The sequence below is a fragment of the Spinacia oleracea genome, chromosome 5, assembly GCF_020520425.1.
Source record: "Spinacia oleracea cultivar Varoflay chromosome 5, BTI_SOV_V1, whole genome shotgun sequence".
Classification (NCBI taxonomy): Eukaryota; Viridiplantae; Streptophyta; class Magnoliopsida; order Caryophyllales; family Amaranthaceae; genus Spinacia; species Spinacia oleracea.
In genome coordinates, this window is record NC_079491.1 from 27,963,633 (window position 1) to 28,035,721 (window position 72,089).

A 72,089-nucleotide genomic window follows, 5' to 3' on the forward strand; every position below is an offset into this window, starting at 1 on the left:
CGAACATTTGTACTTCTTATCTCGTTCTTAACCTATCCTTTAAAACACAACTCCATAAAGTTATTTTGGGGAAATTTTGGTATGTGGATGGGGCACAAAGGAATATGGTAAGGTTACTCCGGAGGAATCGAACCAAGAATTATGATCCATCTGTCGGGAACAAAGGTCTTCAAAGGCTAAAAGGAGATCTAGCTAAGACAAGTGGTAAGATTCTGAAAACAACAACATAGTTCTAATATTATGTTGTACGTAATATGAAATTATATGATTATCGCTTTCGTCATCCTTTTATAAACTGTTCACATAATTAATCTGCTCAATCACGCTTAATAAGATTTTTTGGACAATTTGGATTATTCTGTTAGGTATCTTAAATCAATTTAAAGCACATATTTGACATATTATTTAGTATAAATTATTTGTGCATTTAAATCAATTCATTAGTAATATAGATGGTGCATATCCCTACATTGAATTGTTACACAAAGACCATTATTTATGATAGTAAAGACCATCAATGTTGATACTGGGCACTCCCCGTATTAGGATCTTTAGCCCTGATGAATCAAGAAATGATACCGCAAGTGCATGGTATCCGTTGTTAGCAGATACTTAACAAATACGGATTGATCCAACAGGGAGACGAGTTCTGTTAGTTTTTGTCCAAATCCCCTTTCAAACATTTATACTCAAATCCGCCCCAGGTCAGTGGATGTGGGTATCTAATAATTGAACCGAGACAATAAAAAGTAAGTTGTGTCCAATAGGATCTAGATTGGGTACAGGAGAACTGGACCCATGCACATGACACACCTGCACACTAGAGCTAACAATGGATTGGGTTGGGTCGGAATTGAATCAGGTCAACCCATTTATAAATCCGTTTAATTAAATGGGTCAACAAAACCCAACCCGACCTGTTTACTTAAAAGAGTTGAGATTCTCAACCCAATCCAACTCGTCTATAAACGGGTTGACCTGAAGTTGACCCGTTTAAGTTTATTTTCTCCTTTAAGTGTAAATTGGCTTGACTTTATAATTACGGTCGTGATTATTTTGAGGCAAATATCATTGCAAAAAAGAATACACCAATATATATTTGACATGAATCAAAACCTCAAATAACTATTCAACGTTGAAGGAAAAAATGAGAAATAAAATCTTTCAAACAACATTTTACATATCTGTATTACATACTTGCTTAAACTTGAACCGTTGGTGAAATAATTTAGCAACAATAATTTTAATTAATGAATGAAGGAAAGTCAGGTGAGTAAACTTAATTGGTCATCCAAATCTAAGAAGAGCTGACACTTAGAGGCTAAGAAGGGGCTAAGAAATGACCATAATGATCATAGATCTGATACTTTATTTGTTGAGGTAGAGAATACATACATAGAGAACTAATCTAGGTTGATAAAATTTGAGATGAGTTAGAGAAGATAGATATTGAGAAAGAAATATAAGTATTGGCGGTTGCTAGGCGTTAGTTTAAGATTTTCATGTTTATAATTTGTATAAAACTAAAAAGGCCTAAAATTAAATTTTTATATGGATTGAGCAATTTGACTTTACCCAAGTAATTTTATGGGTTACGCAGATTGCTTTTGGGTTGAAATTTTCAACATGACCCACCCCATTTATTTAAAAGGATTGGGTTGGATTGGGTTGACCTATTCAATTAAACAGGTTGAAAATCTTGACCCAATGTGGGTTGGGTTTTCCAACTTCTACCGCACACCCGAGGAAAATTTCAATTATCGTTATGTATAAGTAAAAACATAATTTGACAATTCTGTAAATACATTAAACTTTTAATGGTATCAAAAATGAAAACAATAAAAAGAAATTAAAAAAAGAACATTGGTATTAAAAGAAGAACAATAATATAAAAAAGAACAATGGTATACCGTGCTCGGCAGTAGCGTTTGAGGTACCGGGTAGCGTTTTGACCAAGTCAAGACGCTACTTGTAAAATTTATAAATATTTGGCAAGGTAGCAGTTTAGATAGCGGTTAGCGGTTGGATAACTTTTGTCAAACGTTAAAATTATTAGCTTTTAAGGTAGCAGGTAGCTTTTAACAAATTTATAATAAAGTTAACCACTACTTTAAAAGCTAACCGTTACCCGCTACTCTTCACCGCTACCGCTACTCTGACCATTACCCGCTACTCAATCGCTAACCACAACCGTTAATTTTGCCAAAAAGGGCCCATATGTTTATATACACTAGTTGTTGGATTGTGCGCTAGCGCGCACGATTCCCCAAGGTATAAGAATTTATTTTCTAAAAATATTACGTAAAAAACGAGCATTTATAATTTTATTGTAAATTCTAGAAAAACAATGCTAAAGTTCTATTTGCACGTAATTGATAATACGAAATTGATTACATGCAAAGTCTTGCTATAATGGATACGTGACACATAAGATTGTGATGAAAGGGGAGGGGTAAGACCATAATCTCACAAATTACTAAGGAAAAGACAAAAAATAAACAATGAAGGAAATGAGGGTATATTCGTAAATCCACTTTTACATGAATAGTAAGCAATGTTCAAGCCTTTATATGTGTTAGGATTTAACGGGTTAGCCGTCTCTCCGTTTCTCGCACACCCCATCTCGTACCAAACGACTTGTGACTTTGTGAGGGCATGTATATTAGAGTCTTTTTAGGCGCTATTTCAGAATACAGGATGTGAGAATGTTCTTCGGTATAAATTACACAAGTACTAATTGATTTGGTGTTCTTCTGCAATCTGCATCAAGTTACGGAGTATAAAGTTCAGTTCACTGCCTTAATTTCACTTGCGTTTCGAAGCAAATCTACCCAAATTCTCTCGCAAAACCTAGTCGAACGCATCTCAGGTTTGTAAATTTTCTGTTATTACGAATCATCGCAATTTCAAGATCGACATGTTACGTTTCTTAATAAAATTCCAAACTGTCTGACTAAAAGTTGCATCCAATTTGCTGATTCTTGCGGTGTTAACTGATACGGAAATGAAATTGCTTTATACGGAGCACTATCTTACGGAGTATTATATTTTGTTATGTACTGATTGTGGAAGTGCTTAAAACAATAATTTTTGGGTTTAAAGTAATTATACAGTCCATACTATATTTTGTTGATTAGTGTTCTTTAATGGAATTTGTCAAAGGGTGGGGGGATCGGAGGGGTTGTTACTCGAACTGGGATACTCGTGTTACACTCGGGTATGTTGAGTATGTGTCAAAGCGTAAGACTTGGCTATTCAATTCAAAATGTTCATATTTTTGGTCTACTATGGACTACCCTTTCCAATCCTTAAGGCCCTTAAAACTCGTATTAAATGAAGAGTATGAATGACATTGATGTTTATAGTACAAAAATCTTTTTGTTTGTGTTTGTAAAATGCTGTCTGAGGTTTACCCTATGTTTTTTGCCTGTGTACATGTAGAGAGAAGGGAGTGAAGAAAAGTTTGGTTTCCATGGGGGATATTGTTCCATCAATGGTGGATGGTCTTAAAGAATCAGAGAGGATACTTCTCTTGTGTGCATTAAAGAAGCATGGTTTTAAAGAAGTTGAAGTCGAACAATTGGCAAAGGATTCTTATATGTTTACACCAAGAGCAAAGTACCCTCTTCACAAACGGATGGCTTCAATTTTTCGAATGGCTCAAGCTTCTGCTGGAAATATTAATCTGTTTGTACCAATTAGTGACTCTGGTTCTCTATATGGGGGTGTGCTACCAGTGTCAGATCTCTCATTTGGAATTGACTTGATTAAACTTAATCCTATCACACGAATGATGTTTCAGCAGGATGATTATTTGGTGGCTATGAAGATTTTGAAGTGTTGTGAAGGATGTGGGAGTTTGCCTACGTTTCTTCTTCCTATTATACCTCTGATTTTAGTAAATGGCACTGATTGCACTGTTTCAGGGTATAGATCTTATGTTCCCAAGTATAGACCAAAAGACATTATTGCTAACTTAAGATGCTTGCTAAAAAAGGAAGACATGAAGCCTATGATTCCTTGGTTCAAAGGATTCAAGGGAACTGTTGAAGTATTTCAAGATGACAATGCAAAATTCATGGTTTCAGGAGTTATTGATAATATCGACCATGTATCAAAGACAGTTGAAGTCACTGAGCTTCCTATAGGAATACTGGCTCAAGATTATATCAAACTCTTAGAGGATGGTTCTATACCCAACAAGGTTAATTTTATTATATAGTTGTCTTCTAATCAGTTCGATGCAAACATGTTATTAGTTTCAGTTGCCTGTAATTTGGGTTTAGGATGATATGTTTAATTTTGCAGGGTTTTGTGGATTCAAGTGATTATCACAACCAATCTCTTTGTTTGAGGGTTTCTTTACGGGACGAGGACTGCAAAATGGATGCAAAACACTTGCTAGAAAGGTTAAAGCTAAATAGTGTCATCAGCTTAAATGACATGTACCTGGTTAATGCTTCCCAGACCATTTGGAAATACAACTCTCCTTTAGAAGGTAATGTTTGAGTGCAGTCAGTTCATCAGTTGCTATTACAGAATCCCGCGTGCTTATACTTTGTGCCTTGTACAGTGTTACATCAATTCTATGATTTCAGGCTTCAGTTCTTTGTGAACAGAAAGGTACTTTGGTTTGAAGAGTACAAAGATTTTTTCTACCACAAAAATTATGATGTTATACTGATGCACTTGCTTATTTCACCCTGGTGTCACTAGGAATTTCTAATAAAGAGATTGACGAAATTTGTTCCACTGGAAAGCAATGCTTGAATGTGATCAAGTTAATGAAGGGAAGATTGCCACCTGATTTGGATTCTTTGTTTGACGAGTTCATTGACCAGGACATTGAAAAAATTAGGAAGGCAATAGTTTCAAAAGAGTTTACCGATGAAGCTGAAGTTATTTTAGCCACTTTGTTGAACAAGATTTTGCTCTTTAAGGAAGTATTACCTGGAAACACTGATGGAGAGGTACCAATCACGAAGGTCAATGCTCAATCAAAAACTAGAGTTCCATTACTTACGTTTGAAACGGTAGAATACCGGATTAAGAGGCTGATGGATATGCTTGAAGTACTCAAAGAGCTCCATACCAAGAGCTCGGATCTGCTTCAGAAGTTTGATGACTTAAAACAGGAAAGTGCATCTTCATTGTGGTTAAAGGATCTTCATCAGCTTGAGGAATATCTTACAGTTAAGTTATAACTGCTCTTTTTTGGTCTTGTATTCTTAACCTTTTTGATGATCACACATTAAGATTTAAGCCCTTGTGGTTTGTATTGTGTAGAAGTGAGGCTAATCTTCTTTGGCAGCCAAGAAAGGAACAGAAGCTGACACTCGTTCGACTATTGTTATAATGCTCTCTCTCTCTGCTTCACTATTGGCGTTAAAATCGTTTGCATTGCTTTCTTTTCTTTGGCATGTCATGTTTTATTTCTTCAGGTAAGAAGAGGAAAAGACCTTTTAGTCGGACCATGATCTTTTTGTAAACTACTGGTATGTATTGCAATGCTGCAGTTCAAATCCTAAATCTACCCTTTTAACTGGGAGATGGCTCACTTTTGCGTATCCATTTGTTATTAAATTCATAGACCAGAGCTTTAATTAAAATCATGTGTCTTATATTTATCTGTACCAGTTCCAGTGGTGGATATTCCTTAAGCCCTTGCTTTCTACTATGAAACTGTTGCAAGTTAACTACTTCCACAGCTGTAGTGTTTCCTTCCGCAGTCCCTTTTAAGTACTTCCACATCTTTGAACTTAATAAAAACCGTTAGTTGCTTTCAATAGCATGTTTTTGGCAGACACTTTCAGGACTGTTTCCACCATCATTGAACTTAATTCTGAAAAATGCATCTTGCTGAAACATGCATGTTGCAGTGGTTTATTTTGTATGCTTTTCATTTTGTTTTGTTTGATAATGTGCTTACCCAGTTTCCCTCGCTCTTGAGGAGTAGATAATCTATAATCTGGATCAATATAATTCTACACTCATCGAGGTTTCTTTATACAGTTACCAGTCCTATATATATGAAACCTGATTTAGTGTTCTGGAAATTCAGTAATCAGTGTCCATTAAGCTGGTGTATATCTTTAATTCCTTAGTTCACTTAACAGATTTAATGGCTTACATTTTCAGATTGAGATATGTGTGGCCGTTGTTCCTGTTGTCGTCTACTCGTGTGTGAAATTCTCGCACTTCCCTTTAATTTTTGCTTTTACCATTCTCCATTCCGATGAAGCATAGAAACATTCATCTTTCTGTGGCATAATATTCTCCTAATACACTTAACGTTTCACGTACAGTAGTAGAGTTTAGAAGTTTCATTTCTCTTCTGCTTCTCATCTTTCAATCTAGTAAAAGGCTTTAGGAATTTTTCAGAAGTGAAATGGAAATTTTCGTATCCCATATTTTTAAGAAATCCTCTTTTGAAAATAACCTAAAAAGACAATACTCGTAGCCTTGGTAGATTTGTTTCCTAAGAAAATCTACGTTGTATTTTAATGGTTTTTCTGATGGCTGTTAGAAGTTTTAGAAGTAGATTATTATAGCATGGAGTGATAAGAAACCAACATAAATGGGGTTCAAGCAGTGGCAGAATCAGGCGCCGCGTGGCAAAGCAATGAGGGGCCCTGTGCGATTTTACAAAATCGGTGCCCTTGTTAAATAATTTAAAATATATATTGACTATATATAAGTAAAAAAATATTTACTTGAATAATTAAATGTTCAGAGTGTATAGTAAAATATAATAAAATAAACTCCATATTCCATAATCTAACGTAAAAGTGTAGCTTTACCTATTTTAATATGGAAAAAAAATAAAAATAAAAATTTAAAATGCTTTTTTTAAAGTTATAAGTATTATTATTTACCAAGAACAATTATTTTAGAATTTAAATTTAAAGAATAAGTAGTCTACCAAAAAAAAAGTCAACTGATAACTTGGAAAAGATTAAAAAAAAAAAAAAAAAAGGAAGTTAAAGCAGTACAGTGGTATGGAGTGAATGAAAAAAATACGGAGTAAAAGTTAAAACAGTAGTATTGTACATGTACAGCTGTAAACTTTCATTTGTAAAAATGAAATCCTTTGGAGAGTTTCGAACCTGAATCTCCCGTGCAGTTTTCACTGCTCCTAACCAGCGAAGCAAATATATTCATTATAGAAACTTCAAATCTAATTATTATATAACAATTATTTGATTTCAGGGCCCCATTTTTTGGGGGCCCTGTGCGGTCGCCCCGGTGGCACCGCCCCTCCGCCGTCCCTGGGCAGAACCCGAAATTATACATAGGGGCCCAAAACTTAACACAAAAGAAGGGATGTAAGATTTGAACCTAGTACCTCAAACAACTTGAGTTATACGAAGTATTAGACATGTGATTTATAATGCATATTTCATTTTTAAACCTATCATATGGGGGCCATGAAACATGCTTGTTCATAACTTCTTTGGATATTTATAGTTTTATACTCTCTCCGTTTTTTGGTTGGTTATGGTTATTGTACAATACATTTTTTGTTTGTGTGATGTATCTATACTAATATATCAAAAGCGTTTATGAGAGTATATGTGTCACATATCATGGCATCTCATTACTCATGAATTAAAAGTTACACTTTCGTACCATCTTAGCTAGCTATAATATATTCCTTGTTTTTTTTGTTGCGTCATTTAAAGTTTCACGCTTGTCAATGTAAAATTTTAGCCATTAATTAATATCGTCTCTAATTATACATTAGATAACATTATAAAAAATTGATATTTTGAAAATATATATCGAGACAAATATAACAAGGTTCCACATTGCTATATAATTCTTATGTTTAAATCACAAAAAAAAAACCTATAAAGGGAGTTGTGAATATTGTAAAATTGCAAATGGTGCAATAATAAAAAAATATGGAAGAATTATATATTTTCAAAATAAAAAATATATTTTTTTAAATGAATAATAATAAATTAAAGAAAAATGAACCCCCAAAACAAAAAGAATTAATTATAACTTATAAATGTACAAATTTCCCCTTCCCATCTTAAGGTTAAAAAACTAAAAACTTACGGGTAATAGAGTGTAATTATTCATATGGAAGAAGGAAACATGACAGAGGTATAATAATCAAAATCATGAAGAAGAGGATTTGGCTTTGTTTAGATTTTCGGATATGGGACATCAAATTGGAAGGTTGTTGATCGGCTGTTGATTTTGCATCACCACGACAATCCGACAACAATACAACCTATATAGGTCATATTTACAAAAGGTAAACTCAAAGTAAAGCCTGAAGTAACGCCAGGACCACGCACTTATGAAAGGGTAAAACTTTGATGAAATAAGGATAAAGTAAAAGTGTACAAAAAAGGGTTTGAAAAAAAAAATGTGACTAGCAAAAAGAAGGGGTGACTACTTCATACAGGAATACAAGATCAGGATGCGGAACTCCCTTCCAGGAAGATGGAGAGTTGGCACAAGGTGATTTGTTTATAAATATATTCTAGGGGTACGCTGATAATTTCTCAGGGGTATAATAAATTACCTATGTTTTTTAATGTTCTTTATGCGTAATATTCACACTGTAATTAAGGAACTTTGGTGAACATGTGATCACTAGAGGAAAAAGCTCAAGTACGGGCTCATTTAAGGGGTTTAGTGCGGGCTTTTACATGTGCAGTACATGGCGTGCCCGCACTTGATGTTTCTTAAGTGCTGCCAAAATATTGGCCGCACTTGATGTTTCAAGTGCTGCCAATTTAGAAAATGAGCCAACACTTGACTAATTTGGTACTGCCCATTTTAGAATATGAGTCCGCACTTGACAAACTTGGTGCTGCCAATTTTGAAAATGAGCTCGCACTTGATATATTTTGTGCTGCCAAATTTGAAAATGAGCCTGCACTTGACATAGAAATGGGCAGCACAAACATAAAAATGAGCCGCACTTGGCCTATAAATGAGCCGCACTTGATCAAGATTTGTTATATAACTGATTTCTCTGCTACATATATTATACAATTGGACCACGCCATAGATTAACCTCCATATATCACATTAAAAGTATCCAATTATATAGATAATTAAATTAAATAGTATATAATTGTAAATCTAAAAGTCGATTACATTACAATCATATGAAGAACTAGCTTTCACAACCGTAGGGATACATGAAGTTTTTCATATAATTCATGTATCCCTACGGTTGTGAAAGGTTGCTCCCTCGTAGACCTGATCAAAAGTCGGGTCGGACCGGGTTCGGGTCGGACCGGGTTCGGGCCGGACCGAGAGAATAAAAAACTGCCCATTGTGTCGGGCCAGGCCGGGCCGAGCCAAGGTTTGAGACAATTTTGTGTGCCCAAAACCCGCTATTTCGGGCCAAAATTAGCGGGCTTTTCGGGTAATTTTCGGGCCAGCTCAAATTTATATATAAAAATGTTGTTTTGCGTTGCCCAAAGCCCGCAATTTTTTAAAAAATTTCGGGTCGGGCCGGCCCCGAAAACCGGACTGGAATAGGCTGCCCAAAACCCGCTAATTTTCGGGCCGGGCCAGCGGGCCGGGCCCATGATGATCAGCTCTACAGTCCCTCGGATTGTTGAATACCTTAATGGCCTGTTTGGATCCTATCATTTCATTTGAAATGATGGAATTGGCCCAAATACCTTGTTTGGGTATTACAAGGATTTGCATTTGGATTTGGCCCAAATACAACCCTAAAAAAATTAAGTCCAATCTTTGGTATTTGAAATCCACTATCATATGCCGTCATTTGAAATCCAAGTTGTTATCTCTCTAGGTTTCTCCCCTTCCTCTCTCCTCTGCTCCCCTCCATTGATTAGCTTCTTCCAACCTCAGATTTTGATTTTCTCTCTCCTCTCAACCTCCATCAATCCTCACTACTTTTGATTGTCTACCCGACTACCCCTTCCTTCGCAACCTTCTTCGCCGCCTCACAGCTTCTTTATCGTCACCTTCGCCGTTGCCGTTGCCGTCGACCGTTTATTGTTTCGGCTCCACATTTCTATCCATGTTCAAGACGATTCAAAGATTCAAAGATTTAGGGTTTGATGAGATTCAAAGATTTAGAGTTTGATTTTCCCCAAAATTCAATTCTTTGAACAAGATGATTTTTATTTTCTAGTCGTTGTTGATTAATAAAATGATTCATGGATTTAGCATATATTAATTTTGGTTAACTGACACTTTTTTCGAATTATCTTCTTTAGGTTGAATTATCCTATTTAATTGTTTTTCAATTAACACATTTTTTCAATTTTTATTCATACATGTGTGTACTGATTAATGATATCAGTGATTAAATTATTGAAAGTGAAAAAAAATAAAATAAGCTGACATATATTGTGCTGGAAATACATAACTTTGATTCCAACAATTTATTAAAATTTGAAATTCCGCAATTGAAATTCTCATGTTTCCCAAACACAATTAGGAATTGAATTCCAAAATTTCAATTTCATAATTTGAATTCCATAATTTGAAATGAATTCCACGTTCCAAACGCAACCTAACAGAAATGACCATAAAAATATATATATTTATATATACTTTAGTTATATTATAAATAGTGTATCTCAATATAAAGTAAGACTTAATTTGCTCCTAACAATGAAATGTTGAACCGTATAATAATAATAATGACTTATTTCAGTCCTAACTTTCAACTAATGAACCTAAATGAGTATTTTGAACCCTTTACGTGTTTAACAAACTTAATTGTATGTTTCAAATACTCATTCTAACCTACTTTGGCAAAATTATGCACATTTAAAGCTCATTTGATCATTATAAGCCATATTTTGACTAAAATGGCCACTTCGATTCCAAATTTTAACCAATGAACCAATATAAATATTTTAAACCCTTTATGTGTTTAATATACTTAATTTTATGTTTCAAAGACTCATTATCACCTACTTTGGTCAAATTATGCACATATAAGGCTTGTTTGATAGTTATAGGTCACATTCCAAATAAAATGGCTTATTTTGCTCCAACTTTCAACTAATGAACTTAAATTAGTATTTTATACCCTTTACATGTTCATTAGACTTAGTTTAATGTTTCAAGGACTCATTCTCACCTACTTTGGTCAAGTTATACACATTTAAGGCTCGTTTGATCATTGTAGGTCACATTTTGACTAAAACGGCTTATTTCGGTCTCAACTTTCAAATAATGAGCCTAGATGAGTATGTTAAACGCTTTACATTTTTAATACACTTAACTTTATGTTTCAAAGACTCATTATCACCCATGTAGGTCACGTTATAAATATTTAAGGATCGTTAGTTCATATTTTAACTAAAATTGCCTATTTTGCTCATAACTTTCAATTAATGAAGTTAAATAAGTATTTAAAAGCTTTACATGTTTAATAAACTTAGTTTTATGTTTAAAAGACTCATTATCACTTACTTTGTTCAAGTTATGCACATAAGGCTTGTTTGATCGTTGTAGGTCACATTCCGACTAAAATTGCTTATTTCGTTACCAACTTTCAACTAATAAACTTAAATAAGTATTTAAAACCCTTTACAAGTTCATTAGACTTAGTTTAATGTTTCAAAGACTCATTCTCACCTACTTTGGTCAAGTTATACACATTTAAGGCTCGTTTGATCATCACAGGTCACACAGGTCAAGTTACCTAAATGAGTATTTAAAATCCTTTACATGTTTAATACATTTAGATTTTAAGTTTCAAATATTCATTATCACCCACTTTTGTCAATTTATGCACATTTAAGGCTCGTTAGTTCAATATAGTTCATATTTTGACTAAAATGGCATATTTCGCTCCTAACTTTCAATTAATGAACTTAAATAAATATTTAAAACACTTTACATGTTTAATAACTTAGTTTTATGTTTCAAATATTAATTATCACTTACTTTGGTCAAGTTATGCACATTTAAGGCTCGTTTGATCATTATAGGTAACATTTTGACTAAAATGGCTTATTTCGATCCGAACTTTAAAATAATGAACCTAAATGAGTATTTTAAACCTTTTACATTTTTAATACATTTATATTTATGTTTCAAAGACTTATTATCACCCACACTGGTCAAGTTATGCACATTTAAGGCTCGTTAGTTTAATATAGTTCATATTTTGACTAAATGGCTTATTTCTCTACTAACTTTTAATTAATGAACTTAATTAAGTATTTAAAAATCTTTACATGTTTAATAAATTTACTTTTATGTTTAAAAGACTCATTATCACTTACTTTGTTCAAGTTATGCACATATAAGGCTTGTTTGATCGTTATAGGTCATATTCCGACTAAAATTGCTTATTTCGCTCCCAACTTTCAACTAATTAATGAACTTAAATAAGTATTTAAAACCCTTTACATGTTAATTAGACTTATTTTAATGTTTCAAAGACTCATTATCACCTACTTTTGTCAAGTTATACACATTTAAGGCTCGTTTGATCATCATAAGTCATATTTTGACTAAAATGGCTTATTTCGCTCGTAACTTTCAACAAATGAACCTAAATGAGTATTTTAAATCCTTTACATGTTTAATACACTTAGATTTATGTTTTTAAGACTCATTTTACCTACTTTGGTCAATTTATCCACATTTAAGGCTCGTTTGTTCCATATAGTTCATATTTTGACTAAAGTGATATATTTCGCTCCTAACTTTCAATTAATAAACTTAAATAAATATTTAAAACACTTTACATGTTTAATACACTTAGTTTATATTTCAAATATTAATTATCACCTACTTTGGTCAACTTATGCACATTTAAGGCTCGTTTCATTATTATAGGTAACATTTTGACTAAAATGGCTTATTTCGATACGAACTTTCAAATAATGAACCTAAATGAGTTTAAACCTTTTACATTTTAATACAGTTATATTTTTGTTTCAAAGACTCATTATCACCCACTTTGGTCAAGTTGTGCACATTTAAGGCTCGCTAGTTCAATAGAGTTCATATTTTGACTAAAATGGCTTATTTCGCTCCTAACTTTCTAATGAACTTAAATAAGTATTTAAAACTCTTTACATGTTTAATAAATTTATTTTTATGTTTAAAAGACTCATTGTCACTTACTTTGTTCAAGTTATGCACATATAAGGCTTGTTTAATAGTTATAGGTCACATTCCGACTAAAATTGCTTATTTCGCTCCCAGCTTTCAACTAATGAACTTAAATAAGTATTTAAAACCCTTTTCATGTTCATTAGACTTATTTTAATGTTTCAAAGACTCACTATCACCTACTTTTGTCAAGTTATACACATTTAAGGCTCATTTGATCATCATAAGTCACATTTTGACTAAAATGGCTTATTTCGCTCCTAACTTTCAACTAATGAACCTAAATGAGTATTTTAAATCCTTTACATGTTTAATACACTTAGATTTATGTTTATAAGACTCATTTTCACCTACTTTGGTCAATTTATCCACATTTAAGGCTCGTTTAATTTGTTCAATATATATACTTCATATTTTGACTAAAGTGATATATTTCGCTCCTAACTTTCAATTAATGAACTTAAATAAATATTTAAAACACTTTACATGTTTAATACACTTAGTTTTATATTTAATATATTAATTATCACCTACTTTGGTCAACTTATGCACATTTAAGGCTCGTTTGATCATTATAGGTAACATTTTGACTAAAATGGATTATTTCGATCCGAACTTTCAAATAATGAACCTAAATGAGTTTAAACCTTTTACATTTTAATACAATTATATTTTTGTTTCAAAGACTCATTATCACCCACTTTGGTCAAGTTATGCACATTTAAGGCTCACTAGTTCAATATAGTTCATATTTTGACTAAAATGGCTTATTTCGCTCCTAACTTTCAATTAATGAACTTAAATAAGTATTTAAAACTCTTTACATGTTTAATAAATTTAGTTTTATGTTTAAAAGAATCATTGTCACTTACTATGTTCAAGTTATGCACATGTAAGGCTTGTTTGATAGTTATAGGTCACATTCCGACTAAAATTGCTTATTTCGCTCCCAGCTATCAACTAATGAACTTAAATAAGTATTTAAAATCTTTATATGTTCATTAGACTTATTTTAATGTTTCAAAGACTCACTATCACCTACTTTTGTCAAGTTATACACATTTAAGGCTCGTTTGATAATCATAAGTCACATTTTGACTAAAATGACTTATTTCGCTCATAACTTTCAACTAATGAACCTAAATGAGTATTTTAAATCCTTTACATTTTTAATACACTTAGATTTATGTTTCTAAGACTCATTTTCACCTACTTTGGTCAATTTATCCACATTTAAGGCTCGTTAGTTCAATATAGTTCATATTTTGACTAAAATGGCATATTTCGCTCCTAATTTTCAATAAATGAACTTAAATAAATATTTAAAACACTTTACATGTTTAATACACTTAGTTTTATATTTAATATATTAATTATCACCTACTTTGGTCAACTTATGCACATTTAAGGCTCGTTTGATCATTATAGGTAACATTTTGACTAAAATGACTTATTTCGATCCGAACATTCAAATGATGAACCTAAATGAGTTTAAACCTTTTAAATTTTTAATACAGTTATATTTATGTTTCAAAGACTCATTATCACCCACTTTGGTCAAGTTATGCACATTTAAGGCTCGCTAGTTCAATATAGTTCATATTTTGACTAAAATGGCTTATTTTGCTCCTTACATTCAATTAATGAACTTAAATAAGTATTTAAAACTCTTTACATGTTTAATAAATTTAGTTTTATGTTTAAAAGACTCATTGTCACTTACTCAAGTATTTAAAACTCTTTTCATGTTTAATAAATTTAGTTTTACCTAGCTTCAATGAAGGTGAATCAGGCAGTCAAGCACAACAACAAAACTCAAGTGCATCTACCATGCAATACACATTTAACGCTCCACCTCAAACCAGTCATAAAGGAAGTTATCAACCTCCTCCACCCAGTCAGACCTCAAGTCAGCAACCAGCTCAGACATCAAGTCAGCATCCAGGTCCATCCAGCCAAACATCAACTCATCAGCCTCAAACATCACTCCCTCCAAAACTCAGAACCAAATTGCAGACAACAAAGAAACCAATGTGGCATATTTAAGTATTGTATTGGTTGTAATTCCTTTGAACAAGTAGTTAAGGTTTCTAATTAGCAACAAGGTTACATTTTGTCAATGACAATTCTAATTAGGTGCAAGGTTTACATTGGAACACTATGTAAAGATTCATTTGCTCCTTAATTATATTTGACGTTCGTGCTCGGCTCACTCGTGGCTCGTTTCAGTTAAGTGCAGGTTTAACAAGTTGTTGTTCTTGTTGTTCAGTTGTTGAATTGTTGTTAAGGTAAATAAGATGATGTCCAGGTGTGGTTCATTTGAAAAAAAATTGTCCTCCATTTCAACTAAGTAAGTGGACCAAAGTTGACTCCCGTTGACTTCGAAGACTGTTTGAGTTTTTAGGCTACTTTACCTAATTTATAGGTTTATCATCTGTGGTGAATGGCAGGTCAAACGAGCACAAATACTAACCAAGTTTTAATTGGTACACAATTTAAACCGAGCTAATAATCGAACACAACTTAATGCAAAAAGATATTGTCATAAGCTAACATTACCATTATTAAATGATTAGAGTACAACTAATGTCAACAATAATACATTACATTCCATCCAATTTCCCGTTCCATTGTCGCGTTTACACTAGAGGAACTTCATTACAAACTTCAACACGTAACAAACAACTAATCCTACAACAAACCAGAATATAGAATGGGCAATTTTTTGGCCCTTATCCTCTGTCCCCTTCATTCCAGCCACTCCACCATTGCATATCCTTTCAAACCTCTCATTGGCAGCAACAAGAAGGGCTTTGTCATCCACCAACTTCTGCAATTCAGTCATCATGATCCTCAACTCTGTTTTTCAACAATCTCTTCTCCACCACCAATTCATTCGTCACGACTCTTTGCCACTCCACAACATCAGGATTAACCCAATAAAACCAGCCACATCATTTCCTACCAGTGTGAACATCAGAGAACTTACAAGTCAAGAATTTTCTCCCCGGGTTATTAGTTGTCCACGATGTCAACATCTTGAATGGAATGCCACAATAATATTTTTTTTGAAGCACAAGGAGACCCACTCGACATCCTGCAACAGTTAAAACAACTAATTATTAGTATAACTAATTATTAGTATTCTATTTCTCAATTGAAACCCCTCAAATTGCAAATAACGATCACAATTGAAATTTCAAACCACGAACACCCACATTTTTAGTCAATTCAAGAACCCAATTTTGCATTGTAGTTGTTTTCACATGTCAATTCAAAGGTTTCAAACGCTTAATTTAGCAAAATGATTCGTATTTAATAAAATTCAACAAGAACAAAAACCCTAAATTAAAAAAATAAACCCAGAAATTGAAGAACAAGAACGAAATTAATGCACTCACCTTTTGGTTACTCGATTCCTCAACCAAATTGCAAATCTTGCTTTGACAAAAAAAATAACCCAGATTTCTTGATATTTTTCAAAAATATGGTTGAATGTGGTTGATAAAGGTTTACAGGAAGTTTAAATAAGGGGGAAAGGGAGTTAAAGCAGTTGAATATAGCCGTTGGAGGTGGGGTCCACAAACGGAGGAAATTGACGGAAACTGTTACAAAGTAGTGTTACTCAAACTAAATAAACTTATAAGGTAGCAAAATATAAAAAAAAAATTATAAGGTAGTAATTCACAAAACGTCCAAACTTTAAGGTAGTGTTACACAAAATTTCCAATTAAATAATCTATCTATATACCCTATGTCCCACCATCCTATTAAACCAATAATTTCAAAACTACTCCTATCCCCTAAAATGACATGGCCCCACTTATTTTACTTATAAAATATCTACCCAATTCCACTTATTTTATTATTTTATTTCATTTAATTCTTCAACTTAATAGCCGTGTCCGATCGAGTGTATCCTTAAATAAATACGGGGAGTATCAGTTATGTATTTGGAGTTCCTCTACTGCGTACTGCGTCGGAATAATTAGAACATTTCGCGCGCTCTGAGTTCTTGAACTATGCTTGATTTTCCAGTTTACCAGAATTCAACCTGTATTTCATTACTCAACGCTCAACACTGTAAGTGTTCTCCCTGATTTTCTTTCCTTTCATTTCTCTTATTAAGTTTTTTTCACTGTGCAATTTTATGGAACCCTAATTTTATACTTGTATCAGATTCCGAAAATGAGGCTGTATTCTGTTTAATTATTTGCAATTTTACTGTTTGATTTCTTAATTGAACACCTAATTTATTAGGTTTTCGGGAAATGAGGTTTTTTGGCGGTTTACTTTATTGTAATGTTGCTTAACTCAATTATATTATTCTTGTTAATGTTATGCTTAAATTGTGCTATATAGATTGTAGAATTCAATTTGTTTGTTTGAATTTTCTTTCTGAAGTAATTTCTTATGAGTTTGTTCGATTTTTTTTGTACCAGAGTTTAACCTAAAATTTGTCAATTTGGGGGAAACTGGTTTTACTCTGTTCAATTCTTTGCAATGTTTATTCTTTTACATACTTGGTACAATGTTAGCTGAAGTGATTTTCTTGTGAGCTGAATAATTTGAATCCTCAAACATTTGAACTTTAGTATTCTTTTGATAGGAGTGTAATCAGCTCAACATGAAGAGGCAAATTAGAAGACGTTATTTATGGAATCCTTACGGACTGCGATTGAATATAATAAATTGGATCAACATGAGGAGACGCCATAAAGCGCGGTCTTCACGAAGACATAAGAAAGATGGAATAGATAGAATTAGCACTTTTCCGGATCATGTTTTAGGCAACATTCTCTCTTTACTTTCTCTCAAAGATGCAATTAGAACCAGCATTTTGTCATCGAGATGGAGGTATCTGTGGACCTTATCAATGAGTCTTGATCTTACTTTGTTTGAAAATGAAGGACTAGAAAAATTCGAGAGTTTTGTGAATTATGTCCTTGACAATTGCAAATCAATGAACTTGGATAAATTTCATTTGCATTGTCCCGAAGCAGTAGGCTTCTCGCTAATTAATGGCTGGGTTTCTAGTGCCATAAGTCGCAACCCAAAGCAACTTGACCTGTATATAGATTTTGAAGAATTGGAGGATTGTTATGATGATAATCCTGAAGCTGTCCCTCTTCCTCCTTATCCTAACTGTATCCTTAATTACAACAATCTGGTTGTTCTTAAGTTGAAGTCATGCTTTGAGGTTGAAATTCCAAGCTCCGTGTCTTGTTTTCCTTGTCTCAAAACTTTGACTTTCACAGGTTGGTATCCTTATCATAGTTCTGTAGTGAACAGGCTCATTTCTAGTTGTCCTGTGTTGGAAATACTACGCGTAGTAGGATCTTGTGAACCAGATGAACCATTGTTGTTTGATATTTCTAATATCACTGTGAAGAAACTGTACTTAGATTTCAACACAGGTGAACGCGGGCTGCATCAACATTTTGTCATCATCAATACTCCAAATCTTGAATACCTCAATATCAAAGACCAAACACTTGCCTGTTATGTTGTGAATAATGTGGATTCGGTGATCAGTGCTTATATTGATTGTCAAGGACCTTTCGGCAGGGATGCAGACACTAAACAAGTCGTTCGACTCTTTCTGCTTCTGGAAAGTGTTGCCAAGGCCAAGCAATTAACATTATCTGCCGATTCTTTACTTGTAAGTTTTGCATATAAAAAAAAAGTACGCCGTATGAATGATACTTGACTTTTGTATCTAATAATTGTTTCTGCCCTTGTTTCTAGATTCTCAAACCAACATTCTGCTGTACATGGCCTATATTTATCAATTTGACAAATTTGCAATTAAATGCAAGTGAATGCTTTGATTGGACATTGCTGGCATATTTTCTCAAAAGCTCGCCTAATTTAGAACGTCTTGGTCTTGGCAAGGTAAGCATATAGGAAGTTTCTGTAGCTTAATTAATCTTGATGGTGGTCAAAAATGATTTGTGATCAGGTGATTGAGTTGGTGAATTTTCTTGTTAATAGGATCTCTTTAGCAGAGAGTATCAATTTGAGGATCAATTTAAGTGGAATCCACCTGATGATATTCCCGAATGTTTGAAGCTGAAGCTAAAGTACGTTGAAATGACAATGTTCAAAGGACGCAATGATGAGCTTCAACTAGTAGAGTACCTGTTAAACAATGCTCAAGTATTAGAGGTAATGTTTATCATCACTTACCCCTACCCTCTGAAGGATGAGATGGTGGAGAAAGTAGACATGTTTGAAAGAGCTTCTCAGGCGTGCAATGTCTATGTTGTTGAGGAAATGAGGAGAAAGTTGTCCAAAAAAGATCTCGAAGAGTTGTTTGATATTTGAGATGATAATGATGTCAGTGTCCTTGTATTAAATATGATTAGAACTATTTTTACCAAACATGCATCCCTCCCTAAAAGTTAAAACAGAGTTTAAGAGGTTGAATGTTGGATATGACGTAGAATTATGTAGTTATTTCTAATTTGTTGAATATAGTGTATTGACCTGTTTTCGTAGCAAAAAAATGATTGTCTATATGATTCTCATCTTTGTGTCATCATATGCGTTATTTATGGTTTGGTAATTTATACAGTTATCTGCATTATACTATGTGTTCCATTTCCAAATATATAATGAGAGGGTCTGATACTTTGAAAGTTTAAGTTTTAAGAAAAGTTGTTTAAGCATTCATTTATTTTGACACATGAAGAGACGAAGCTTGTCATGGACAGTTGAGTAGTATGAAGGGAGTTTAGCATATGAGCTGGTCGGGTGAGTATAGAGGTCGACAAGTCCCCCCCTCATGCTCGCCACTATGCTCATTTTTGGCTCGGATGCTTCTTAAAGTTAGGAGCATTTTTGGATCTCTTTCTATGTTAAAGGGGACACTAAACCGTATTTAAAGTTAGGGCAGCCTGAATAATGGAGGCGGGTGTTTGTATGATAACTCCGGTGATGAAGTATACGATTTCCCACGGTTGGTTGAAGTAATCTTGTTTAAGGACTGCTTTTAACTGTTCTATATTATACTTGTTGCGGTATTCATTCATCTGTTTACATGTATCGGAATAAGATGAATAGTCAGCCGATATGTGTTTTTTCACAAGACATGGGAATTCTTCATATCGATGTGCCTCTCTGCTAATGAGTTTTTCTAATGGTTAATACTTAAGACTGATGGCTTGTAGGTTCAAATCCAAACAACTATTACACTTAGGGAGTGTTTGGTTTTGTGTAAAATATTTTCATGAAGAAAGGAAATGATTTTTTCAATCATTTTACGTTTTTTGGTTTGGCAAGAGAGAAAAATAATTTTACATAACTCTCACAAAGGTGGAAAAACCTTTTTTTATTTGGAAGGAAGGACACCACTTTTCCACTTTCCTCATTATCTCCCTCTTTCTTTTTCTCATCAATCTTCAACCATCTTCTATTATTTTACCTTTCCTATGAAATTTCTGGTAAGAAACCAAACAAAGAAAAACTAGCTTGGAATTGAAAAATATTTTACAAGGAAAATTATTTTTCACTGAAAACGTTTTACGCCTAACCAAACAGAGCCTTAACGTGGAACAACTAGAGAAAATTAGTAATTATGGAAATACCTTGGGCACTATAGAAGTATAGATATGAATCAAGCAAAATATTTTAAAACTTTGTACTGCGTTGAAGTATTTATTACAACATTTCGAAATAGTTACATGATCTTCAACTTAGAAAAACTTTTTCAAACATGACAAATTTTATAGTGTTCCTTAATTTTTTGGTTAAACATCTTTTATAGGTTTGAGAAGGCCCAGGACCCGGGGGATCTAACCATAGCCCAGCGTCTTGTTAGGAGAAAAATAATAGGGAAAAGTAAAGTGAAAACAAAGAATATTGCAGATTTTATTTGAATACTTTATAATTACATCTTCATTTTAGAACGCCATTTTTTATAATTAATTAAATTATGTATCGCTTACACTTAGATCTAGTAATAAAATAGAAGAGATAAATTTTAAAGAGAAATTCTCAATGATAGCCTTATATTATTGGCTTTTCTCAATGGTGACAAGAAAAAAAACATAATATCATCAGAAACTTTTCCATGAGACCGCCTCACGGGCGCGTGTAAGAAAGACCGGGTGAGACAACCACGCGCGCGTGGCCTCACGCGCGGTATAAATTGAATTATTTTGTACGGGATTCTCACTTTCCCCTTCTCTCTTCTTAACCTCTTTCTCTCTCCTCCAAAAATCTCTGGATCTCTGCCCCCTCTCTCCTCCAAAACTCAGGAACCTCACCTTCTCGTCGTCGTCCCTCCAAAACCCTAGCCACCTTCATTCTATCTTCTCCTTCCTCGATCTCTCCTCCTCGCTGCCGTTGCAAGATGTGCGACCATGGATTCCGACTATCTCAGCCTCGTAGTCTCCGCCGACAATGGATGCGCGGCCATGGATTCCGCTTGAGGTTTTTAGGTTTTCGGTTTTATTCCTTTGATTTTGTTGAATTTGCGATTTAGGTTTTGATTAATTTGGTTGATATTATTGATGTTTGATTTCATGACAAGAGGTGGCGGCCCGTGACGGTGGTGGAGATGCGGCTGGTGCTGCTAGGAAGACGGTGGGTTTCGGTGATATGACAGGGAGATGGTGGAGGTGCGGTAGGATTAAGGATTAGGATTCGCTTCCACCGTGCTATTCAATAACAGCGAGCATATGACGGTGAATTAGGCGGCGGCGAGGAAGTTGATCGGAGGGAGGAATGGAGTTACAAGCCTCAATGTTGATGTATTCCAGTGGATTGCAAAAAAAATTAAGAATAGTTTTGTTTTGTATAGATTTTTGTTTTAGTTATAAATTTTTTATATTTAGTAATGAAATAAAGTGCTTTAGTTACCTTTTTGCATTTTATTTTTGGTTATAAGCAAAAAGTTATCAATGTTTTTTATGTCAGTTTTCTAAATCTGTGAGATTTGATTTAATAGATGAAATTATACACTTATATTAACTAAAACTCAAAAAAATTTAACTAAAATGCAAAATAACGAAACTAAAACCGCTGAATTCTTAACTAAAGCTCAAAAAAAATTAACTAATACTCCTTCCGTTCCTAAATTCTTTTAAACTAAAAACATGTAACTAGAACTCAATTTTTTTTGAAATCCTAACTAAAACTTCAAAAGCGATAACTTAAACTCAAAAATTCCTAACTAAAACTCAGAAAATCTTAATTGGTTCAATTGCTTAACTAATTGAATTTCAGGCTTAACTAATTGGTATCATTGCTTAACTAATAGGTTACATTACTTGACTAATTGAATTTTAGGTTTAACTAATTAGTTATAGTGCTTAACTAATTGGTTTCATTGCTTCACTAATTAGTTCCATTGCTTAATTAATTGGTTCAATTGCTTAACTAATTGGTTCAGTTGTTTAATTAATTGGTTTCATTGATTAACTAATTGAATTTAAAACTTAACTAATTGGTTCAATTGCTTAACTAATTGAATTTCACGCTTAACCAATGCTTTCTTTATATTTTTAAAGTAATTAGTTCAATTTGAACCAATTATTTTAATTGTTTAACTAATTGGTTTCATTTCTTAAGTAATTGAATTTTAGGCTTAACAAATGCTTTCTTTATATTTGTAAACTAATTGGTTACACTGCTTAAATATTTAGTTTCATTACTTAACTAATTGGTTGCATTGCTTAACTAATTAGTTTCATTGCTTAACTAATTGGTTTCAGTGATTAACTAATTGGTCACGGTGCTTAATTAATTTGTTCCAATGATTAACTAACTGATCATAGTGTTTAACTAATTTATTTCATTGCTTAACTAATTAGTTCCAGTACTTAACTAACTGGTTTCATTGCTTAACTAATTGAATTTCAAATTAACTAAAGAGAAATTATTTTAATTACAACAAAAATTTTCATAACTAAAACGAAAGTATTCTTAACTATAAGAATTGTAATCTTAACTAAAACAAAACTATTCTTAACTAAACTCGTCATAAAATCACAACTATTTTTTAAAAAATCATATAAACCTCAAAAATTTATTGTTAACTAAAACAAATTTAATCTTAACTAAAACAACTTTATTCATAACTAAAAAAAGAAATAGTTTCAACTAATACAAATTTAACTTTAAGTGCAATAAATTTCTTAACTAAAACGTAATTATTCTTAACTAAAACATAATTATTCTTAACTAAAGAAAAAATTTATAACTACATATTACAAAAGTATTGTTAACTAAAACCAATTTAATCATTTCTAAAATACATAAAATAAATCAAGAACAATGTTGTTAGCTTGGCGGCCTTAATCTCATGCCGTTGAAGTCTGTGACAATAACTCGTGACCTTGATCACCATGTCTTCGCATACATGAAAGGTGCACCTTGAGTACGTGTTGGTTGTGTTTATGAAAACCAATCTTCTACCAGATTTTTCAATTGCTTAAATGAAATGTTGCATTACTTAACTAATTGAAATTCAAACTTAACTAATTTATTCAATTGCTTAACTAATTGAATTTCAGGCTTAACTAATTGGTTTCATTGATTTAACTAAATCGCTCCATTGCTTAACTAATTAGTTCCATTACTTAACTAATTGGATTTCAAACTTTACTAATTGAATTTCAGGCTTAACTAATTGGATTTCAGGCTTAATTTTTTTTTTCGATTCTATTTTTTTTTCGAAATTAAAATTTTCAATTAACTAAACTAGTGTAAAACATAACTAAAAGTAATAAAAATCATAAATAATTGAATAACAAAATAGTTAAGGTATAAAGACAAATAGTTAAACTTTTGAGTAAAATAGTTATTAATTTTAAACAAACTTATCATCAACTAAAACTCATGAAATCTTAACTAATTAGTTGCAATGCTTAACTAATTGATTTCATTGCTTAACTAATTGGTTTCAGTGCTTAACTAATTAGTTCCGTTGCATAACTAATTGATTTCGTTATTTAACTAATTGAATTTCAAACTTAACTAATTGGCTCTAGTGTCTCACTAATTGATTTCAGTGCTTCACTAATTGGTTTCATTGCTTCACTAAGTGGTTGTATGGGTTAACTAATTTATTACATTGCTTAACTAATTGGTTCCAAAACTTAACTTATTAGTTTTATTTTATAACTAATTGATTCAATTGCTTATCTAATTGGTTTCAATGCTTAAAATTTTGTATCTTAACTAAAATTCAGAAATTCGTTATCTGAAACTCAAAAAATCTTAACTAAAACCAAGAAAATCGTAACTTAAACTCGTGAAATCATAACTAAAACTCGAAATGTCGTAACTAAAGCACTGAATTGAAAACTCAAAATACGTAACTAAAGCTCAAAAAAACTTAACTAAAACCAAGAAAATCATAACTAAAACTTAAAAAATATTAACTAAAACTTATACAATTAAAACCCATAAAATTGTAACTAAATATAACAAAAATGTAACTAAAATGAAATTATTCTTGACTAAATGAAAAATTTTATTTACATCTACAATATAGATTTAAACTAAATTACAATTCTTTGCATTTTGCCTGCTGCCTGTCTCACTCCTCTCCATGCCGCCCAGCAACACGGCAGCAGAAGCACCAACAAAGCAGCCACGGGAAAGACAAGCCTAGCGCCACAAGCAGCAACAACAACAACAACCACCAAACAATCACCAGTTCAACCGCTGCTCCACCACCATCTCCACCGTCAACCGCTTGCAATCCTCCAACATTGCAGCCACCGTCACCAACGCAACAAAACCAAAAACAAAAACAAAAATCAAAATCAAAAGAATTAATTTAAAAAAAAGAAAACAAAGAAACAGTAAACATTACCTAAACTTACAATTTCAGATAAATCAAATTAAAAGGACAAACTCAAACGATTAACCTTAATTTGACATAAAAAATCATGCGTTCGGCCATACTTAGGGTTTGAGATAGAAATCAATACCTCAGATAAATTACAAACTAAATTATAAAAACTAATTAAAAAAAACTGATTCATTACCTCACTACAAAGACCGCCGCCGTCGATTCATGAACACCTACGAAAACCTCCGCCGATTCCACATTTCGACCACCGCCTTCACCGCGACTAATATCGACCGTAATTTGTGCTAGTTCTTCTGAATGATCGCGGCTCTTCAACTCCGACATAAATCATTCTCTATGACCGCCGCCGCCACCACTTTTTCGGTTTCTAAATCATCAACAACTTAGGTTTTCGGAAATAAAAATTAGAAAGTGAAGATATTCAGAGGAGATGAGTACCAGAGGAGAGCAACGACGACAGTGAGAAGTTGCCGGCATCAAATGCTCAACGACGGCGGCGAGAAGTTGCTGGTGGTAGATGATAAACGACGGCGGCGAAGAGAGAGAATGGAAAACCCTAATCTAATGAAGGAGGAAGAGAGAGAAATTTTTTGGAAGAAATGAAAGTGAAAATGAAAATAAATCATAAAATTGTTATATATATTTTCTTTTATTAATGCTGACGTCAGCAATTTACATGGCAGCTTGTGTGGCAGTCTAGTTGACAACAAGGCGGTCTTTCCCGTAAGACCGTCTTTTACAAAAGTTTTTTCTACATCATGATTCATGACCTTAATAATAATTTTTGTTGGTAAATTTGATAAATAAGTTAACCATGGTTACCTTTTTCCACTTCCAAAATAAAGAGTGAAAAATTAGAACAACAGATTAAGAGGAGAATACGATGGTAATGCTGATGCATGTTATCATCTTCTCAATGAAAGCAACCACCTAAAATAATCCATAGCGACTTAACAATGGAAACCATAAGGAACATAGGCCATAGCCATACCAACAGTATGCACTTCCCAAATCACAAACCAAGTATATGTCGCCATGTTGGCACTCTCTCCACCGCCTCCGTCAACGGAATTCCATGCGAGAAACCTAACCAACTTTAACTATTCACGAACAACACTAGATTTCTGCTATTCATCGTCGATGCCGCATCAACCGCCGGAAAAATTATCCTAACCGTTGACCATAACCCTCTAATCTCCGACTAATAGTCTAATACGATGTCGTCCTTTATCTATTCCTTTACCACTCTAATGTGTCTAATACGATGTCCTTTGAGTTTTGTTTCGATGAACAATTGAGCTGATTTTTCATTTTTCATTTTTCCTTTTTGAAGTTTGATTTTTATTATGTTTACTAAGAAGTCAGTGTTATTTGATTTTGAACAAAGTTGTTGGGCTTTACTATATACTCCATTATTTTTCATGAATGTTACGATTATGAGGGGTACCTAGATTCTGATGATGATGATTGATGATGATGATGATGATGATGATGATGATTGGGGTTCTTGATCTGAGCTGCTAGAGAATGAAGAAAGGTGGAAAGAAAGGAGTAATGAACTGGGTAAACCACCGAACCGTGTTTTTTATTTTTGAACAAAAATAACCATGGTTTATTATTATTTAGCTGATTTATCAACAAATGTAATCATTTAAGTCATAATTTAGAAAAACTAAGAATAAAAGGCTACCAATGATAATAAGTAATTTTTATTGTTACCATTGAGAAAATACAATAGTATAAGGCTACCATTGAAAATTTCCCAATTTTAAATAACTTGGTACCTGATTAAAGTAAAGTCGTGGGCCACGGCCGATCTTGGAGAAATTGTGACTGTGTTTATATTTGTTGGAGTGATTATAGAACTATTGGAATGGTTGTTGTCGTTGTTAGTTGCTTTCATGTTGTGCAAGTGTGTGATAAGTTGACATTTGATTATTTTTGGAGGGAATTACAAAAACAAATAGGAATTGAAAACAAAATAAAATAGACTTAACTAACAAGAAAAGACACACGAATATGTTTTAACTTGTAATACTAGTTGCCAATAAGTGCTAACATGTCAAAGACCGTTTTGAGAAGATATCCTTTAAAGGTGGGATGATACCGGGTGTCACTGCTTTAAGAAGACCACTTAATTAAATAAATATTTTCATAAAAGAATAATAATTTACCACTGCGTATTTTACTTCCATGGTTATGTAAAATATTTCTTCAAATCAAAAGGAGATCAATCAAAAAGTATTTAAAATATGCAAAATTGAATAAATTACCTATCCAAAATGCTACAAGTCTACAAGTATAGTTTGGTAAATGACCACATTACAATACCGCCTTAGAATAATAAGCCAAACAAGCTTGTCATTCCCCACCGGAGAGTACACAACCTTCCCTCTGCAATCAACTACCGAGTTAAAACATGCTTCCATTGACGATTCACGTTGCTCATGGGATTCTCGTGGAGTGAGAACAAAATACGAAAGGCTTGAAGTTGCAGGCACCTGTTAGCAAACATCTATTAAAACATTGCTAACTAATGGACAAAATCAAGCTTAATCTCAAAAGTACATCATATCTCTCCGTCCCGGAATTCATCTTTTTTTTTTTGGGGCATGGAGATTGAGCAGAATGAAAAAGTAGATAGAAAGATAAACATGTGTGGGGCGTAACTTCAGGAAAAACATTCAGGGAAAAACTCATTACAGAAAAATATGTAAATTGGTGGGATATCCCAAATGGAAGATGTTTAACTTATCGTGGGATGGAAACTGGAAAGAGTAACTATCTGTAATCACTAGAAAGAAAATGTTAAATGCACTTACCGATTCTATAACAGGGATTATAAGAAGCTCTCCATGTTAAGCTCCACATACGAACAAGGATCTGAGATGTCAAAGTTGTTTAATACCTGAAACCACATATAATGAGCACTGTAAATGATTACCATCATTACCAAGAAACACCAACTGAAGGAAACAGGCGTCTATTCAAATAGCACATAAAGAGTTGCATATAAGAAAATGATCTGTTGGCTGGTAACAAAGGTCACAAAAATCCTTTCTCAAACAGAACCAAGAACGAAATGGAATGAAAAGTTTCAACCAACCACATTCCCTAATCATTCTGAGCAGAAAATTCAATCAATATCCACTTGAATGGAGTACTTATTTGGTTAAGTAAACCAACAGTCAACCCAATTCACTTACACTGCCTAACCATGTTTTAAAGTAGCATACAGCTTCAAAGCCAGCACATTTTCAAGTTCCGGAACTTCTAGTAAACATACTCGCATAATCGCATCTTATGAACTAAGAGTAGCCATGTTACATTTGAAAACAGAAAATACAAGCTGTCATCATATTCATATTTGTAGATATTTCAGGTTTGAAAAAACGGTCTCATATATTAGTACATTGTAATCTGAGATACTAAGAAAATATATATATTCAGTCAATGAAATTATGGAAAGAATTCTGTTTTAAAACTGAACAGAATAGTGATACACGCTTCTAATAACAATGTAACAAACAATATGAAGAAAGCTGTGAAACAACAATGCAGCTCAATTAGCTTCATAGCATGAGCATAATTTAGACATACCTCGGGATGCACTATGCCAAAGGAGCCTATGCACTTCCCTTTGTAAATGATGTTGGCTTGTCTTCCCCGGAGAAACTCAGGATTCTATAAAATATAGAAAGGGTCAAAAAAGTTATCCTAAAACTATGTAAATGACTAGATTCAAATTGCAATGCCATACAAATCTTACATCTGCACGCTTTATGTAGTAGCCAGAGTTATCTCCCTCTGTAACAAAAGGAGTGCCAACAATTTCCATAACTCTGTCAAGTAGGGAGTGTATAATCTGCAAAACAATGATTAAGAAGAGGGTTCATGAAATCTGCTGCCCATTAATGATCTATCAACTCCAATGCAGCCTTGAAAGCAATACAATTATGTAAGCAAGCAAAAGGCTCAATTATTCAAACATGAAAATATAAACACGGAAGCAGGGTTCCTGGTAGATGTGGAAGGAGAGATGTGCACTGAAGTGCAAAGAATGTACAAAACAAAAGTATCAAAGCGAAAGCAACCACCTTACCCACACTAACGCATGAGGTAAACATACCTAATATTTCAAGGCTGGAGACTTCCCCAAAAGGGGGGTTATTTTCTTAATAACATGCATGATACTTGTTCCAATTAATCGCACAAGGTAAATATTTCATGACAGGGGAAAATCGGCACGGCTCCCCTGGCATCTACTTAAGTACCACAAAATGGGGTGTAGGAAATGTAATTGTGACATAAGGCTGGCTAATAGAAAGTTTGAAACAATTTTACATAGAACTTAAAATAAATAGCTTTCTGACATGTTATCTTGAACAAAAATTATACTATTCATATGACATTGAATCTGACCTTGCATTCAGAACTTATTTCTTTTTTACTTTAAACTGTGTTTGGGATAGACGGAATTGGAGAGAATGGAACAAAATAGAAGTGGAGGGGGGGACTTTTCATTGTTGGATAGCGAAGTAAGAGATGAGGGAAATGAAAGGAAGGGGAATGGAAGGAAATTCCTTCATTGTTTAAGAAACTATCTCTCCAAAATTGGACAGAATTGGAAGAAAAATGGAAATATGAAATCTGAATAACATGAAATTACAACTTTATCCTTACTATGTCGTTCAGAACTCAACCACTTTTTTTCTCTGCTCCTTTCTCCTCTATCTCTTGAAAACTATCTCCAATTGGATATAGGGTTTTCCCCTAATTTCTATCCCTCACTCACTTACAAATTTGGTTCACCGATTCGATTGTTTTCCTTTTTCGCTTCAGGTGAGGTGCAATACTTTGATACTTGATTTTAGGGTTTTTCCCTAATTTCAATCCCTCTCCTCAATTCAATCACTCACTCACTTGCAAATTTGGTTCACTGATTCGATTGATTTCCTGTTTCGCAAGTTGAGGTGCGACTACTTTGATTTGCTCGCGTCAATTCCCTTAAGTTGCGATTTCGTCCCTCTTTTTCCTTCTATTTGAATATGTTAGGAGTAATCTAGAGAGAATTGATCAATTTTTCAGGAACAGCAAGATCTCAATTTTAAATTTACAAAAAAAAATATTAAAAGAAGTTGTTAGACTTGCGATGTTGCGACTGCAAGCTGAAATCAACACATGAAGGAAGAAGAGAAATCCATTCCATCATCTTTATGCTAGGGGTGAATTAGGAAAATCGCATTCGATGAATATAGTAGTTCCTTTACCCTCCCTTCCTTCCTCTTCTCCCATATCTAAACAAGGGAAACTTATTTTGCTCCTTCCTCACCTCCCATTCCTTCTCTTCCCTTCCCCTACTTTCCTTTCTTTCTTGCTATCCAAATACACTGTTAATTTTTCAAAAAAGAAAACATATCTTATTCGTCAACGCCCCCAAAATAAATGAATCTCAGGTGTATTCTAAATCAATTTACGGCCATACTGCAATATGAGCTCAAACTTCCTACCCAACATACTCCTACACTGAAGTCGTTCAATACAGCCATTCTATTCGCAAAAGGACCACTCACAGGAAGGTAACGAATTTATCCCTCCATCCAAACCGGCTTAACTTTAAGAATCTTTCTAGAAGTGGAATGAAATAGTAACCAGGAAAAAGCAAAAATGAAAGTTTTAGACAAGAGTACTCCTATTACTTTTGTACGCCATGTACCCTTGTCCAACACATATATCTTACACCTCTGATGGATATGTATAGTACTTTAGTTTCATCCTTTGAAGATACGGAGAATTTATGAATAAGAGAAAACAAAGCTTGACCTAACCGATCAGATACTTCTAACATACCCGTCACTTTTTCATGTCTTTAAGTTCTATACATATTAATTCAGTACCCTTTTGCATGTCTCTCTGTTGCACATGTTAACTAGTAATCACATATAACCTAAATATCTCCCCAGTGATTAAAAAACGTCTAAAATACTGACCTTTTATTGATGAACTTATAAACCACTTGTCAGTTAGAACTGGTGAAAAGACAGAGAAAGACATTAGGTCAGAAGCCTACCTCAAAACCAGAGCTAGCACCACAATAAAGCGCCGCAAGTTGACGGCAATTTCGGGCACCAACATCTTTTGTGTCATCCAGGACCGCTACGTCACCAACTTCAAAGATCTAAACATAAAATGGAAGTACAACATTACAGGAGTGCGAAAACACAAACTACGACTAAATAAAAGCATAACCGGACTTTGTTAGCACCATAAGGTCAACAAACTACCTTGATAGGCTTCCGATGATCTTTATTGTGACCAGCAGTTTTCAATATACCAGCCATTAGACTACTACGTGCCATCTGAAATTCCAAATATGATAAAATTACATCATATACGAAGGTAGTTGGGTACTTGGGTCTGGATAAAATCAAACATGAAGAAAACAAATATATATGCATACTATTAGACAGGCCAGGAATAAAACTAACATAAGGACATTGACAGATTTGCATAATACATAAGTGTTTTAAATGGCATCACACACTGCGATGATAAAAGGTCCCAGAGCCTAGGTAGCAGGTACTATATGAGAGCCGAACACTCACGTGGTCAAAGTGAGGAGCAACTAATTTAAACATAGTAACTTTGCATCAAACTTCCTTCATTTTTTTAGTAGACCTTTGTATGTGTTAACACGTTTTCCAATGCATAACTTTGACAATTACTATCTCAAATTATATACTCCCTTTGTTTTTAATAAGTGCATCACTTGGTTGGGCACATAGATTTAGAAGGATCAATTTTGTGTAGTATTATACTTCCTCCATTTTTTTATTATTGCACCATCTACCTTGGGCACAAGAATTAAGAAAGGAGGTAAAATGTGAGAGATTGACAAAAATACCCATGTGATTAAGTACAAGTTTTTATGTAAAGAACAAGTGGGGTTTGGTCCCCACCACCCATATAAGGATACAAATGTCATTTCATGTAGGTAAACTTGCCAAAAAAGGAAATGGTGCAATTAATATGCAACTTCCGAAAAAGGAAAACGGTGCAATAATAAAAAAAATGGAGGAAGTATGTAGTATTGTGCAAGTGGGGTAAGTTGGTGAATCATTTATTGTAAGAAAATAATAGTGGGTGAATTACTTAAAATAAGAAAATGATAGTGTCAGTGTGTGTGGTACATTGGTACGGTGGTACCATGGAAAAGAAAAAGATAATAAATAATTGGGAGTGGGGACCATGGGAGGGAAGAGAAATAGTTAAAAATGAAAGAAAGATACCAATTTTAGAAGTGGTGCACTTATTTCGAAACGGAGGGAGTATAAGTAAAAATTATAAACAGTTGATATAATGAAAATATTTATTGAGAAGAATCTAGCAAGATCCCACATGACAACACCTTTTATAAAACCAACCGTCTTTGTTCATAACCGATGTCATCCACCCTAGGAACAAAGCAAGAAAAGTGAAGTCTAACAAAGTCAAAGGAGGGCGCTAATCACTACTCAAAAAAAATCATTTCAGGTCACATATTATTAACTAAGCTATGAAAACCACTAATTTTCCCCCTTCCTCTCCTCTCTTAATCAAAGAATGGCAACATACAAACAAGCAGCAAATAAAAGCATAACAGAGAGGTGAATAGCATTAAACTGTTACAGCAAAGTTAAGCATCGGAGAGACGGAGACTATAAAAGATGATTGTTCATTCTAATAAATACATTAAGGCCTGTGTTGATCTTCTTAAATAGCTTGCATGCTTTTACTTCAATCATGTCTAGGACTATTTGGCCAGGTTGAACTCGAGGAAAAGATATAAAAAAAATTACTCGCCAAATTTACCAAAACAAAGAGAAAAAAAGAAGAAAAGAAACGAAACGAAAGAGAGAATTTCAAAAGCCACAATTTTGACATCACCACAGTCGCCAAATTTACAACCCCGAGGACTTCTAAAATATTTTAAGACTGCAAGTGACAAAGAATGATGTGTTTTTAAAGAAAGGCAGATTACTCATTAGGCAGTGATGTCAAATGACTCGATGATCTACAATGACGGTAATTACAATTTATAAATCATAATCAATCCTGAAGGACAGGGCCTATGTTGGAACATAACCTGTTTCGAGAGTAAAATACAAGGTGAAGGTCTCCAATCGAAATAAAACAAATCTAAATAAAACTAGACAGCCAACTTCACGAACTCCCTTCTGAACCATTTTGGGAAAGAAACATTGCAGAATGCCATGGTTATCTCGTCTCAGACTCTTCAATGAGGCATATGTCAGCAGTGAATGAGCAATAAACATCTAATAACTGAAGTAGTCATTTATAGGAAACAATTAATGTTTGATTCATGGGAATAATCATTCTAGACGGAAGCCTTGGAGGGTTAATTAGGAAGAGCAACAATTTAACAATTATTCCAGTAAGGGGAAAGGTTTGGAGGAGGTCCAACATACACAAACAATAAAAGATACCCCGTAATAAGAAATCAATCTGAGTAAACTTAAGCCCTAATTCTATGAAAAGGGTAAAAGTAAACCTTGTTTTCCTATATCATTTCAATTTTTTTCAAAGATGGAAAAAAAAAACTAAGCACTTTATTTTTCTACTACCTTGGTTACCAAAAGATGTTCTCATTTGCCTTTGTGCATGGTTTTCAATGCATATTTTGAGCATCAATATTTTTAAATATGTAATACTTCATCTGTTCCAATATTATTGCACCATATAGGTTTTGCACAATAACTTAGGTAGTGGTGAGAAGGAAAAGAGAGAAAAACAAAAATACAAACTTTCCTATGTGATTACAAGCATTAAATACATCAATAAGTGTTAAGATGTAGGGTATATTGGGTATTTGTAGTGTGAAGGCAACTATTTTAGCTCCTGAAATGGAAATGGTGTAATATTTGAAACTTCCTTAAAAGGTAAATGGTGCAATATTGGAACGGAGGAAGTATGTAATGGACCACACCAGACCACCTGACAAGTCTGTGTTGGTTTACAGCAGGCGCAGAAGGACAGGGGGAGACAACCACCACAACAAGGCAACACAGAATGAAGAGGCAAGGCAAGGGGGCGTTAGCACTACCTGACAAGGACAACAGCAACTTTAATTAATGCTTGTACTACAGCTTGCTTATGTGTAGTATAAATAGGAGAAAGAAAGAGAGAGAAAGGCATTGAGAATTGTAGTAATTGAATGAGAGTTGTGACCTAAAGTCACTGAACTAAGAGACTAATAGCCTAAAGCTATTGCCCCTGTAATTTCTGTCTTTAAGTAATCCTAAAGCTACAATCTTTCTCTCCCCATTTGCTGTGTTCTGGGTTTGCTAGTTTGCTGGTTGTGTTGGAAATCGCAGGTACATTGCACTTGGTGTCAGAGCAGACGAGTCTGGGAAGGAAAAGCAACAGCCATGGTGTTGTCTAATTCGCAGAGGATGGATGGGGTGGAAACGGGGCTAGCTGAGGTGACGCGAAGGATAGAGGGACTTGAAGGTAACATTCAACGCCTGTTGACAGAGGGGATGGCTACATTTTAGCGAACCATAGCCGAGAACTTCCAAACTAAGTGCGACGAGGATACTCAGCGAAACCAGGAGGCCATTAGTGCGGCAACAGCCAGACTTGAGGGGAGGATAGAACGGTCCCGTGATGAGCAGGTCTCGCAAATGGAGTTAATGAAAAAGAGTCAGGAGGATTTCCAGAATGAGATGAAAGAGTTGTTAGCCAACAGACCCAATTTCCCTGTTCACAATCAGGAGGATGAAGCTTATTCGGAGAACCACCGATATCGACCCCAGGGTAGGAGGTATGACGACGGTGGTGGAGGCGGAGGACATTGGAAATATAGGAAGTTGGATATGCCGTTATTCGAAGGGAAGGACCCAGATGGGTGGATATTGAGGAGTGAGAAGTACTTTGATTTTTATCGGCTATCGGAAAATGAGAAGATGGAGGCGGCGGTGGTAGCGATGGAGAGCGATGCCTTGAGGTGGTATACATTCGAGTCTCGGCGCCACCCTATGAGGACTTGGGGGGAACTCAAGGCTAAGGTATTAGCCAAATTCCGGCCGATGAACGCAGGCACGCTCCACGAGCAGTGGCTCGCCACCCACCAAACAACCACAGTGGCCGATTACCAGAAGCAGTTCATAGACATGGCGTCGCCGTTGGAAGATGTACCAGATAGTATAATGATAGGGCAGTTCATAAACGGGCTAAAGGATGAAATTCAGGCAGAAATTCGACTCCTAAACCCGGAGGATTTGAATCAGACCATGGATCTGGCAATACGGGTCGAGGAGAGAAATCGGGTCCAAAGTTTGAAGAAAGGGGGATTCGGCCCACAACCAGACAACATACAGTAGCCCACCCAGCCCAATCCAAAATTCCACCCTTAACACAAATCATCCTAACCCACTATCCAAAAATATGTCGTACAAACCAAACCACCCGTCCACCACTTCCTATGCATCAAACACCCAAACACCCACCAGATCCACCTTATCAACATCGAGATTCGCCGGAGAAACCAAACGGCTAACGGAGCGGGAGTTGCAGGAAAAAAGGGCTAAGGGGTTGTGTTTCCGATGCGATGAGCGTTGGGGAGTTGGCCACCAGTGTAAGAAGAGGGAGCTTAGCGTTTTACTAGTGGACGAGGAGGACGTGGCGGAGGATGACAGCGGCGGTGAGCTGTTGGCTCTAGAGGCGCAAGAAGAGGAGGTGGTGGTGCCCACTACATTGTCCATCAACTCGATTGTTGGGCTCACAAACCCGAAAACACTTAAGTTGGTCGGGGAGATTGAGGGAGGCGAGGTCGTTATCATGGTTGACCCGGGTGCGACACACAATTTCATATCCCTTCGGGCTGTGGAGAAGCTCGGAATTCCGGTGACAGGGACATCAGGGTTTGGAGTGTCCCTGGGAAACGGGGAGGCAGTACGTGGTGCGGGGGAATGCAAGGGAGTGAGGTTGAAGCTCCACGGGGGAGCTGAAATTGAGGAGGACTTCCTTCCACTCGAATTAGGAAACGCCGATGTTATACTCGGGATTCAGTGGTTGGAGAAGCTGGGTCAGTGGTGACAAATTGGAAAACACAGGTGATGAAATACCAATTGGAGGGGAAGATAGTCACGCTGCAAGGAGACCCATCATTGGCTCGATCCCGAATTTCACTTAAGGCAATGATGAGAGTGCTTCGGAAAGAAGGGGGTGGCATCTTAGTGGAATTCAATCACCTGGAGAACAACAGGGAAACCGACACAGAATGTCCCTTCTTCCTACGTGAGCTACTGGGCGAGTACAGGGGGATCTTTGAGACACCAAAGGGGCTTCCTCCACCTAGGGGGCAGGACCACTCGATTATTATGAGGGAAGGCAGTAATCCGGTAAGTGTCCGACCGTATCGCTATCCCCAAATTCAGAAGGATGAGATAGAAAAATTGATCGGGGAGGTGTTAGAGGCTGGCATTATTAAACCGTCCACGAGCCCTTACTCGAGTCCGGTATTGCTCGTGAAGAAGAAAGATGGGAGTTGGAGATTCTGCGTTGATTACCGGGCATTGAACAAAGAAACTGTTCCGGATAAATACCCAATACCGGTAATCGATGAGTTATTGGATGAGCTGTTTGGGGCAAGAACTTTCTCTAAGCTCGACCTCAAGGCTGGTTACCACCAAATCCGTGTTCGACCGGAGGATACACACAAGACGGCTTTTAGGACTCACGAGGGCCATTACGAATTCCTCGTAATGCCTTTTGGGTTGACCAACGCCCCGGCCACTTTTCAATCTCTAATGAACGAGGTATTTCGACCTTATTTACGCAAGTTTGTATTAGTTTTCTTTGACGATATACTTGTGTATAGTTCATGTGAAAGGGATCATTTGGAACACATGAGGATAGTGTTGGGAGTTTTGGAGCAGAATCAGTTGTATGCAAACTTCAAAAAATGCGATTTTGGGAGAACAGAGGTGGCTTATTTAGGCCATGTGATATCCAGTGGGGGTGTGGCAGTGGATCAGGAGAAAAATCAGGGCCATGAGTGAATGGGGTGTGCCGCGGAATTTAAGGGAGCTGAGGGGATTTCTTGGGCTAACGGGTTACTACAGGAAATTCATTGCGGGCTACGCACAAATAGCCCAACCTCTCACCGACCAGCTAAGGAAGGACTGCTTTGGCTGGACGGAAGAAGCTACGCGTGCCTTTGAGGAGCTGAAGAGAGCAATGACAGTAGCTCCCGTATTAGCAATGCCCAACTTTCAGAAGATGTTCGTGATAGAAACAGATGCGTCGGGCCATGGATTGGGGGTTGTGATGATGCAGGACAGCAGGCCCATCGCTTTCTATAGTCGTATTCTTAGGCCTAGGGCACGTGACAAATCAATTTATGAGAAAGAGCTAATGGCAATTTGTCTAGCTGTTCAAAAATGGCGGCATTATTTGTTGGGGAGGAGGTTTGTGGTACGTACGGATCAACAGAGCTTACGCCATATAACCCAACAGCGAGAAGTGGGGGCAGATTACCAAAGGTTGGTGCGCAAACTGATTGGCTTTGACTTTGAGATTCAATATAAGCCAGGTTCCGCGAACCGTGTTGCTGATGCGTTATCCAGGAAAGAAATTGGGGAATGTGAGTTTGGGCTGGTGGAATTAGGAGCGCTAATCTCATCACAAAATATAGCCTGGGAGGAATTAGAGGAAGAGATAAGCAAAGATAAGGGGCTGCAGAAGTCGAGGGAGGACATAGAAGGTGGCAGGGAGTTGGCTGGGTTCACCATGGTTGGAGGCAAGCTGCTCTATCGAGGAAGGATGGTGATAGCTAAGACATCAGCGTTCATTCCCATACTTTTGAGGGAGTACCATGACTCACCCACAGGTGGGCACACCGGAGAAGTAAAGACTTACCTACGGCTTGCTGCGGAGTGGTTCTGGCAGGGCATGCGCAAGGCTGTGGCGAACTATGTGAGGGAGTGCACGACGTGCCAACGCAACAAGCACTCCCAACAGCACCCTACTGGTTTGCTCCAACCTTTACCCGTGCCTACAGCGGTGTGGGAGGACATCACCATGGATTTCATCGAGGGGCTGCCATTATCTAAGGGTGTGGACACAATTCTGGTGGTCGTTGACCGCTTATCCAAATTTGCACATTTTATAGGGCTCATCCATTCACTGCCTTGTCCGTAGCTACTGCATTCATCAGAGAGGTGGTTAGGTTACATGGTTTTCCTGCATCCATCGTGTCGGATAGGGATCGCATTTTCCTTAGTATCTTTTGGAAGGAGTTATTCCAACTACAGGGGACAGATTTGAAGAGAAGCACATCCTACCACCCTCAAACGGATGGACAATCTGAAAATGTCAACAAGGGTCTTGAGACATACCTAAGGTGCTTCGTAGGAGAGAAACCTAAGTCTTGGGCCGTGTGGCTGCCATGGGCCGAGTATTCGTATAATACTTCACCTCATATGTCAACTGGCATGACCCCGTTCAAGGTGATTTATGGGCGTGATCCACCCAAACTGTTGCATATTGGGATGGGCCAAACACCCGTGGATAGCCTTGAAGAGATGCTTCAAGAACGGGATTGTGTGCTCGATGAACTGAAGTTGAACTTGCTGAGAGCCCAACAAGTAATGAAAGGGTATGCTGATAACAAAAGGAAGGAGGAGACATTCCAAATTGGGGAAGAAGTATTTCTGAAGTTACAGCCATACCGGCAGAGATCGCTTGCTAAACGGCCCTACGAGAAATTGGCTGCCCGCTTCTATGGGCCATACACAATCTTACAGAAAATTGGGGAAGTAGCCTACAAGCTCAAGCTACCTCCAACATGTAAGGTGCACCCTGTCTTCCACGTTTCGCAACTTAAAAGAGCTATTGGCCTGCAGACTTCATCACCAACAATTCCAGCACAGCTGAACTCAGAGTTAGAGCTCATGGTTGAACCTGAGCAGCTGCTAGACGTGCGCAAAAACATAGGAACAGGAGATGCGACTGAAGTCTTGATCAAGTGGAAGGGTCTGCCACCGTTTGAGGCAACTTGGGAGGAGGCTGCATAGCTTTCAGATCGATTCCCAGCCTTCCACCTTGAGGACAAGGTGTTTCTTCTGGGGCGGAGTGATGTAATGGACCACACCAGACCACCTGACAAGTCTGTGTTGGTTTACAGCAGGCGCAGAAGGACAGGGGGAGACAACCACCACAACAAGGCAACACAGAATGAAGAGGCAAGGCAAGGGGGCATTAGCACTACCTGACAAGGACAACAGCAACTTTAATTAATGCTTGTACTACAGCTTGCTTATGTGTAGTATAAATAGGAGAAAGAAAGAGAGAGAAAGGCATTGAGAATTGTAGTAATTGAATGAGAGTTGTGACCTAAAGTCACTGAACTAAGAGACTAATAGAGTAATAGCCTAAAGCTATTGCCCCTGTAATTTCTGTCTTTAAGTAATCCTAAAGCTACAATCTTTCTCTCCCCATTTGCTGTGTTCTGGGTTTGCTAGTTTGCTGGTTGTGTTGGAAATCGCAGGTACATTGCAAAGTATAAAAATTATAAAAAGCTGATAGTAACTACACATCGAGACAAAGAAAGAAACAATATCCAACATGAGTATAAAATAGTAACAACAGTAAATGTAATAGACTTTTGAAAGAACATATAAAAGGCGGGACTGGGGAAGGGTTCATGTGCCTACTAAGTAGTCACTGACTCACTATTTGAGAGGAAGTGAGCCACCTACCCATGACTGAAAGAATAAAAAAAGAGAGATAAAGAAAAGAAAAACTTTAAACAGCTACTTTACTACTCTTTATTGGTGAAGCTTCCAGATCGAAAGAGAGATAAAAAAATAAAAAAAAATATAAGGAAAAGGAAAGAACAGAGAGAAAGACAGACTGAAAAGAGGAAAGAGAAGGAGAAACTAGATACCTCATATCATCAGGCAATCTGCAGTGGATATTTGGTGGTGGTTGGCAGGAAAAATAAATTGAAATTGAATTTGGGATTTGGGGGAATAGGGTTTTCTCTCTCCTCTATTCATGTAACAGCTTTTTTTGCCTTTGGGGAGGCTATAATTAAATAAAAATAAACAAAAAAATTGCCACGTCACTCAGATGCGCCTCATACCAGAAAGCAGAAGAGGCACTCGGCCTTGAGTCTGGGGCCTCTGGGCAAAGGCGCAACGAGGCGCAGCCCCTTGCGTCTGGTAGAGTGGATGCACTACAGCCTGCGCTTGGCTGTGCCTTGGGCGCGTTTTTTCAAACTAAGTTTAAGCCTTTTTGTTTTCCTCTTCTTTGACAAATTTTGTGAAAGAGCACATTCAAATGTTTTTTCAGGTAATTAAAAGGTGACTGTTAGCAGGCTAGCATAACAGCATTATTACACATTTCTAACATACTAAAAAATACACTGATCAGATCAACATGGAGAGAACAAATGCAACCTATCAAGAAGCAGGTTAATATGCCACAAAGGGGACGGGGTGATCAGCTACTCTGTTTCATGTGATACAAACACAAACCTCAAAATCAGAGGACCGAGGATTTGCAATAATCACGGCAGTTGATTTGTCATCCTTGCGATTCAACATGGTAAAGTTTTCTTTGTAAGAGCACAGTATAAAAGCCAAAACCTCTGTGAATCCATTCATTGCGATCTGATGGGAACGGAAAAGAAGTAAATCAAAAAAAAACTGTGAGTCCAATCAGGGCATGCATGGCAAGTAAATCACGCACATAAATTTATATATATACACACACACACATATAGAGATGCATATGCTACTTAATTGATGAGCAATTTTGGTAATGCATACAACAAGAATGACAAACAATAATTCACCCAAAGCCTTGGTCATTTAATTCAAGCCTGAGGTGTATTAGCTATTGGATCTTTGTTCCATTTCAAAGCAATAATTAACTGTTTACTTCCATGGATTACCCAAAAGGCCAAAACTTCTTAGGTAAACCACATTTTCCAAAGAGGACCCTTTAGCTAATCAGATAGTTCGAATATCACATTTAAACTGCAGGTGACAGTTAAGTATCATCCCTATTCCATCCGGGTTTGCTAAACACCTGCTAAAAATGTTTATCGGCCTTTATAAACTTAATTAACATTTTGCTTCTGCCTACATTTGAATGGGGGGGGGGGGGGGGGGGACAAATTAATCTTTCAAAGGTGACAGACAATTTTCTAGTTTGCAACTGTGATCAAAGCCTACAAGTTTCTTTCGGATATTCTACTTGAACCAACTCAGCAGGAGCTTTGGTGAAAATATGCAAACTTAACAGCATTTAGATGTCCTACACTGAGTATTGATTGGCAGAACTACATGGACACCTTATTTCTTTTATTTTCTTAAACAAACTCATGTTGCTCAGCACAACTACCCCAAAGCCTGCACATCTAAACATCACCCCTCAACCAAAACAAGCATAAATGTAAGGACCAAGACAACTAGCCGGCCAAGTGTGGGCATATCAACACACACACACACACACACACACACACACATATGTATGCACATGCAATAAATGTAAGGACCAAGACAACTAGCCGGCCAAGTGTGGGCATATCAACACACACACACACACACACACACACACATATGTATGCACATGCAATATGGTTACCTCGCATCTGATCAGATCACTTAGTTCATTCAATGCCAGTGGCTTTATCGATGCAGGCCTTCTCTTTGGAATTTCATTGTATCCAAATGCAATAGCAACATCCTAGAAATAAAGAAAGAAAATGGTTTATTGTTATCCAAAAACTAATCCATACTGATCAACCAATCAATTAAATATATACCTCCATCACGTCACAAGGATGAAGAATATCACTTCTGGTAGGAGGAACAGAGACACTTATTTTGCATTGATTATCAGCTGAATCAGATTTCTTCGCATGCAATTGCATCCTCCGTAACAACTGAGTGACCTGTTGCCAACAAATAGATGAAATAAGCATCCTGCCTCTGTTTATTAAAGAGCTCTTATAATAACTAAAAGGAAAGTGCAAAAAAGACCAGCTTCATTTATAGGAAAAAGTACAGCCAAATAGAAGAAAGCAGCGGAACTTCTTAAAAATCATAAACGAATTTAGGGAACACAATCAGGCAGTACAACATGAAGCAAGAGCACCTTATCCAGAGTAGGTTCCATACAGTGCATGATTTATGTAAGCACTTCCCCCAACAACAAGCTCTTACACCCCATTTAATCTCATAGAAAAAACCTAGTATCATGTTTATGCTTTTCCAGAGAAATCGCTGTTTCTCCAATATCTCGTGAAAGATAAAAACCAACAAAATGAAAAAGATACACAAAGGGTAAATGCATACTAGAGTGACATGGGAATTAAATTCCTATAGAAATTTGTATTTAGGAATTATAACCCCACATCAAATTCCTAGCAATTCTCCTAACTTGTTTCATTGACATGTAGGAATTTGCAAATTATGGGAATTTTGAGTTACCAAGAGGGGAGTATTAAATTCCCATGTTTTGTTGAAATTTCTCATTCCCATCGAATTTTGTAAGTCCTACATTTTCACTTTTTGTTGTTAACCAAACAACCCCCTCTGCCCCCCCCCCCCCCCCCTCTCCGGATTTCCATGATTTTCCAATTCCCCAATTTTATTTTATTCGGTCAACCAAACAAGCAATAAGAAAAGAAAACACATTTAAATATGACACAAGCAACACTAATTCATGATAACTATGAAATACATACAGTGGTAATACAAAGAAAAAATCCTACACAAGTCCATCTTCTGCCCTGACAAGGCTTTTTAACAATGACATTAAGACAAAAGAAAACTTTTTGAGGCTTGGAAGTTGGAACAGAAGCATTAATCCTACCTCATCTGACTCCAGCCTCCAACTGAAAAATAAACCTAATATGAAAACAAAAGAAAACTTTTTGAGGCTACTTTTTGCATCTCCCCTCCTCCTCCTTCAAGAATAAAGATACTCCAACACTCTACTAAACTCAGCAGACAAATTATCTCATTAAACATACCTTAATCATCAAATATCCACCATGATTGTCAAGTTCTATTTGAGTATTACCAATGACAAACACATGTCTTTTTTTCAACCTTTAATTTTTCTTTTTCGATATTTTGGAGGAAGGGTTAGGCAGAAGTGGGGAATTATCTAAAATCGTCGCCAATTAATCATAAGACATCTTCCTTTGCTTGGTCATGAATTATTTTATAAGCTTGCATCCTCTTACATATTAACCATTAAAACATGGAGAAACATTACGGAGTTGAGAGCATACACAAATTTAGGCATTTAAGACATACAGTCACAATTTGCATACTACCTCTGAGGCTCTGAAAAATGACAAAAGATGAGCAACAAATGACATGGTCAAAGAAAAACCAAGATGTTCAAGCACCAAATGGCAGTTATAATTAGCAAGGCAACACCTCTGAGAAGAACAATAAAAGACTGAATATTTACTCATTAGGGGCAGCGCACATCACCTGGTCTGCTTCCAAAGATACTCCAATTGCGTCATTGATATAAGAAAGGGACACTTCCATATCATAGAGTGAGAGATCAGGACAAACATATGACTCTCCATCAGAATATATCACTTCAACTGGTTCAACTTCAAACTTCTTCTCACAGTACCCAGAGAACATAGTAACCTGAATCAGAGGAACCATCATCAGCCAAATCATAATGAGTTGCAAAACAACTACAATAACCTTTCTCTCATACCATAGTGTTCAAAACAATCTTAGCCTTCGTCAAATCAGTGGCTGTACATTCAATGAAAACATTCTTTGTCTTCAAATTAATAGCTGAATGTGCACCATTTATTATCGGGGGTAAAGACAACACAGTTCTGCAGATCACAAACTGTAAGTTTCAGAATAATTCCAGTGTTCAACCTTTAAAATTATGGAGTAATGAAGGACATGACTTTATTTACATCAAATTAATAACTTGACAACAAGTCCCAGCCCTACTAATAACAATATTTCATCTTTCGAACTCAGAGTCCAAATAGTACTTCACTAGTGTAATTATAAAAAAAAATACAGAAACAAAGGCAGATATAGAAAGGAGGCAAGGACCAGGCAAAGTTCTAGACATTATACCTGTCACGGTCATATATAACTGGAAACACAGGTGAATTTTCTATTATATTCAGGTATTTCTTCAGCTTCGAATCAGACTGTCAAAATATAACAAAGTGAGATTAATGATAAAAGATTCTCCTTCAAGAGCTTACAGGAATACATAGTAGAAACTCCAACACACATTTACACAAAACTTATAAATTAAAGCTGCTCATAATTATTCAACACTTTCTCCACTATGACCAAAACAAGGACAAATTACCTTATAGAACTCCATTAGTTCATCTGCCCTAAATTCGTTTACCTATAAAATGGGAAGAAAAAAAATTAGAAGGCAGATCTCTGTATTTATGAGCACCCCGGAGCCAATATACAAAAATAGAAAATCAAAATGCACATTTAATACAGGAAAAGGAAGGAAAGGAGCAATGTGGGACTTCCATATGCCAAAAAGCATATTTATACAGCAAAATTTAACTCAGAATTGACTTTTGCAGTAGATCAAGGTATACTAGCATCAGTACTTTTTATGAGAAGAAATTTCACTGCCGCATCAAATAGAAGAGGGGGAAAAAAAGAGGAATTTTCATGTTGGCAGCTTGGCACCAGAAGATGGTCAAGTATGGCAGTAAAACCAGCACTCTTAAAATTAAGCTAAACTCAGGGCTCAAAATATTTTAGACGATCCTAGAAATTGTGCCACACCACACGTTCATGAAAAGTGCAAGAGAAAACATGAAAAAGACTATAGATTATACACAAAGAAAGAGGGGGGAATTAGATTGTCTCTGTTTGCAGATAGCTGTTCGACTTTTCACATCCACCACTTCAGGTTTCTTTGTTATCTCTTGAAATCTCTAAATGACAGTTAAGAGAGACTTCTAGTGTTCTGGAGGTTACCAATTCTATGAACCCAGTCAGATTAATAATTTACCTTTCTTCTTTTAGTGCTACTGTATGTGGCTTTTCCATGTTTCACTTTTGATGGTGTAAAGCACGACGGGCATACAATTCCTTTCCAAGATTTTTGTTAGGGATTCTTTGTCCTCTTTGTTGTACTTGCTTTATAAATTCAACAAATTATTTTCTTATCTAATAAGTAGAGAAAGACAAGAATGTTGGAACTAATAACTTTGCATCCATTACGCTTGGTAATTACAAAAGAAAAAGTAAATACAAATTTTTAATTTTTAATTCCGTTTTTTCATGAAATTCACCAAATACCCATCGACTTTTCAAATTCACCAAATACCCCTAATATTCAATATAATTCACCAAATATCCTTAATGACGTCATCAACCCTTTAATTAACCCAATTAACATCTAATTAACCCACTAACCCCCTAATTAACCTTTTTTCTTTTCTCTCTTCCCCTTACTTCTTCCCTTTCCTCCCTGGCTGCCATGGAAGCCACCCTTCTACTACCTCCAACACTGTCCAACAATAATCCTGTCAAACGAAAATACAGAAAACCTAGAAACTTTGCCAAATTTCTTCAACTCGCCGTCGCTGTATAACAGTACTACTCTTCAATTCTTACCAGGCTATAGCTCCTTCCAATAGGAAAAAACAGCTAATTTCTTCACTTTTATAAAGTGGTAGGATGCATCTAATCTCAAAGTACAAAACCAATAAAAGTGCAATTTCCTCCAAAATGTCAGTTGGCAAATCATCAATTCATGTCAGAAGGAAGCTAGGCTTCACAAATTTGGTTGCTCTTATAATAATTTAAATAACCTGCTATCTCTATCTCCGATTTGAACGGTCTCCACAGTAAGCTGGGAAGAAGTCCATAAACAAAGGGGTCTCTTTAATTAACCAATCCTAAATTCAACCTACAGCATCCTACACTAACGGGTCAGATTTAGTAGCTGAAAACTCGTCGAAAAACACCTTACAATGGCTGCCATTAACGGCCAAGATAGCTTGTTCTTTAAAAAAAAAAACCGTGAATTTCAACTACACCAAAGAAAAAGTTTTTGGATTTGCAGGACTTATCTTTGGTTCTTTAATCATCTATATTTAACTTGATTAAATTTTCTCTTCAGGGCGGAGGTGTAGAGGAGTCGTAGAATTTCCGCAGAAGAAACCACGACGGTGCGTAAAAGAAAAAAAGGAAAATTCTAAAGTTTCAATTGGTTTTGTCTGTGGAGAGGAGAGAGAAATCAGGGGAAGGTAAGGAGAGAAATTAGGGTAGGAAGACAAGACGGCGGCGGGAAGGTAGGTGGCGGCGACGACTTGGTCCGGCAGGGCCATGGTCGGTGGTGGTGGTGATGGAAAGAGAAAGAAGAAGAAAGGGAACAAGGAAGAGGGAGACAAAAAGAAAGAAAAATAATATAATATGAGTTAGTTAGAGGCTAACTGGGTTAATTAGGGGATGATGAAGTCATTGAGAGTATTTGGTGAATTATATTGAATATTAGGGGTATTTGGTGAATTTTGAAAAGTCGGGGGTATTCGGTGAATTTCGTGAAAACTGAGGGGCAATTCTGAAAAAACCGTTTTTAATTTACTAAAAGACCCTACATCAAAGATCCTTTCCCTCACCCCCCTCCCCCAACCCACCCCGCCGTTCAGTTCCGCACATTTGACAACCAAGCTAAAACCAACACTTTAACTAAGTTGCAAAGTAACCTTAAACACACCCCCTCCAAGATAATAGCTATACTAGCGCACATTTCTTGGTCCTAGTCACATTTCAGAATTCAGATACTCACTGAACCCCCACAGCAATTATAATCCTTTACATCCTTAGTTGCTTCAGTTTGCTTCTATCACCTTATAGACATATGGAAATATATCAGGTTGAGCTTTCCAGGGGGGAGGGCAAGGACGGGACATCTAAAACAAATTAGCATACGGCACAAAACAAAAAAGGTATCAATGAGATGAGAAGAAGAGTTGAGAAAATACTAAAAAGAGTATGGGATGGAGCAGGGACGGGGCAGGCGAGAAAAGGGGAGGGGAGCTGGAACGTTGCATGGTGGTGGTTGAAAAGTAAGGAGACAAACTGGTTTACAGCATACTGCAAAGAGTAAATGGAAGAAAACAGAAGGGGGGGGGGGGGGGATATGGTGTGGAAGTGACAGAAAAGAAATAAGGAAAGAAGGGGGTAGTAAGGTCAAAGTCCCACGATATTGACTTTTTTCGTAAAAGACATTGACTTACAAGGTAGTATTTGAAGAAGAAAATGAAGTACAATATAAAGTACTATCTCAAAACAAAAGGGAGTTATTATGAGTATTTTGAGCAATGGTGCCTTCTGACCGCTAAATAAAACCATGCTTTATTGCTGGTCAAATCTACATTACATAGGGACCTTAACCATCCAATCGAGGTCAAGAAGGGAAAATTGATCATAGGAACCTCTAGTGCAATTAGCATGTGCTGTTGGTGAATAAATCAGATTTAAAACTGCACGGCATAATCAATATGGCGTGAGCTTTAATATTAAATGTTTGTAGGAATTACACAAAAATACACAACTATCACGAAACAAACCGTCAAGGGAATTCATGTTAAGGAACCGATTCGAGAACTCAAAAATTAAGCAAGCTCATAATTGCCGGTTAAGGGAATTCTTCCAGAATGGAAGTTCCATTAGATAACCTAATGCCTCCACCAAAAATTATAAAGAACGGTGCACACTGACAAAAGAAAACTCCAAAACCCGCTGACAAGAGTCCCATTACTTACCTTTTATCTGAACAATGGAAAACCTTTGACAACACTTGAACAATTAACTTCCAACATTACAAGAGATTTTGTAGGAACTAGAAGGCACCAATCCCTATTCACACATCCCACCAACTCCTCTTTACCTGTTGTAAATCACTTACACGATAGGACTCTAGGAGAGTCAAACTCTAAGAGGAAACACCGAAGTCAAAGTCTCACTAAAGAGGAAATTCTAAGAGGAAACACCGAAGTCAAATTCTCACTAAAGAGATCATTAGGTGCCAAATTACCGAAACCCACTCCTCTTTACAGACAACCTCGAGAAAGTAGGTTACCTTTGCCGCCATACCCGAATCTAAACCAAAAATAATCTATCAAGATGTCCCCTAACCTCTCAGCCGTCAGCCACCCCTATCTAGAGCTTAAAAGAGAAAAAACATATACAAAGGGATGTTACAACAGTTACAGAGTTGTGAATAAATAACAGTAACCCTTCCACGAGCACGCAATCGATCCTTCTAATCACAGAGGCCTGCAGACTCATAAAGAGACATACAACCATCCTAAAAAGAACTTTCATGTTTACATCTTCAAGGGAGCCTGGGCAATTACAAAACATAATTTTGAGAAATCCGCAAGGATTACAAGATCTACATACTCTTTTGAAACAAATTACTCACAAAAATGTAATTACAGAAAAGATTTTGAGCAATGCAGGCGGACAAGATTACAAGATTTTTACATGCTTTCATGAAACAAATTACTCGTAAATATACATATTTTGTTTTGGTCGTGATTTACACATCTAATTAAGTAAAGAAAAGGACAGAAAATCCAACTTATTAACTATTTAAAGCATAAATTGTTGTATATGCACAGAGATCAGACCTATATCCTTCACAACTCATTTGGTACGGAGTGAAACCTAAGGGGGTGATAAATTGGTAATAGATTTTTTTTATGATTTGACATAAACTGTGTTTGGGAAGTGGACACCGCATAAAGTCGATTCAAAGGAAGGAGAATTTGTGTTTCGAAAATACTAGATCACACCATGTTCCATTCATTTGGCTTTACGCCATACAAACATTTGATATTAAAGCTCATGCCATATAGAACACATAAATCAGCCATTCAGCATAAATTAAGTATCCAATCTAATTCCGTGATCAAAACATGTGGTACTTATGAGGGTTACCTAATACATAGTACGCTTAGGTACGCCGAACGAGTACAAATTTGCAGTATGCTAGTTGGCCAATTCCAGTACGTTTGGGGGTTTTGTGCAAAACAGTTATTGGGAGCATAATACGCTTCCATAAAAGGATTTTTAAAATGTTTGTTAATAATTTATTCTTTTAATTAGTAATCGTGTCATTCTTTGTTATCGGCCAAAAAGTAGTACTCCGTATTTAATAGGCTGAGGTGAAAGATATAAAAAAAAGGGGGGAAATAAGCTAGCTGTCAAAAACTAAAATTGGGGAGGAAAGAAAGTTGCTTTTTGAAAATATTCTTGATAAAATCACGAAACACCACTTAAAGTTCCTCAATCAGTCTACTATTTAAGTCCCCACCCACTTACTTTTTTTAATATTCTTCAGCTCTTCACCCCACATTTATCTCTCTCCACAATCCTCACCTTCACCACTCACCACCGCACCCCGACATTTTTCCGCCATGACTTTATACTCTCGGACCATCTTCTGACCATCCGAAGATAACTAACGTGAGATTCGCCTCACCAAGGAGACCAAAAGCCCAAATATTTTGAACACTTTTTTTGGGTGAAATTATGATATAGTTTTTGGATCTAGGGTCACTAAGTAAGAGGAACGGGCTCGCGCAATGGAGCGATTGGCTCGCAACTGTACTGTGAATTGGCACGAATGCACTAATACGGAGTTCGCAGGGGGAGGGGCATATTAGGTAACCCTGGTACTTATAATAAAAGTAAATACATAATTAAATAAAACATCTCAAACCATACCTGTTTCAAAGGCACAAATTTTATTTCCGACGGCAAAGCAGCCTGTGACAAGGTCAAAAGAAGTCGATAAATATTATTACTCATTAATATAAATAAGTCTAAAAGTGCTACACTCTTCCCTTCAAAAAAATGTCTTTGTAAGTGGAATATACACATATATTTTTATACAATTCAAACAATTTATGCTTGATCTCAAAATATTCCTTCTCGCAATATAATTGATGGTTTTTATATTTGATGGATAGAGAATAGGACAACATTATTATATTACTCCCTCCGTCCGAACTTAGAGTGTGCACTTATCATAGCACATAGTCTTAGGTCGAGTTGTGAAGTGTGGTTATCAAATATTATTTAATTAAAAAAGTACGTAAAGTGAAAGATAGTGGGGTATTTTTTTAATTGAATGGGAGGTGATGAGACCCTATCTTTTTGTGGTGGGAAGAGAGAAGTACTAAAGGTCTAAAGTAATAGTGGATCTTCGCCAAAAATAGAAAGGGGCCAACTAACTTGGGACGGATGAAAAAGGAAAGTGGACACTCAAAATTGGGACGGAGGGTGTACAAAACAAACATATAAATCAAGATCAACTAAAACCAAGTAAATCAAATTGTAAGAAAACCAACAAAAGTCAGAACTTGTTTTCTACAACATGTTAGTTTGACAGACATTAACAATGAGAAGGTTTAGACAACACTCACCATTTTTATCCCTCCCTGTTTTCCTCTATTTTTAACAAGGTAAGGGTAAGGGGAAAGGGAGGTGGAAGCATGGAAAGAGAATTGATATCAAATCGATATCAAGTATGTTCAACAGTTGACTACTTTTAGTAGAATTAACTAGTTCATGCATCAAATAACAATTTCCTCACTTAAAATTAGGGTAAGTAAATAATATTTGCACATAAAATTATCTTCATAATTTGTACATTACACTAGTGTACAACGATGAAAATACTACTGCCCCAAACAAGATCAACCACATAAATTTATTGAAACTAAACAGTAGATAGATTCTTTAGCAACTTATCAAGATATTATAAGCAGTGGCCCATAAGGCCTCCGCCTTCAATGTATCAACCATCTCAAGAAGGAGGGTCAAAGCATTTAAGTAATGCGGATGAGCTTAGAATTAACGTATTTGCCATTAACACTATTCCCAAAAAATTATGAAACATCTTTGAGAGTAGTTTGATCAAAAGATAGCACACTCATTTTCGTGCATTGAGGATCTATTTGAATTGGCATCGTCATCATTGCATATCAAACACCATTCCAAACCATCCAGGAATTTAACCCTTGCTAACATTGCTCAAATATTACCCAAAACATAAAATCTTTCCGCAATGGCATCCTACTCCATATTCACTCATCTTCTATGTAGTTTTCTCCTCTTATTATAATTCACTATATCATACTATAGCTTTAAGTTTAAATTAACCTTCTTTGGCCCCATCTCTCATTTTGCAACACATAATTTTCTTCTCCTTCATCATCATATCTTTGAAAGGTTGTCAAAGAAGAACGCATTCCTATTGAAGACCAAAATTGCTATTCGAAATAGTCTCTTTTATTTCTGAGCCTAACTTACGCAACCTTGAGCATTCCAAATATTTAACTTTCTCGTCAATAACTTTTATAACTTTAAGTTCCCAATCATTCTCATAACTTAAAACCTTACTTCAAATTTATGTACAATTCATGCTCTTAAGAAGAGAGCAAATCCAAACTAGTAATAACTCCATGCTCTTAAGAAAGGGAGCAGATCCAAAGTAGTAATACTAATAACTCCATGCTCGAAGAAAGGGAGCAGATCCAAACTAGTAATAACTCCATGCTCGTAAGAAAGGGAGCAGATCCAAATCGTAAGAAAGTGAGAAGATCCAAACTAGTAATAACTCACCCCAAAAGTAAAACTTAGAAACAGCATTAAATTAGGGCACTTCTCTTTACGTTGTTAAAACTGAAAAGGTAGATAAAAATATCCAATGTCAGAGCCACATTATGGTCCTCTCCAACTCACAAAGTAAATTAAGATTTAAGGATCAACAAAAATTAAAGATAAATCATATCACATTTGCAGAAGTCAATACACAAAAAACCCACTCCTTTCTACAAAGGAACATATGTGTTTCCTCTTGTTTTTGTGTATATGACATAAGAATCACAAACAAAGAAATCCAACTAGGAGCACAAAAAACCCAAGATCCCCAATGTCATAGAATAAGGAAATGGAAATTAGAAAGGGCCATACATTACATTTGAAGAAGTCAATACCCAAAAACCGATTATTTTCTACAAAGGAAAAGTTGTAGGTCCTCTTGTTCTTGTATACAAGACTACAAGTATATGAGATTACAAGTATTATCAGATACGAACCAAACAACAACAAAAACAAAGCCTTAGTCCCAAAATGTTTTGGGGTCGGCTAACATGAATCGTCGTAGGAGATCGTCATTGTCACCAATCAAACCAGAAAGGAGCAGGAAGTAGAAAGGACCACAACCAAAGAAATCCAACTAGGAGCACACAAAACTCAAGATCAATCTAAGGCAACGGAAAGTAGAAAGGACCATGGACAAACAAACACCACTCATTTCCCTAGCACATGAACAAGCAAGAGAGATTTACTTCTAACTTGTTGGTGTAAAGGTGGAAAATGAATCGCTCAGATTGGATACAGTTGGTTCAATTCAATTCAAGTCATAATCAGGTAACGAATCATTTGGCTGGAGTAGATTGGATCAAATTTGGGTTTATTATCAGTTAATTTATCTTGTAAAATAAATTAATACGTCATTTTTATTTTCAAGTCTTGTCGTTCAATTTTGGTTCGTGTCAAAATGAGGTTACCTAGTTTCGGCTAAAGTTCAGGTAATTCGGATCAAATTGGTATTTACACGACCATTTCTTAGCAACCGTGCCTCCTCGCACCATTTACATCCCAACTTACACACTTATATATTTACTCGAGAATTCTATCAAGCATGCATTCGTATTTACACGACCATTTCTTAGCAACCGTGCCTCCTGGCACCATTTACATCCCAACTTACACACTTATATATTCACTCGAGAATTCTACCAAGCATGCATTGAACTACCTACGAAAAACAGGAAAAGTTTGAGCAATCATTAGGCAGTAACATGTATAATCCAAGTAAAGACCCTTAGCCAAAAAAAAATGCTTACGGAAATACATGGGAAAACATGAGAACATGATAACTTTGTAGTCACCGTAACACATAATCCAAAATCAACTAAAACACAACTTAAACAAAAAATTGTTTGAATAATGTTACACTGGCTATCATATAGCATTGGTGAGACATACTTCCTCCGTTCTTTTTTAGATGACACAATTAATATCTTCAATTATGGATAAGAAAATTTATAAAAAGTTGATATTTTAAAATTATCTATTGAAACGAATCTAGTAAGACCCCACATGACTATGTTTTTTCTCAAGTATAAATCACAAAAGGAAGTAAAGGAGCTTGTGTGAATAGTGTCAAAATCCAATTGTGTCATCTAATAAGAAACAGGGGGAGTATTATTTTATACCTCATAAGAGAAAGGGCCTTGAATAGTGTCCAAGTCGTGAGTCCCAATAGCTACCAAGGTTCTTCGGCTGTAAAAAGAATATAGATATAAACTCTCCATTTTTCCAAAGATAACAACAGCATTTGGTCTCTTACTGACATGTTGCAACTATCGTGGTTATCCACACTATTAGCTACAATAAACATATTAACACAACATGCCAAGATGTCAAGCATTTCAAATATTTTTTCTTATTCTTCTTAAAATTGCTTTTTTGTAATAATCAAAGAACTACCACACATTAAACGCTTACCCAACCCTATATCTTTCTAATAAAAACACGTCGTTCAAAATGTGAATGTCAAAAGTTTTTAGTCATCTCTTAAAAAAAATTCATACACGCTCGTACTAGGCTTGTGCACAAATGTAACTTTACAACCAATAAACAGTTGGCTTTCAAATGTAAATATAAACGACCTTAGTTTAAAAAAGCGCGCCTAGAGGCAGGCGCCTTCAGGCTCCTTGAGCTCTCCAGGCTCACTGATGTCAACCAGGCGCGCGCCTTCGTGCGCCTTTGTGCGCCTTAGGTAAGGCGCAAGGCACAGCGCCTTGTGCGCCTTCAGTCTTCAGGCGCAGTAGGATGATGTGGATCTTTTATTTACATTTTTTTTCTCTTTTTAATGATACAAACGCACCCCATGTGACCTATCAACGGTCATATCTCTACAACCTTAGCTTTTTGGGTAGTGGAAATAGCATAATATGAGTTAATTTTCATATTTCCAGCTTGTAATTACCATAGAAGGTTCTAATTCTGGCACTCCATCGACAGGATCACGCAATTCTTATGAATCGACAAGAAAATATGGCACTCCAATAGAAATATGGTGTTTTGAGTATAAATTGTGTTCATTTTTTCTATACCAAATTTCAAGTTTTATTAGAAAATTATGTGCGCCTTGTATCCAAAAGGCACGCGCCTGAGCCTTGCGCCTTGCGCCTAGGCTCCATGACCCTTGTGCGCCTTAGTGCGCCTTGCGCCTTTTTAAACTAAGTAAACGACTAAACGGGCATAAATCGAGATGCAAAATGTATACGTTACTCTTTTCATTGTGATCTTACATTTGGTTGTTGATAGCGGTGTTATATACTTATATGTATTGCAGACGTAAATGAGTAATTAAGATTGAAATAATTTTGACATTATTTATTCATAGATCGGTGGTAAAATATTCAACCTTCAAATAATGGAGTCATGGGTTCAAGACTTCAAGTACTTGAGTCCCCTCTTCACCACCTTTATTAACTACTTTTAGCCTTTTACAAATGTGAAAACTGGGCATTCCACATGGAAGGTAGGTGAAGTAGTACAAAAAGCATTCTGTGTGCAACTATTAACCCAAGGGTCAAAGAGAAAATATCCCAAGGGTAAGGAGCTAGAAGGTGAAAAGGCGGCTCTAATGATTACGGAGTATATTTATTATTTACCCATGTCTATACAGATGCTACAAAAAATTCTTCAAAATTTTTGTTTTGGACTTCAAAAAATCATAAAACAGTCCTGGATGAAAAAATGATAGATGTAATGACATTTATAGAGGGCAACAAAAGCCTAACTGAAAACCCTTTGAAACTTTCTGTGAATTCTATTTTAGTAAGTTCTAAGTAGTCATGCTATTCAAATTCAAATTCAAATTCAAATTCAAATTCAAATTCAAATGAGTTTGGCAATGGGTAAATGGAAATATCCCTCATCTCTAATTTTCTTTTGTTTTCTCATTGTCTCTTCTGCAGTGTCTACGTCTACCATACCAGCACTGATACGGTATGTATATTGAATTTGTCAGAAAAGGTCTACGGAAAATAGAAATCAAGGAAACTTACCGACATATGTTCTGATGTAACCTATCTTGAAGATCAATGAAGCTGTTATATCTTGCTTCGTCGAAAGTAATACCTCTTAGAACAGCACAAACAACAAATGGCCGGATTGATAACTGCAAATGAAACCCAATAAAAGCACTTCCTCATAACTGCATAAATCAATGTCAAACAAAGGATTTGATAGCCTTATACCTCTGGTTCCACACCCATGTCCTTTCTTGGGAAACTTGATTTCACATACATTTTCAACATGGATTGATGAGTAACATCAGAGAGCGTGAATGATGGAATTTCTTCACGCTCTTCGAAAACAAGAAGGGCCTGTGAAATACCCTCCAGACAAAGCAAATCATACCTTAAAAAGAAAACAATATAGTATACTTAACACGAGTACATTGTATTTTCAAAACCACCTTAATTTCAAGCAAACAATACAGAATACAGTTGCTTAACTTGATCAGGATTACCTATTCGCAGGCACATCAATTTTGTAGATAACTTCTTCGTCATCCGTCGGCCCGTCGTCTTCTATATGCTTTTCTTTCCGAATTATTGCCTTCTCCGTTGTCTAATTCATCATTCAATTTCACAGAAGAAATCAAACAATTGAAAAAATTAACCCCAAAAAGTAGTAAAAATCAACAAATTGCAACTTACTATTTCATCGAGCTCAATGCCGAACCTAAAGCAAAGATCTTGGTATTCTTCATCTTCTGAAAAATGAAAGAATTGAAATGTAGTCCAGAGTTGGAATTGCTGGTAATAAAATCAATCGACATTAATAATATTGACAGTATTGAAGAGAAGGTTTCGCAAGTTTACCATAGGTTTTGCGTAGAGCGTCGAAAAGCCGGTCCCTACCAACGCTAACAGTAGGCATGGCGGCTCGTGCTCTTTCTCTCTCCTCTTTCGTAGATAGCTGGGTGTAAAATTCGAGCTTATGTGTGTCAGTGTGTGTGTGAGAGACAGAGATACAGGGCCAGGCAGCACTGCAGTAAAGAGAGCGAGGGTTACTTCTGGGCTGGCATTCTAGAGGTTGTCTATACCCACACTAAAAAAAAGTTTGAAAAGATAGTCCACCCTTAAATAAATATGTAAAAGTGCTGCTAACTTGTTATATACATAGTATTGTGAATGGTAATATAAGTATTGCCATGATTACATTGCTGTACATGAGAAACATGAGATGCCAAAAGAACTCTAGAGAGAGAAAGAGAAAGAGAAAGAGAAAGAAAACCTAAGAACCCTAAAGCCCCAGCCGCCCAACTGCATAGCAGTTCTTCCGTCTCCCCCTCTGATTTACTCTTCCTTGCTTCCATAAAGTACCACAACCGTGCTCACCATTGTTGTACGATTGCCTCTGCTCGTCGCGTGTGTTTGAAGCTCTATGTTCAAAGATCTGATCGGAGGTCCTCCGTAGAGGGTGTCGAGTCGTGTCCACAACCGCATCCCTATCCGCACTCAGGTAAGTGCGCTAACCCCTTTTTATTTGGCCAAAGATTAATTTCTATAAATTGGCCACTCCGTAATGAAATCTATGATGATTTTCACCATGCTCTAAGAGAGTTTACTCCTAATCTAAGATGGATTGTTTCGTATATTTGTCATGCAATCTATAAGCCTCCTTCTAGTACCGATTTTAATTGGTTGTTGTTCTTATTTCTAGTTAATTATATATGTTCTTTGGGTTGGATTTATCTGATGGTTGTTACTGAAGAACACTCAACTTCTATGTTATTGCTCCTTACCAATTCCGTACGTGCTCTATTCGTCGGAACTTTATCTCTAAATTGGTCAATTTTTGTTGCCTATTTTTATGATCTAAATGAGTTTCTTCGAAATACTATTTGGTCTTTGGTGTTTGATGTCAATGCCTCTTATGAGATCTCTTGTTTAATGTTATTAGGTGGCCTATTTATTTACTCATTACTATATTTATTGCTCATGTTATTTACTGGAATGTGTCTGGTTCTTCCAATAATACATATGTTTGCCTCTCTATTTCCTTTAATGTTCGGATTGTCTTCGAATCGGTGTATCTGTTTATCCATATGTTTGGACTTTGTAAATTTTCAAATATGCAATGTCTAGTTTTATTTTATGTTTCAATTTCGAATTACCTAAGGGTTTACACCCTTATCGGAATCAAACAGGTTTCAACTCCAAGTTTGTTAGTTGTAGTTCCCCACTTTTATTGGCTGAACCATAATTGCTTATGCGTGCATTACCTTTTATACCGCTTGGCTTGGAAGAGTATTTATGTGCATTATTGTAGACTAAATTCTTTTCCCAGTCTTTTTCATAAATCTCGAGGTTACTATTGGTTTTCTCCTTTAAAGATATGTTATAATAAGATGAGTTTTTGGAACTCTAATGCAATATTGTGTTCTGAGGGTTTTACTTGTATTTTAACTACCTTTGGCCATGATCTTGTGTGGACTCTTGATTATCACTATGTTAAGGTCTGTTATTGGCACTTGTCTAAGGATTTTTATCCTTATCGGAACCGGATATATACTCACATTTTTTACCTTCCAGACTCCTTCGACTTCAACAAACATGCTAGTCACAAGAATAGCAGTTGCTCTTCGCAACAATATTTTCAATATTTGTGTAATTTGGTTTTCTTTCCTTGTTGGTCATGTAATTATAATATGGACTGGACTTTGTTACGACACAAGTTTTTTATTCTTTTTTGGAACCGGATCTTAAGATCCGCATTGGAATTGTCTAAGGACTTATGTCCTTCCTGGAATCGGATTATTATATCCGCATATGAATTGCCTAAGGTTATCATTCCTTATTGGAAATGGTTTTTTAAATCGGGGGTTTGCATTTTAACCTGGGTGTCAAAATTCTTATATTTTTGGTTTAGAAACGTTAGTCTTTTTTGGAATAGGATTCAAAGATCTGCTTATGAACAACCTTAAGGATGTAAATCTCCATTTCCTACCTGAGGATTTCATGAGTTTGATTACCAGCTCCTGGGTTGTGTCTAAGCTTGCGCTTTGGACCCCTCCTCGGTCAGTTGCTCCCTATACAGTGGACTGGTATTTGTTCTGTTGTTTAATCCAATCTTTTCTGCACATTTTTCTCAGCTGCATGGATGCTAGTTATGTTGTGTTGCAGCTCTTGCAAAGATGGTTCTGGTTTCCTTGCAGTTCGACAGTCACTACCTTTGGTGCTCTCTACTCAGTTATTGTTTATGTCTCCTTGACTACCAATTCTTTTGGGCCTAAAGGGCCACTTGTATCTGGTTCTGTAAATTTTGTAGCTTTGGACTTTGTTTTAAAACATTGGAACCGGACTTTGATCCGCATGGAACTCTATGGGCTAAAGGCCTATGTTTTGTACATCTTTTATTCATGAAAATCCTCACATGGAATATTCAAGGTGGCAAAAAACTCCAAGCAATAGGTGACATTAATCACTATGTCACTACCTTTAAACCTGACATCTTAATTGTTCTTGAGACAATGACTTCTAGTACCACAAGCAAATATGTAACCAAAGGTTTTCGTTTTCAAAAAACTCTAATTATTGATCCTATTAATCATAGTGGTGGTATCTGGGTCTGTTGGAACAATGACTCTATTCTAGTTCAAAACTATACTTTAGTTGATAGATGTGCCCACCTTAATGTTTTGTATAAGCCAACCAACGAGCAAATATTAGTCTCAGGTGCTTATTTCCCAGCACAAAGCATAGATAAAGATCCCTTCTGGGAAACAATGTCAACCTTTTATGAGAATGTACATCTACCATGGATTCTCGTAGGTGATTTTAATGAACGATTACACCCTATGGATAAAATAGGGGGTAACCCAGTTGCTCCCAACCAATGTCACAGACTCCCACGTTTCCTTACGCGTACATATTCCTCGGATATTGCTTGTCTCCAACAAGCCTTTTCCTGGAAATCGCAATCCCACCCCGGGCTTTACCAACGCTTAGATAGAGCTGTTGCGAGCAATAGATTTTTTGACAAATTTCCCAACTCATCAGTAAAATACGGTACATTCACAAGTTCAGATCATGCTCCGATGTTCTTTGACACCAACTCAGGGGCAATACCGATAAATAGAATGTTTGAATTTCAAAACTCTTGGATCTTAGAAGAAGAACCAGTCAAAATCATTAAAGCTAAATGGAACACTAATATCCAAGGATCGAGATTTTTCCGAATAAAATCTAAATCAGTAGGCATCAAAACTGATTTAAAAATATGGGCTAAGCATAGTTATACTTTCAAAACTACTCAACTTATAATAAATGCGGATAAAATTCAAGAACTTGAGGATAAGTTGGTAGCTCAACCTTTCAACCCTATATGGAAAAATCACCTTCATAGAATGCTCAAGCAACAGGAGAAAATCCTGATGCATAGGCAATACACCTGGAAGAATTCAGCAAAGAAAACCTGGTTAAACCAAGGAGATAGAAATACTAGATTTTTTCATCAAATTATGAAACATAGAGCTGCCAGGAACCACATATACAGACTAAGAAATTCTGGAAATCAATGGGATGAGGGACAAGATAATGTTCAGAAAATTCTGCATGCCTCTTTCAAGGATAGGTTCAAATCTGCTGTGCAGAATGGACGAACTATCAACTTAGATTTTTTACCCCACTTTGTGACCGATTCGGAAGTAGAAAGTCTCATTGCCCCCTTCTCAGATGAAGAAATAAAGGATAGTTTTTTCAGTATGAACCCACTTAAGGCACCAGGGTCGGATGGTTTCGGGCCTAAATTTTATCAAGCATATTGGAGAATCATAGGTACTGAAGTGACAACTGAAGGAAATAATGCCCTTGGTCCAAGTATGCATTCTATGTTAAGTCTAATAAATGCGGTTCAGTATTAATTAACAAGTTAATAATTCAGTGAGATCAAGTGAGCTGAATGCCTAGCTAGAGGCCGCTTCAGTTCAAGTGGAATTAATGATATTAATCCACAGCTTACTCTTGACTGAACCCGTAGGGTCACACAAATAGTACGTAAACGGATCAAGTATTTAATGGCATTAAATACTCCATCTATGAATATTCGGAACCGACGGATCTTGGTTTCAGTGGGAGCTAAGATCGTCACAGGCAAGAAATGAATACTCCGGAAACGATGATATTGCCGGAAACGGAAATATGGATCGTATCGGAAATATAAATATTATCCAAGTCGTAGATGTTGCCAGAAACGGAAACATGGTACGTATCGGAAAATATTATCGGAAATGGAAATATTGCCAGAATCGGAAATATTGCCGGAAACGGAAATATTGTCAGAATCGGAAATATTACCGGAATCGGAAAATAATTCCGGAAACGGAAATATTAAATATTTGTTCGAAACGGAAATTAATTCCGGAATCGGAAATATTAAATATTGTTCGTATCGGAAATGAATTCCGGAATCGGAAAATTTAATCGGAAGCGCATCGTACGAATAAGCATCGGGCGAGGCCTGCCGGACGAGGCCCAGCACGAAGCCAGGCCATCGCCCAGCAAGCCAAGCGCGCCGCACAAACAGCCACGCCAGGCCCAGCGCAAGGCCAGGCCCAGCAGGCTGCGCAGCGCGCACAGCGCGCACAGCACGCGCAGCGCGCAGCGCGCGCGGGCGCTGCGTGGGCTGCTGCTCGCGCGCACGCATGGGGCCCATCGTGGCAGCCGTGCGTGTGTGTGCAAGTGTTTGTGTTCGTGCACGTTTCCTAAAACATGCAGAGTTCGGTTAATGATTAAATTCCTAATTCTATTTGATAAATTAATTAAATTAGAGTTCTTGTAGGATTCTAGGTTTAATTAATTTGTATCTGAATAGGATTTCGATTCCCTTTCCATACCCCTATAAATATGAGGCTAGGGCTCACAATTTATAACAAGTTTCAAAGTATTCAAAAGTGAGTTTTTTGAGAGAAAATTAAAACACACATCTTGCTCATAAAGTGCCGAAATTTTCTAGTACCTTAAGGGCGATTCTAGTTGGTCAATCTTAAGGCGGATCCGGACGTGCTGTGGACTATCTACGGAGGGACGACACTTGGAGTCCTAAAGACTTGTTCTTGTTCGGTTCGGGCGCAGCTAAGGAGGGCACGCAACAAAGAGTATGCATCTAAATTATGCTATATGATTATGTGTAAATAATATGTTGTCCTCGGTTAATGGTTATTTCCGCATGATCTATGTAATGTCATATGTATCATAACCTAACAGTGGTATCACGAGCCCCTTATTATTTTCATAATCTAAATTGCATGAACATGGTTAAATATTACAAATTTGCAAGAATTAAAAGGGGTGATTAATTTTCGTAATTGTTAATTAATTGCAAATTGCGTTTATTTAATTATACGTACGCAGTTTTTCGGCAGTTTCTTCGTTACTCATCCGAATTGAGTTATTTTTGTGTCAATTCCGCATGTAAAAGGCATTCTAAAATTTTGACAAAGCTAGTATTTTTCGGCCGAACCCAGAATTCTCAAATTCGAAGCCTAACTATGACTTTTCGAAGGTTTTAGTTTTTCGAATGCAAAATTTCGTAAATTTAAGATGTTAAATTAAATATTTGCGATTCTTGTTGATAAATCTTGAATTTTTGATTGACCTACTGCATATGTTTAACAAGTTTGAATGCCTAGTCTTGTTAATTATGCAATCTAATTTGTAATTATGATTAATTTGTTGAAAATTAGAATAATTTAGAATTAATTTGATTTTCATAATTAATTGTAATTTAATTAGAAACCTATGATTAAAAACCACCATAAAAATTGTAAATTTATGATAAATTTTAAATTTTTATGACCTAGACTTGAATCCATAACAATCGGAAATCAATTGGATAATAAATTTTCGATTTTTTCGCCCTAAAATTATGAAATTAATATTATTTATTAATTTGTCATTAATTTTAAATATAAATTTTAAATTTTTATGCGATTCGTTCATAAAACTTGCACGCACGAAGCAATGGACGCTTCGTGTTACCCTTAAGGGGTGTTGTATAATGCGGGCATGCGACGACGAGCAAGGGAGCTCGTCGCCCGTGCGGCACGAATGCAATGAGCAAGGGCGTAGTGCACGAGCACAAGGCAGCAGCCCTGCCTTGTGTCGTGTGCCACGAGCAATGGACGAATGGGCATGGGCGAAGGGCGAGCCAAGGCAGTCGCGTGTGGGCAGCAAGCGAGCTGTGCCACAACGCGCGCTGCCTCGCACAAGAGCGCGCAGCCTCGCGCGCAGCGAGCGCAAGCTCGCGTGCCACGAGCGCTGCGCCCAGCATTGCTCGCGCGCACAACGAGCGAGGACTCGCGCGCACAGCCAGCATTGCTCGCGCGCACAGCGAGCGATGTCGCCCGCCCAGCGAGCGATGTCGCGCGCCCAGCGAGCGATGGCTCGCGCGCCCAGCGAGCGATGTCGCGCCCGCACTGCGAGCGATAGCTCGCGTGCGATGAGCGCTGGCGCGCGCAGCGAGCACCAATGCGTGCGGAGGCTTGCGATGGGGATGCAGCAGCTATGCGACGAGCGCATGGGCTGCGCGCACATGGCCAGCAATGGCTGTGTGCGTGCGGCCCATGGGCGTGCAACGCGTAGGGTGTTTGCGTTACGATTAAAGATCGTTTTGAATGTTTAATTTGAAAATTTCAGTTCACGTAATTTTAATTAATTTTAAAATTAATAATTTAAATTATTTTCTTGGATTTTAATTTTGAATATTATAATTATAATAAATGTTATTTATTCTAATTATTTTACTAAAATTAAAATCATGAATTAATTTAAATACGACTGAAATTAAATTAAACTTTTGGATTCAATTATAAATTGATATGAGCTTTAAATTTTAATTAAATTTGTATGTTTCCGGTTGGACTAGAAATACATTTTTATGTTTAAAATTAGTAAAGCATATAAATTTATTGGTTTAAGTGGGAGCGCTTTTTAGTCATAAACTCTTGATTAGGTCTACAAATCCTTAAGGTTAAAACAACTTGATTAGAATTAATAAGGACTGAATAATTGGTAGATTATTGATGCCCTTGATTAATTGCTGCAAATGTTTACGTGATGCATAATGTGTTTTACTAACCAGCTATGTGGGCCATTCATGATAATGAATGGGTGAATGGTATATATTGTATATGTACTGTTTTGCAGGTTATGAAGTGACTAGTATGGCCCAAATAGGATAGAAAATATGGTATGCGTACCATTAATTTGAATGTAATTGGTCTAAAGTACCAAAGTTGTTTTTCAATTCAAATATGGTCTGCGAACCATCAAATAGTTGTAATTAGTTATAGCTTATCCTATTTGAAGAAAATGGTGCCTCCCACGGAGATTTTCAAGACGGACTTTGAAGTCAAAGCTTCAAGATGAAGTCGGGCCATACTAGATCACATTTATCTTATGCATGCTTTAAGTTATTTATTGTTTTAAATATGTCTTAAAATGCATGAGATCAAAAGCTTGATTATGTTGCATGATTAAGGATTTTAGTTCACTTAAAATCTAACCAACATAGTAAGAGCCTTAAGTTCCAAACTTAAAAATTGAGTTAAAAGGTGTCATGCCAAAATATACACTTGCTTGGATATCCTTTACATCAATCTAGTAATAGTTTTCGCTCAGCGAGGTGTTACTTATTGGTCCTAAAGGGGCAAGGTACACAAATAATTGTGAGTACATGTTAGTTTTGGTGAAACTCAACGATATAAGTAAGGAGTCCTTTTATGTCGTGGCAAATTCGATAGGTTTACCTAATAAGTTCTTAGACGTGCCTATCAACCAAGAATAGTTTCTAGACTATTAGCAAAAGGCTTTTGCTTACCTAAGATGTTCTAGGATTAAGTCGACAAACTGTGCTTAGTTCTTCAATGATTTTAGGATCTTGGAATCATTTTATTCACACCTGCCGGAACACATAATTTGAATAAAATGCTTAATAAACATTGAATTATGCATGTATGCTAGAATTTAAGTTTATTAAGAGAAACTGTGAATGGTTATTTATTTGTTTATTCTTTTCAATTGTAGTTTTTAATATGGCAAACAACAATTCATTCAACATTCGATCAATTCTCGAAAAGGAGAAGTTGAACGGGAAAAACTTCCTTGACTGGCAAAGGAACTTGCAAATAGTTCTTATGCAGGAAGAAAAGGAGTATGTCCTGGATGAGGCGATGCCCGAAGCTGCAGGCGACGGGGTCACTCAGGCAGCCCTCAATCGTTGGATTGATGCCAACAAGGATGTGAAATGTCTAATGCTCTCCACCATGAGTGCGGATCTGCAGAAAACGTTCATCAACTCAGATGCTTTCACAATCATCAGTGAGTTGAAGAACATGTTCCAAGATCTGGCTCGAGTCGAAAGATTCGAGACTCATAGGCAAATTCTTGAGACCAAGCTTAAGAAAGGCGAGCCCGTAAGTCCACATGTTCTCAAAATGATTGGACTCATTGAGAATATGATTCGGCTGGATCAGCAATTTTCTCAGGAAATGGCTATAGACACCATCCTCCATTCTCTTCATAGCGGGTATGATCAGTTCAAACTGAACTACAGTATGAATAATCTGGACAAAACGCTCACTGAGCTTCACGGTATGCTGAAGACCGCTGAAAAGACGCTCGAAAGTGATAAGCAGGATGTGCTTATGGTGCGTGGGGGCAAGTTCAAGAAATCTGGAAAGAAGAGGAATGCTAAGAAAGGTGGCAACAAGGCCAGCCCAACTAAGCAAACTGGCGCCAAATCTGCAAAGAGGAAGGTCAGTCAACCCACTTCTGAATCCGAATGCTTCTACTGCAAGAAGAAGGGGCATTGGAAGAGAGATTGCTTGAAGCTAAAGGAAGATCAGAAGAACGGAACAGTCGTTCCATCTTCAGGTATTTTCGTTATAGACTGTATACTTGCTAATTCAACTTCTTGGGTATTAGATACAGGTTGTGGCTCACACTTATGTTCCAATCCACAGGGACTAAGAAGAAGTAGAAAGTTAAGCAAGGGTGAAGTCGACCTACGAGTGGGAAATGGAGCACGGATTGCTGCATTAGCTGTAGGAACTTACTATTTGTCGTTGCCCTCCGGGCTAGTTTTGGAACTGGAAGAATGTTTCCATGTTCCAAGTCTTACTAAAAACATCATTTCAGTTTCTTGCTTAGATGCTAAGGGATTTTCCTTTTTAATAAAAGACAATAGTTGTTCGTTTTATTTTAAAGAGATGTTTTATGGATCTGCTAGATTAGTCAATGGACTTTATTTATTAGATCACGACAAACAAGTATATAACATAAATACCAAAAAGGCCAAAAAGGATGATTCAGATCTCACCTATCTGTGGCATTGTCGATTAGGCCATATAAACTTGAAACGCTTAGAAAGACTTCAAAGGGAAGGAATTCTAGAACCATTTGACTTAGAGGATTATGGTAAATGCGAATCATGTTTACTTGGCAAAATGACAAAGCAACCTTTCTCTAAAGTTGGAGAAAGAGCAAATGAACTATTGGGTTTAATCCATACAGATGTATGTGGACCAATGAGTACAAATGCTAGAGGTGGTTTCAGCTACTTTATCACTTTCACTGATGACTTCAGTAGGTATGGTTATGTCTACCTAATGAAGCATAAGTCTGAATCATTTGACAAATTCAAGGAATTTCAGAGTGAAGTAGAGAATCAATTAGGCAAGAAGATTAAGGCACTGCGGTCTGATAGAGGCGGTGAATATCTGAGCTATGAATTCGATGACCATCTGAAAGAATGTGGAATTCTATCAGAATTGACTCCTCCTGGAACACCACAATGGAACGGTGTGTCAGAACGGAGGAACAGAACCTTGCTAGACATGGTCAGGTCAATGATGGGTCAGGCCGAACTTCCATTAGAATTTTGGGGACATGCACTAAATACAGCTGCACTCACTATAAATAGAGCTCCTTCTAAAGCTGTCGAAAAGACTCCATACGAATTATGGTTTGGAAAGCCTCCAAATGTGTCTTTTCTTAAGATTTGGGGATGTGAAGTATACGTCAAACGATTAATTTCAGACAAACTTCATCCAAAATCTGACAAATGTATCCTTGTGGGCTATCCAAAGGAAACAAAGGGGTATTACTTCTACAATACATCTGAGAACAAAGTGTTTGTTGCTCGAGATGGTGTCTTTTTGGAGAAGGATCACATTTCCAAAATGACAAGTGGGAGAAAAGTAGACCTCGAAGAAATTCGAGTCGAACAACAAACTCTAGAGAATGCTCAAGATGACATTCAGGATGAAACTCAGAGATCTTTAGAAGAATCTGGTGAGAATCATGGTCAATCTAGAAATGTTACCCCGCGTAGATCGCAAAGATATAGATCTCAACCGGAAAGATACTTAGGTATTTTGATGAACGAGAGCTATGACGTTCTATTACTTGAAAGTGATGAACCTGCGACTTACAAGCAAGCTATGACGAGCCCTAGCTCCAAGCAATGGCAAGAAGCCATGCAATCTGAATTAGACTCCATGTCTGAAAACCAAGTATGGGATTTGGTCGATTTGCCAGATGGCTACCAAGCCATTGGAAGCAAATGGGTTTTCAAACTGAAAAAGGACAAGGATGGGAAACTTGAAGTTTTCAAAGCTAGATTGGTCGCAAAAGGTTACAGGCAAGTCCACGGAGTGGATTACGATGAAACCTTTTCACCAGTTGCAATGCTAAAGTCTATTCGAATAATGTTAGCAATCGTTGCATATTACGATTACGAAATATGGCAGATGGATGTCAAAACTGCTTTCTTAAACGGCGTTTTAACAGAAACTGTGTTTATGACACAGCCTGAAGGTTTTGAGGATCCAAAGAATGCTAAAAAGGTATGCAAGCTAAAGAAGTCAATCTACGGATTGAAGCAGGCATCCAGGAGCTGGAATATACGTTTTGATGAAGCAGTCAGTGACTTTGGTTTCATCAAGAACGCAGACGAATCTTGTGTATACAAGAAGGTCAGTGGGAGCAAAATTGCTTTCCTAGTATTATATGTCGACGACATATTGCTTATCGGAAATGACATTCCTATGTTGAACTCTGTCAAGATTTGGCTTGGGAAATGTTTTTCGATGAAGGATCTAGGAGAAGCACAGTACATATTGGGCATCAAGATTTACAGAGATAGATCTAAAAAGATGATTGGACTTAGTCAAAGCACTTATATCAATAAGGTGCTTGATAGGTTCAAGATGGCGGACTCCAAGCGAGGCTACCTACCCATGTCTCACGGAATGACTCTAAGCAAGACTCAGTGCCCAAAAACACTTGATGAGCGTAGACGAATGAATGGGATTCCATATGCATCATTGATTGGTTCAATAATGTATGCTATGATATGTACACGCCCGGATGTTGCGTACGCACTCAGTGCTACGAGCAGATACCAGTCAGACCCAGGAGAGGCGCATTGGACTGCTGCCAAGAACATTCTGAAGTACCTGAAAAGGCACAAAGATGACTTCCTGGTCTATGGTGGAGATGATGAATTAATTGTTAAAGGATATACGGACGCAAGTTTCCAAACCGACAAAGATGATTTTAGATCACAGTCTGGGTTTGTCTTCTGCCTCAACGGAGGAGCAGTAAGCTGGAAAAGTGCTAAGCAAAGCACCATTGCGTATTCTACAACTGAAGCGGAGTACATTGCTGCACATGAAGCAGCAAAGGAAGCTATATGGCTAAGGAAGTTCATAGGAGAACTTGGTGTAGTCCCCTCCATTAAAGGACCAATAGCCCTGTATTGTGATAATAACGGAGCTATTGCACAGGCAAAAGAGCCTAGACACCACCAGAGAGTCAAGCATGTACTTCGTAGATTTCACCTTCTACGAGAGTTCGTTGAAAGAAAAGAAGTCGAGATAAGCAAAATTGGAACTGATGACAACATATCAGATCCATTAACTAAACCTCTGCCGCAGGCGAAGCACAACTCGCACACTGCAGCTATGGGAATCAAGTATATTGGAGAATGGCTTTGATGTCTCTGTTTAATGTTTTAAAGTTTTAGAGTTTAAATCTTTGTAAAACATTATTGGTTAATCATTCACAATAAATGAAATAAATTCATTTTTCCATTTAATTTATGGTTTATTAAATGATGAGTCCCTTCAATTTGACGATATATTCAAGATAGACTGTCAGGACCAGTCCTGTGACTAAGAAATGTCTATCAAGTGAACTTGAATGTCAAAGGTTGAAAATGGTCCCTAATCGGAGTTTTCTATAAAATTGGACGCATAGAAAACGTTAGACGATTAGAATGCAAGATGACTAGTAGTTCTGTTTCTTGAACTATGTGGACATGGCAATGTCATAATCATTTGCATAGATACTTACTTTGGGAAGACTAGTATCGGACAAGACCTATGAAACTTTACTGTAAGAGATGAAAATCTGTCATGAGTAAATTTCATTAAATTATTAGACACTAAATCCTCAATACCTGAGTGATTTGAGATTACTTGTTTGAGAACTGGTTGCTTTGACGTTGACCAACCGTCGCACCGTAAAAGAAGGCTATAAAGGCAACGCTCAGGTAATCACCTATCAAACGAAGTCTAATCTCAAGATCGCAAGATTGGGATTGTCCTCCCATAAATCGGGATGAGATGCTTAAAAGTTGTACAAGGCCACTCGGAGAGCTAGAAACTGTGAAATGCATGGCCGTGCTCGGATGAATCATAGGCTATGATTATTTGTTTATTTGATTAGTTGAACTCTGAAACCGAGGAACACCTCTGGACATAATAAGGATGACAACTCTTACCTTATGTTCAAGAGCAAGCATCGAGCGACAAAGGAATTAGGAAATGCACACTTGTCCCTAAGGACAAGTGGGAGACTGAAGGAAATAATGCCCTTGGTCCAAGTATGCATTCTATGTTAAGTCTAATAAATGCGGTTCAGTATTAATTAACAAGTTAATAATTCAGTGAGATCAAGTGAGCTGAATGCCTAGCTAGAGGCCGCTTCAGTTCAAGTGGAATTAATGATATTAATCCACAGCTTACTCTTGACTGAACCCGTAGGGTCACACAAATAGTACGTAAACGGATCAAGTATTTAATGGCATTAAATACTCCATCTATGAATATTCGGAACCGACGGATCTTGGTTTCAGTGGGAGCTAAGATCGTCACAGGCAAGAAATGAATACTCCGGAAACGATGATATTGCCGGAAACGGAAATATGGATCGTATCGGAAATATAAATATTATCCAAGTCGTAGATGTTGCCAGAAACGGAAACATGGTACGTATCGGAAAATATTATCGGAAATGGAAATATTGCCAGAATCGGAAATATTGCCGGAAACGGAAATATTGTCAGAATCGGAAATATTACCGGAATCGGAAAATAATTCCGGAAACGGAAATATTAAATATTTGTTCGAAACGGAAATTAATTCCGGAATCGGAAATATTAAATATTGTTCGTATCGGAAATGAATTCCGGAATCGGAAAATTTAATCGGAAGCGCATCGTACGAATAAGCATCGGACGAGGCCTGCCGGACGAGGCCCAGCACGAAGTCAGGCCATCGCCCAGCAAGCCAAGCGCGCCGCACAAACAGCCACGCCAGGCCCAGCGCAAGGCCAGGCCCAGCAGGCTGCGCAGCGCGCACAGCGCGCACAGCACGCGCAGCGCGCAGCGCGCACGGGCGCTGCGTGGTCTGCTGCTCGCGCGCACGCATGGGGCCCATCATGGCAGCCGTGCGTGTGTGTGCAAGTGTTTGTGTTCGTGCACGTTTCCTAAAACATGCAGAGTTCGGTTAATGATTAAATTCCTAATTCTATTTGATAAATTAATTAAATTAGAGTTCTTGTAGGATTCTAGGTTTAATTAATTTGTATCTGAATAGGATTTCGATTCCCTTTCCATACCCCTATAAATATGAGGCTAGGGCTCACAATTTATAACAAGTTTCAAAGTATTCAAAAGTGAGTTTTTTGAGAGAAAATTAAAACACACATCTTGCTCATAAAGTGCCGAAATTTTCTAGTACCTTAAGGGCGATTCTAGTTGGTCAATCTTAAGGCGGATCCGGACGTGCTGTGGACTATCTACGGAGGGACGACACTTGGAGTCCTAAAGACTTGTTCTTGTTCGGTTCGGGCGCAGCTAGGGAGGGCACGCAACAAAGAGTATGCATCTAAATTATGCTATATGATTATGTGTAAATAATATGTTGTCCTGGGTTAATGGTTATTTCCGCATGATCTATGTAATGTCATATGTATCATAACCTAACAACAACCGCGGTCAAGAGTTTTTTCTCTCACGAAAAACTACCCCCCTTTTTGAACCATACCCTCATTGCTTTAATTCCAAAGAATGAAAATCCGGAAAACCCTAATCATTTTCGACCTATTAGCCTGTGTAATACCATATACAAGGCCATTTCTAAACTTGTGGTATCACGGCTAAGCCCTATTCTGCAACAACACATCAGCCCTTTCCAAAATGCTTTCACCCCAGGGAGATCAATTCATGATAATCTCCTGTTAGTGCAAGAAATACTAAATGTTTTTAAAAAATCTAAGTCTAAAATAGGTTGGTGTGCCCTTAAGCTGGACATGGAAAAGGCATATGATCGGATTGAATGAGATTTTCTTTGGGCAACTTTAGATAAAATGGGGTTTCCCGTAAAATGGATCAACTGGGTTAAAGCTTGTGTAACTACTGTCTCTTATTCTATTAAAGTTAACAATGCGACTACTGATATATTTACCCCGTCCAGGGGGTTAAGGCAAGGAGACCCTTTGTCACCGTCTCTATTTATTATATGCATGGAAGTCTTTATCATTATATTAAACAAAGTTAGTGCCAATCCCAGCATGGGTTTGGGTTTTAAAGTGGCACCCCAAACTGCCAGAATTCCCTGCCTCATGTTTGCGGATGACAGTTTATTACTTTGTAAAGCCACTAACTCCGCATGTCAAAACCTTTAGTTATTTCCGACTTCTGTAAGCTATCAGGCCAACTTGTGAACTTTCACAAATCTGCAATTATATTCTCCAAGAACATCACTCACACTAAGAGAGACTCCTTAGCTAGTATTTTTAACATGACTAAATCTGCGGCGCTTGGTAGATACTTAGGTGCCCACTTCTCGAGTTTCACCCCTACTAGAGCAGATTTTTTACGTATAATGCAAAAAAATGAAAGTCGTATCAATTCTTGGCAAGCCAAATTTCTCTCCAAAGCAGGAAGAACGACTCTTATTCAAAGCAATCTAGAGGCCCTTCCCTCCTATATCTGCTCATCTTTTCTTTTGCCTCGGAAAACTTGCCTTCGGCTAGATGGCATCCACCGACAATTTTTCTGGAATCAATCCCAGCTAGGAAAAGCTCTCCCACTCATCGCCTGGAAAAAGGTCTGTCAACCTAAGGATCAAGGTGGGTTAGGACTAAGAAGAACTTACCCCTTGAATAGAGCATTCATTGCTAAATTAGGCTGGAAAATTCTTACGGACGAAAATAACCTCTGGGTTAAAATAATGAGGAAAAAATATCTTCAGAATAACAACTCCTTTTTTACTTGCAAAAAGAAAGCAAGAGATTCGCTTGTTTGGAATCAAATCCTGAACCAACAAGAAATTCTACGTAAAGGAATAAGATGGAAACTAGGAAATGGCAAGTCTATTAGCTTTTGGCGAGATAACTGGATTGGACAATATGCACCAATAAATCTCCCTGATATTGCCCAAAATGTTAACAATGATGACTCTACAGTAGCTCAATTCATAGATGACAGGAAAAATTGGAACATAGAAAAACTCTCTTCTGTACTCCCACCTGCTATCGTCCTTAAAATAAAAGGAATTCCCATTCCCGTTACCGACTTACCGGATAACCCTATTTGGGGATGTACAAACTCGGGGGAGTTCTCCGTAAAATCGGCTACATGGTTAGCTCATGATCTCCCCG

General features: G+C 36.7%; 3 protein-coding genes across 6 annotated transcripts; 2 read left to right on the forward strand and 1 right to left on the reverse strand.

Annotated features, from left to right (window-relative positions):
- Positions 1–2,572: 2,572 nt before the first annotated feature.
- On the forward strand, positions 2,573–5,557 carry LOC110795447 (DNA topoisomerase 2). 2 transcript variants are annotated; one of them, XR_008921684.1, is made up of 6 exons: positions 2,573–2,869; positions 3,442–4,204; positions 4,309–4,498; positions 4,574–4,623; positions 4,717–5,192; positions 5,287–5,557. XR_008921684.1 is itself a non-coding variant. In XM_022000462.2 (5 exons), the coding sequence occupies exons 2-5, from the start codon at positions 3,473–3,475 to the stop codon at positions 4,768–4,770; spliced, it is 1,026 nt and encodes a 341-aa protein (XP_021856154.2). In that variant the 5' UTR covers positions 2,573–2,869; positions 3,442–3,472; the 3' UTR covers positions 4,771–5,557. The 2 variants fall into 2 exon arrangements, 1 of the variants encoding a protein (XP_021856154.2); XM_022000462.2 differs by having other exon boundaries at positions 4,717–5,557.
- Positions 5,558–17,037: 11,480 nt separating this feature from the next.
- On the forward strand, positions 17,038–19,616 carry LOC110795466 (F-box protein At4g22280). Of its 3 annotated transcripts, XM_056829265.1 has the most exons (5): positions 17,038–17,169; positions 17,696–18,344; positions 18,504–18,748; positions 18,835–18,981; positions 19,081–19,616. In XM_056829265.1, exons 2-5 carry the CDS (start codon positions 17,714–17,716, stop codon positions 19,411–19,413), a joined length of 1,356 nt encoding a protein of 451 aa, XP_056685243.1. In that variant the 5' UTR covers positions 17,038–17,169; positions 17,696–17,713; the 3' UTR covers positions 19,414–19,616. The 3 variants fall into 3 exon arrangements, with proteins under 3 accessions (XP_056685243.1, XP_021856173.2, XP_056685242.1); XM_022000481.2 differs by having other exon boundaries at positions 17,696–18,748; XM_056829264.1 differs by lacking the exon at positions 17,038–17,169 and having other exon boundaries at positions 17,682–18,748.
- A 7,431-nt stretch (positions 19,617–27,047) lies between these two features.
- On the reverse strand, positions 27,048–56,161 carry LOC110795446 (phenylalanine--tRNA ligase beta subunit, cytoplasmic-like). Its single transcript, XM_022000461.2, has 20 exons — positions 55,956–56,161; positions 55,791–55,846; positions 55,601–55,701; positions 55,326–55,488; positions 55,134–55,246; positions 53,271–53,337; positions 49,708–49,749; positions 44,303–44,344; positions 44,059–44,135; positions 43,676–43,802; positions 43,435–43,602; positions 41,751–41,879; positions 41,570–41,671; positions 40,456–40,590; positions 31,198–31,272; positions 30,984–31,091; positions 28,683–28,778; positions 28,514–28,597; positions 27,736–27,821; positions 27,048–27,414 (listed from the first exon to the last, which is right to left on the reverse strand). The coding sequence occupies exons 1-19, from the start codon at positions 56,011–56,013 to the stop codon at positions 27,753–27,755; spliced, it is 1,812 nt and encodes a 603-aa protein (XP_021856153.2). The 5' UTR covers positions 56,014–56,161; the 3' UTR covers positions 27,048–27,414; positions 27,736–27,752.
- Positions 56,162–72,089: the final 15,928 nt, after the last annotated feature.

What these genes read in the sequence shown, in the direction of transcription:
- LOC110795466 (XM_022000481.2), top strand. Translation starts at nt 17,714, where the DNA reads ATGAAGAGGCAAATTAGAAGACGTTATTTATGGAATCCTTACGGACTG. An exon ending in TATCTGCCGATTCTTTACTT is followed by an intron (nt 18,749 to 18,834) that starts GTAAGTTTTGCA and finishes CCTTGTTTCTAG; the next exon opens with ATTCTCAAACCAACATTCTG. An exon ending in AACGTCTTGGTCTTGGCAAG is followed by an intron (nt 18,982 to 19,080) that starts GTAAGCATATAG and finishes TCTTGTTAATAG; the next exon opens with GATCTCTTTAGCAGAGAGTA.
- LOC110795447 (XM_022000462.2), top strand. Translation starts at nt 3,473, where the DNA reads ATGGGGGATATTGTTCCATCAATGGTGGATGGTCTTAAAGAATCAGAG. An exon ending in ATGGTTCTATACCCAACAAG is followed by an intron (nt 4,205 to 4,308) that starts GTTAATTTTATT and finishes TTAATTTTGCAG; the next exon opens with GGTTTTGTGGATTCAAGTGA. An exon ending in AGTTCTTTGTGAACAGAAAG is followed by an intron (nt 4,624 to 4,716) that starts GTACTTTGGTTT and finishes TGGTGTCACTAG; the next exon opens with GAATTTCTAATAAAGAGATT.
- LOC110795446 (XM_022000461.2), bottom strand. Translation starts at nt 56,013, where the DNA reads ATGCCTACTGTTAGCGTTGGTAGGGACCGGCTTTTCGACGCTCTACGC. An exon ending in GTGCTAGCTCTGGTTTTGAG is followed by an intron (nt 28,779 to 30,983) that starts GTAGGCTTCTGA and finishes ATTGTTTTGCAG; the next exon opens with ATTATACACTCCCTACTTGA. An exon ending in TTGGCATAGTGCATCCCGAG is followed by an intron (nt 27,822 to 28,513) that starts GTATGTCTAAAT and finishes ATGTGGTTTCAG; the next exon opens with GTATTAAACAACTTTGACAT.